Here is a 72,089-nt window from a genome sequence, read left to right as displayed (position 1 = left end):
CTACCAGCAAAACGTGGCCTATCCACATGGGTTGGCAAAGGGTGTCCATTGTTTACGGGTCTTTGTAGTGCAGGAAATAAAAGACGGAAGGATAACGAGTGGCTTCATCCCCCAAACAGAGGATCCATCCACCACCCATTATCCTGCCTATTGTTCAAGGATCCATGATCCTTCATCCTAGAAACTATTGTCTAAAGTTATTACAACCCATCATTGTTCAACGAAAACATCATGACCAAAATAAACCACTACCAACTTAAAAAAAAAATGGGCTCCGGCTATGTCTAGAAGTGTCCATCATCACCCATCCTTGCAGCCTACACCTTCGCTGCATCACCATCACCATCTCCAGCTCCACCTGCCTCTCCACCCTGATCCTTGACACTGCCACCAGCCTCGATTACAAAAACCTCTTCAGCCTCTTCTTCGTCGTCCAGCTCAGCCAGCCTAGCATTCCAGCCCTCAATGTCCTAGTTGCTCCTGTCAAAGTCAGGATCCTAAGCTTCTTGGGCCATCTGCAGCTTGGTCTTATACATGGCAATGGCAGCAGAGACTTTAGCACCCTCCATGAGCTCGTGCTTCTCATAATCAGCATTGATCAGAACTTTAGCCGTCTAGGTTTTGGCATCATTGAGGTCCTTTTCAAGAGAAGCAATCTTGTGATCATTGAGCACCGCAACTTGTTGAAGGTCCGAGTATTTCCCTTCCAGCTCTTCAACATTCCCAACATAGTCCTCGATTTCAGCAAATTTCTGCAAAGAAGACAGTGCAAAGTTCATGATCACGTGATCCTCAAGTGAGCAGGATATTTAAGCTAAGTCGGTGATCCTTACATCAGAAAAGTACTCAAGGAATTGATGACGGATCAGAGGCAAGCCTTGTAGATTGTCAGCCTCGGAGGTCTTCCTTTTCTTGCCACCCTTGCCTTTAGAAGTGGTTGCCTTGGGGATCATGACAGTTGGGCTGGCAGCAAGCTTCTTCTTTGAGGATCGCACAGTGTCAAGGTCAGTGACACTAAATTTGGAGGCAGATCTTGAAGATTTTCCAGCACCTACACATTCAAAACAGATAAGTATCCGTATTTTATTCTTATTTAAGCATTTAATTACATATAAACATGGATACTTACTCGACATAGTGACAGAACCTGAGGATACTTCTTGAGAATCCTGGGTGTTTGCTTTAAATGATCTTATTGCAGGATCAAGCCTTCGGAAAGCAACAAGCCTTTCCTTTGTTGCAGGTGTTTTGAAGAGATGTGAGACAGAAACAACTGCACAAAAGAAATAGAAACATGTTAGTGATCCTGATCAGAAGCAAACTCATCCGGTGATCCTTCTAAGGATCCTCTATCCTACCATGAGTGGTCCATTTTCTAGGCAGATCCTTTCCATCAAGGATAGAATCCCTTCTGACAAAGAAGAATCGCCGTTTCCAGTTGGTGTCATTCTTAGTGGCTTTGAAGATGGGATGTTCTTCACCAGGTTTATGTTTGAGTAGATATCGGTGAGACCCGTGGCTTACGAGGTCGTACATCTCTGCAAGCTCCGACATTCCCAGATCAATACCTTGTTGCTCAATGATCCTTTCAAGGGTGATCAAGACCCTCCAGATCATAGGCATTGCCTGGATGTAGGAGATGCCAGTGAGAGAGAAGAAGGATTAGGTGAAATCTGGAAAAGGATATGTGTATCCTATTATGAATGGGGTGACCGGAAAAGCTACCCAGGTTTCAGAAATGAGATCACTCAGAACGGTGGATCAAATGGTTTGAAAACGGTATTCGCCGGAAAACAATGGCGGACTCTGTCTATTTGTGGATCGGTGAAGCAGCAACGTTCTTTTGCAGAATCTTTTATGATCCCTTGGCTTTTCAAGGGGCTGTCCTTCTTGTGATCCTTAACCGGTGAGGATCTTAGCATCATCTTGATTGTGACGGTGGTGAAGAAGAGAAACAGAGTGAGAAGATAAAGAGAGAAAGGAAAGAGAAATACTTGATCAAGTCTTCGAATGAGGATTTAAAGAGGAAACGCACGAATTTAAATGCTCTCTAACCCTTATCTCTAACTTCAATTTATAATGATGATTTTGCAGGATGGTCACTTCAATGACGTTAGGATGTTAACGGCTAGTCCGCTCATAATGGCTAGTTATCCGACTGATTCGTTGCGGATAAGAACAGAAAATATAACTCGTTATCTGCATTATTACTCCTTATATTTTGGGGGCAATTGTTAGGGGAGGATTTTCCAATGATCAGTGATCCTCAAATGTTGTTGGGTTTAGTGATCCTCACTTCTGTCTGAATTAGTGATCCTCAGGAGTATTGCAGGATCAGGATCATGGATCATCGTAAGGATCCTTATACTAACGATTGTCTGCTTTGAATATGATGTTGTTTTGCAGGAGTACGAGCTTGGACTTGGTCTTGGCGATATTCCTAGAGCATATTCTATGTTTATTCCGCACGTGCATGGCTGAAGTGGACGTTATGGAGTTCGTGGAGGACTTGCACCAATTGCGGAATGTTTGTTAGCTTAGATATTTTCTATTTTTAAAGGGGATAGCGAGCTAAATAGAAACACTTGGCTAATTTTAGCTTAACACACACACTCGTAACTGCACTCACCAGCTCTTGACAATTCACTTGGCGATTACACACTTTTTTGCACATTACACTATAGTGATCCTTGTAATTAGCTCGCTATCATCCGAAGTTGTAATACATTTCTTGTTTAATCTGAGTTGGTGATCGGTAGTTTCCATCACCCGAGGTTTTTTATGCCGGAGATCATTCATTGATCAAGGGCTTTTTCCTCGTATAAATCTCTATGTCACTTGTTCATTACATTTCATAGTGATCCTTAATATTGTTCATTGATTCAAGCATCATACCTCACAACAGAAAGTTTGGTTGCATTATCATTGCTTGATTTTTGACCAAAACAGATAATAGCATTCCTTTCAGGTGCAAACTTCATCCTCTTCTGGTGGATTGGCTTGAATGACCTGTCAATGACAAGTTTATGAGTAATTATATCTTTAGATATACCTGTCATGTCTTCATGCTTCCAGGCAAAGGTAGTTTTTCTCCTCTTGAGGAAGGATACCAAATCCTTTTCAATATTACCAAGGATCCCTAATCCTATGTAAATCTTGGATTCAGGATCATGAGGATCCATAAGGATTTCTTTAACATCCTGCTCTCTTGCCTCCAAGACATCTCTTGAAGGATACTTTAATTGCTATTGCTCCTTTGGTCTTGAGGCTAGTTTCATTGATGATGTATAGCAATTCTTAGCTTCCTGTTGATCACTCTCAGTTTTCACCACTCCCCACGGACTAGGAAGCTTCACACATTGATGATAGGTAGATGGGACTGCCTTCATGTCATGTATCCATGACCTGCCAAGGATAACGTTACAACAGGATAAGCAATCTATAACACAGAATTTTTGATAAGAATGAAGTCCTTCAATATAGATGGGGAGCTTGATGTCCCCCAATGTGTTCTTGGTTTCTCCACTGAATCCCACAAGATCTGAGGATATTGGCACAATATCCGATTCGGGGATGTTCATCTTCTTGAGGACATCAAGCTGAATGATGTTTACAGAGCTTCTTCCATCTATCAGGATCCTGCGAACAAAGTGGTTAGATATAAATAAAGTAATAACAAGACCATCATGATGAGGATCCTGGATGTCAACACGATCATCCTCATCAAAAGTAATAACTTTATCCTTGGTAACAGTTGAAGTTCGGATGGGTCTATCCCCATTATCCATCTTGGTTTCCTTAGCATGTCTCTTGGCTGCTGAAAAGGAAGTACCACAAATGTCTGATCCACCCGATATGAAGTTTATAACTTGTGCATCTGCCGGAGGGGCAGGAGCTCTTTCTGGGATCTTCTCAGGATCCTGGATCCTTGACTTTTTTCTTCCCAAAAGTTCCTTCAAGTGCCCCTTGCTTAACAAGTAACCAATTTCTTTTCTAAGGGCAATACACTCTTCAGTGAGATTCCGAAATCCTCATGATATGCACACCATTTGGACTTGTCTTTTGTTGCGGCTGGTTTGTCACTCTTCCTTGGCCATCTTGCTTTCTCACCTAGATTCTGCATTGCAAGAATTAGTTCATTGTTATCAACAGAAAAACAGTACTCAGAAATCGGAGGATAATCCTCATCATCTTCTTCCTGTTCTACTGCATGCACATTCTGGTTATCGGACTTGTTGTAGGACTTGAACTTGTTGTTCTTGAAATAGGATCCTTGTTTTTCCTGTTTTGAGGATCCTGCCAGTCTTTCCTGGATCCTTTTATCATCCTCTAATCGGATGAATCTAAGGGCCCTGGTTCTCACTTCATCAAGATTCCTGCAAGGGGTCATGACAAGATCATCATAGAATAATGAATCCCTAAGTAAACCCATTTTAAAGGCTTCTACAGCCGTAGCAATATCCAAATTGGGAATGTCCAAGGATTCTTTACTAAACTTAGTGATATAATCTCTAAGTGATTCATTTTGACCTTGTGTTACCCTATATAGATCACTAGTTAATCGTTCAAACTTTCTACTACGTGAGAATTGACTATTAAACAGGTTAACTAGATTAGTAAATGAAGTAATAGAGCAAGGGGGAAGACTTAGCAGCCATTTAAGAGCAGATCATGTGAGTGTGGATCCGAAACCCTTGCATAGACATGCTTCTTTTAACCTCTCCGGGATGGGGTTGATCTCCATCCTTTCTCTATATTGAGCTACATGTTCTTCTGGATCCGTTTAACCATCATACAGCTTCATAGTTGGTATTTGGAACCTTTTGGGTATCTCAGCATCACAAATAGGTGGTGCAAAACGAGATATCCTATGGCTCCCATCTGCAATTTCAGGGATGGGCTTAACCACCCCTGGAATGCTAGATATCATATCCTTCAGCTGTAATTCCCTAGCCATAGCTTGATTGATACCTGTATCCTGCATAGAGCCATGGTTAGTGTTATAAGAATTATTAAAAGTGTTACCTCCCATAGGATTCAAGTTAGGAATTGCAGATGTGAATCCATATTGGCGGGATTCTGGTATGATTGAAGGACCAGAAGAAGCAATGGTCTGCATTGGAATGAAGTCTCCTTGATGAACATCTGAACTTCCAGGTTGCATACTTCTTAAGGATCCTTGATCCTGAGAGATGTTGGATCCTTGATGTGCTGGAAATGGGGGTCTTGGAGGATAATCCATGGATCTGAAAACCTGCGATGAGGATCCTTGAGGCTGAAAGGAGGATCCTTGAACCTGAGAGGATCCTTGAACCTGAGAGGGTCCTTAAACCTGAGAGGATCCTTGAGCTGGCTGTGTCCCCATGTACCCTCCTGAACTGGAGAAGGATCCCTGATGCTGGAAGAAGGATCCCTGATGCTGGGCGGAGTATCCTGAAGGTTGAAAATAGGATCCTAGAGCCTGAGTCATTGCCGACGATCCATATCGCATTCCTGTTAATCCACCCAGGTATTGGACATCCGGAGCTGCAGAACGCTGGGAGGTTATGATCGGAGTGTCGAAATTCAGAGACCTTGGCATCAATGGAGAATGATCCTCCACCGATCTCTTCTGTTTCTTGATATCACCAATCTCCTTGAGGATCCTTTCGTTGGTCTTATCCTGCTGTTGTATGTGGTCCTTCATCTGCAAAATCAAAGTAAAAAGGTCACTAGTAGTAGGATTAGAAGAAACAGAAGAAGTTAGTGGTTTTGAAAAAAGAGGGCTTGGTCTCTTTGCAGCATTTTCAGCATTCTTCTGAGATCCAGAAGGTGGTGGAGGTAGAGGTGGAACGCCCTGTGAAGAACTGATTGCCGGCGTTGAACTTGAAGTGCTCTTTGCTGAAGAAGCTATCTGCTTGGAGATAATGAACCGAAATGATCACAAAAACAAAAACTTCTTAGGAATGAAGCACCAATTGCCCCACGGTGGGCGCCAAACTATTTTGGTCAAAAATCAAGCAAGGATAATGCAACCAAATCTTTTGTTGTGAGGTATGATGCTTGAATCTATGAATGATTGTATGAACCACTTGCAAATCAAATAAAGAGGTGACAAAAGGATTTATACGAGGAAAAAGCCCTTGATCAAGAGATGATCTCCGACATAAAAAACCTCGGGTGATGGAAACTACCGATCACCAACTAAGATTAAACAAAAAGATGTTACAACTCGGGATGATAACAAGCTTGTTACAAGGATCACTAGTGTGCAAAAGTGCAAAAGTATATGAAATCGCCAAGTAAACTGCCGAGAGCTGTTCGAGAGTGTATGTTTGTTAAATTAGCCAAGTGTTCTAACTCAAGCTTGTTATCCCCTTTTAAAATTAGAAATAACCAAAATAACTAACTATCCGCTAATTATGCAAGCTCCCCACGATCTCCATAACGTTCACAAAGCCATGCACGTGCGGAATATTGAGAGGATATTCCCCAAGAATATCGGTAAGAGTTAGTCCATGCCCATACTCCTGCAAAACAAGCTCACATATAATGAATACAATCCTTAGTATAAGGATAACAATAAGGATCCTAAATCCTGATCCTGCAACACCTACTGAGGATCCTTAATTCAAATAGAATTGAGGATCCATGATCCTAGCAGTACTTGAGGATCCGTGATCCTTAGGATTGGAAAATCCTCCCCTAACAATCCCCATGCAGACTATTGCTTCATCTTGTCCCTCGATCATACCAGAATCACATCAGTTTGGATTCACATCCGGAATCCTAACCTCGAACCAGTCAGGAGGTAACACTTTCAATACATCTTATAATGCTAACCATGGCTTTGTGCAGGAACCAGGAATCAACCAAGCTATATCAAGGGAGTTACAAAAGCTCAAGGATATGATATCCAGTGTCCCAGGAGTGGTTAAACCCATTCCTGAGATTCCGGATGGGAGTCACAAGGTGTCTCGCTTTGCACCGCCTATATGTGATGCAGAGATACGAAAGAGGTTCCAAACACCGAATATGAAGCTCTATGATGGCACAACTGATCCAGAAGAGCATGTAGCTCAATACAGGGAGAGAACGCAGATCAACCCCATTCCAGAAATGTTAAAGGAAGCATGTCTTTGCAAGGGTTTCGGATCCACATTGACAGGATCAGCTCTTAAATGGCTGCTAAGTCTTCCTCCTTATTCTATTACTTCATTTTCTAATTTGGTTAACTTTTTCAATAGTCAATTTTCATGTAGTAGGAGATTTGAACGATTAACTAGTGATTTATATAGGGTAACTCAAGGTCACAATGAATCATTAAGGGATTACATAACTAAATTCAGTAGAGAATCCTTAGAGATTCCTAACTTAGATATTGCAACAGCTGTGGAAGCTTTTAAAATGGGTTTGCTTAAGGATTCACAATTCTATGATGATCTTATTATGACACCTTGCATGAACCTTGATGAAGTAAGAAACAGGGCCCTTAGGTTCATCCGTTTAGAGGATGACAAAAGGATCCAGGAAAGACTGTCAGGATCCTCAAAGCAAGACAAACAAGGATCCTATTTCAGGAATAACAAATCCAAGCCATACAATAAGTCTGACAATCAGAATGTGCACGCTGTGGAACAAGAGGAAGATGATGAAGATTATCCTCCTATTTCTAAGTATTGTTTTGTTGTTGATAATAATGAACTAATCCTTGCTATACAGAACTTAGGTGATAAAGCAAGATGGCCGAGAAAGAGCGACAAGCCAGCCGCTACAAAAGACAAATCTAAGTGGTGTGCTTATCATGAAGACTTTGGCCATCTCACAGATGAATGCATAGCACTGAGGAAAGAGATCGGTTACCTATTGAGCAAAGGATACTTGAAGGAGCTGTTCGAAAGAAATAAATCAAGGATCCAGGATCCTGAAAAATTTCCTGAAAAAGCTCCTGCTCCACCATCCGATGCACAGATTATTCATTTCATCTCCGGTGGATCTGACATATGTGGCACTTCATTTTCAGCAGTTAAGAGGAATGCAAAGGAGACAAAAATGGATAATAGGGATAGGCCTATTCGAACTTCCATCCTTACATAGGAAAAAATCATATCCTTTGATGAGGATGACCGTGTGGATATCCAGGATGCTCATCACGATGGTCTTGTTATTACATTATTCATTTCTAACCATTTTGTTCGCAGGATTCTCATTGATGGGGGAAGCTCAGTGAACATCATCCAATTAGATGTCCTAAAAAGGATGAACATTCCTGAATCCGATATTGTCCCAAGATCATCTGTCCATGTGGGATTCAGTGGAGAGACCAAGAATACATTGGGGGACATCAAACTTCCTATTTATATAGCGGGAGTTAATTCTGTTCAAAAATTTTGTGTGATTGATTGCTTATCTTGTTGTAATGTTATCTTTGGCAGGCCATGGATACATGATATGAAAGCAGTCCCCCCAACATATCATCAATGTGTGAAGCTCCCTACTCCATGGGGTGTGGTAAAGATTGAAAGTGATCAGCAAGAAGCCAAGAACTGCTACACATCATCAATGAAGCCAGCCTCAAGACCTAGGGAGGCATAGCAATTAAAGCATCCTCCAAGGGATGTCCTGGAGGCGAGAGAGTAGGATGTCAAGGATATTCTGCAGAACCCGGAGGATCCTGAATCCAAGATTTTTATAGGATCCGGGATCTTTGACAGTACTGAACAGGATCTAATATCCTTCCTGAGAAGAAGAAAAGCTACCTTTACTTGGAAGCATGAAGACATGACAGGTAGTTCTAAAGATGTTATTACTCATAAACTTGGCATTGACAGGTCCTTCAAGCCAATACATCAGAAAAGGAGGAAGTTTGCACCTGAAAGAAATGTCATTATCCAAGAGGAGCTAGATAAACTGCTCAAAGCAGGTATGATTAGAGAGGTAAACTATCCAAGATGGTTAGCCAATGTGGTTGTTGTTCAAAAAAAGAATGGAAAATGGAGGGTATGTGTCAACTTTACTGATTTAAATAAGGCATGTCCCAAGGGTCCTTTCCCTTTACCCCACATTGACTCCATGGTGGATGCCACAGTGGGTCATGAGTTGTTAACTTTTATGGATGCTTCATCTGGATTCCAACAAATTCAGATGGAACCATCTGATCAAGAGGATACAGCCTTTATGACCCCTACTGGTATCTATTGTTATATTGCTATGCCCTTTGGACTAAGAAATGCAGGTGCTACATACCAAAGGCTAGTAAATATGATGTTTAAAGAACAAATTGGACACACAATGGAAGTCTATATTGATGACATGGTGGTTAAGTCCAAGAGAGCTGAGGATCACCTTAGAGATTTGGAGGAAGCATTTGATATTCTTGATAGATACAACATGAAATTGAATCCTTCCAAATGCCACTTTGGTGTAAAAGCTGGCAAATTCTTAGGTTACATGGTGATAAAAAGAGGGATAGAGGCAAGTCCAGAACAAATCAAGGCCATTGTGAACATCAAGTCTCCTGCCAATGCTAAGGATGTGCAAAGATTGATAGAGAGGATAGCAACCTTGAACAGATTCATCTCAAAGTCATCAGAGAAATGCAAAGAATTCTATGACATCCTGAGAAAGAATAAAAAGTTTGAGTGGATTGAAAAACATGAAAATGCCCTCAAGGCCCTTAAGGATTACCTATCCTCAGCTCCAGCTTTAATAAAACCAGAGAATGGGGAGATATTATCCTTATACTTAGCGGTTTCTTCTAAGGCAGTAAGTGCAGTCCTTGTTAAGGATCATGAAGGTACTCAACATCCTGTATACTATGTAAGTAAAAGTCTACTTGATGCTGAGTCCAAGTATTCTCATTTAGGAAACTTATTCTTGCTTTAATCATGGCATCTACTAAATTACGTCATTATTTCAAGACTCATCCTATTATTGTTAAGACTAACTTTCCTATCAAGAATGTTCTCAGAAAACCTGAAATGTCAGAAAGGATGGCAAAGTGGGCAGTCAAGCTTAGTGTATATGATATTAAATATGAACCAAGAACTGCCATTAAATCTAAAGCCTTAGCTGACTTTGTGGCTGATTTCAGTAGTGATCTACAAAGGGAAGCTGAATTGGAAATTCAACAACTTGAAGAGACTAAGGATCCTTAGATACTCTTCACAGATGGGCTTCAAATGTCAAAGGAACTGGACTAGGCATACTACTAAAATCGCCACAGGGGGACATTATACCCCACTCAATTGCTTATAAGTTTCAAACTACCAATAATGAGGCTGAATATGAGGCCTTAATAGCTGGTTTGCAAATTGCCAAGCATATGAGGATCATGTATCTTGAGGTACATGTAGATTCTTTGTTAATTACTAACCACTACAATGGTTCTTATGCTGTTAAAGGTGAAAGACTAATCAAATATCTTGAGATAGTCAAGAAATTGGCAGACTCTTTTGCTTCTTTTAGTTTGACACAGGTACCCAGGGAAGAAAATGCAGAAGCTGATGCCTTAGCCAACCTTGGATCATCATTGAAGATTCCAGAGGATGTTACGATACCAATTATCCAAAACTTAACTCCTGCTATAGAAGATAACACTGTCATGGAGATAGTGGAGGATTCTGCAATCATACCTAGTGATGGTGCACAGTCAAGTTCAGGATCCTGGATCCTTCCAATCCTGAGATATATACAACATGGAGAGATTCCTACTGGAGAAAATCCTAGAGTTTTCAAAGTCAATGTATCTCAATTTACAATACTAAATAACATATTATATAAACGGTCTCTTGCAGGTCCATATCTAAGGTGCATCGAGGATCCAGAAATTCAAGAAGTTCTGAAGGATTTTCATGAAAGAGATTGTGAAAACCACACTGGGGGCAGAGCACTATTCTCAAGGATCCTTAGAACAGGATATTACTGGCCCACCATGAAGAAGGATGTTGTGGAATATGCAAAGAAATGTGATGCTTGTGAAAGACATAGCAATATCCTTCATCAACCAGCGGAGCTCCTGCATCCTATATCCTCTTCCTGGCCGTTCATGAGATGGGGAATGGATATAGTTGGCAAACTACCAAAGGCACCAGGAGGAAAGTGTTTATGCTTGCTATGACTGATTACTTTTCCAAATGGATAGAAGCTGAAGCCTTTGCACAAGTCAGAGAAAAAGAAGTGATATCCTTTATTAAACGAAACATCATTACTAGATTTAGCATACCTTCTAAAATTGTTTGTGATAATGGATCCCAATTCATTGGGAGTAGAACTACTAATTTTTATGACAGCTGGGGGATTAGGATGATAACATCAACACCAGTCCACTCACAAGCTAATGGTCAAGCAGAATTGTCCAACAAGATCCTCATCAACAACTTGAAGAAGAAGCTTGGATCCAAGAAAGGCAAATGGGCAGAAGAGCTACCTTATGTGTTATGGGCTGATAGAACAGCTCCCAAGAATGCTACTGGTCAAACTCCATTTTCTTTGGTGTTTGGAGCTGAATTTGTGATCCCTACAAAGATGGTGGTCCCTACTGCAAGAACAAGCATCCGTGATCCTGAAGGAAATGCTGAAAACTTGGTTCAAGATCTTTGATACCATAGAAGAACTCAGGGATTTAGCAAGGATAAGATTGGCTAGCTATCAACAAAGGATGGCTGGAGCTTATAACAAGAATGTCAGAATCAAGAAATTTCAAGTTGGTGACATGGTGTTAAGGAATGCATTCCAAAATACCACAAATCCTACTGATGGCAAGTTAGCACCAAAGTGGGAAGGCCCCTATCTAATTGAAGCTGAGGCTGGAAATGGGGCATATCGTTTACTAACAATGGAAAGTGATCTTTTACCAAGGGCCTGGAATGCTGTCCATTTGAAGAAGTATTTCATGTAAGAAGGATCCAGGATCCTTGGCTATTCTTATATTCAGTTCAAGTTAAGGATCCTCAGAGGATATATGATCCCCATTCTGGTAATGATTTGATTATTATTGCTCTAACTCTTTATTTCATTTGATTATAAGGAGAGGGTATTAGTATCCTTTATCCTTTTTCATCAAGTTCTGAGTTTTGCAGAAGTAGGTGTATTTTTGACAAAGGATCAAGTATTCAAAATTCTTTAATTCATTTGATTATAAGGAGAGGGTATTAGTATCCTTTATCCTTTTTCATCAAGTTCTGAGTTTTGCAGAAGTAGGTGCATTTTTGACAAAGGATCAAGTATTCAGTCAAATCTCCAAAGTCTTTGGGTTTATCCCCAGTTTATGGGCTTGTCCTCAGTTTAAGGTATCTATTACCTTCTACGAATCAGGTTCTTACACCTTCGCCAGTTGCGCACAATTATCCTAGTACAGTTAAGGCAATGGGACCAGTACCCGCTTTAGGGGCTGACAATTTCATTGTACTGGCTGTATTTAGGATCCTAAGTATAATGGTAGACGTACCATATATCCATTTCTAAGGTTTCTAACGTTTTCACGTTAGCTAAGGTTTTGGCATTTTCATGTCACTAAATTTGGATAGTTTCCATTTTGGGTCATACTCCAGTTTACACAAGATTCTTTGGGCTTGTCCCCAGTTTTGGGCTTGTCCCCAGCTTATTGGACTTGTTGTCACACCCCAACCGATGGTGGAAACATCGGAGTGAGACGAAGAAAGATTGCTCATCACACATAACGCAAATTGTGACAATAGAATTAAAGATAAATTGATTCCTTCTTAAATAAATGATACAATACATGAAAAATACAAGAAAACAATACAACAACCAATATGAAATTTATACAACGTATTTGACCTAAGACGTCTAAATGTGTATCTAAGCATCGACACTACTTCAGTTTCAAAGCATCGTCATCCTCAACCTGTAACATGTTTAAAATAAAGTTCAATGCAAAAGCAAAGGCGAGTATACAAGTTTTCATACGTAGCATAAAAAGATAAGTTTCAAACAATTCCATGTGGCAAGATCTTGATACAAGATAAACAATAAAATCGCCATGTGTTCAACATATCAAACCAATGATGAAACGCAATATGCTCATGACATAACCTCAAGTCTACGGGCGGTGCGTTAATCCTATAGCACTATATATGTCACGGATAGGCTCGTACGAAGTTAATGATAAGTCTAACACAAGATGGCATAAACCCAAGTTTAAAGTATCAAGTAATCAGATAAGCATGCGTGTATGAGGAATGTTTATGCAATATGAATAAAGTTTGTGTGTAAGTTTATAAATAACATGTTACACCCAAAAAGTGGTAAACGAAAAAGGGGTTCAAGTATACTCACAAAATTGCTAATTCTTCCGATTATCCAAGTGTTGACGAGTTAATGAGATTAGGAGGTTGTATGTATTCGGGTTGGAGTTCAAGGTATGATTAGAGTCGGAATTCAGAAATTCAAAATGCACAAAGTATGTATATATTAAAGTAATATCTAAGTTCTAAGAGTTTGTTTATGACACCATATTAAGCGGTTTCATGGGTCCCAATTTGCCTATTGGAATCATAACAAGCACTCTAGAATCTTTGATAAGTTAGCTTAGGTTTATGGTGATTAATCATAGCTTGATTAACACCACAAACTCAGCCATGTTTCTATATAATAATAGGTATTTTCATAAGGTAATAATATATCTTAGACTATGTCTAATCAAGTATTGTCATATAGCATCATGTATGTCAAGCATGGAGGTTAGAAAACCTCATTATAAGATTCACCACTACGCACACCATCATGAAGATGGTGGGAGGGTCATGAATAACAATAAAGTAATCTAACAAGTTATAAAATGTTCAAATGAAGGAGTGGAACTTAGTTTGGAAAGCCAAAGCTTCCATTTGTTCACACTTCACAAGTCACAAGTTCATCATATAAAAGATGATGTCTTGTGCTTGTTTTCGTCATAGATTTGTTATATATAAACAGAAATAAAAGGGGTGTTTGAACCCAAAACTTTGATGGAAATCCCCTAAACACAAACCCACAACCATAGACTAAGTTGTGAGTTTGGTGGGAACAAGATTCCACCAAGTTTTCTATCAAAATATGAACTTAAAAAGAAAGAAAAATGAGCAGAATTTTATATGCACTTTGGACCTCAAAAATGGTGAGATTTCACCTTAGTTTGCCCAAGCAAACTTGTGAAAACCTTCCTAGAGTTTATCCAATTGTTTAGAAGAAGAAACAAGAAGAAAAGAGTTGAAGAAGTGAGCTAGAACTCACTTTGAATGACTTAAACTTTCTGCTCAAAGCTGAGAATTTTTAGAGTGATTAGAGAGTGATTTTGGAGTGATTAAGAGGTTTGTAAAGTGGAAAAGGGGTTGGATATAAGTGGTTATATATAGGGGAAGGATTAGGTTTTAAGTTGGTTGCAATTAATACAAGTAGGTGTGATTCAAAACAATAAAAAAAAGAAGAAAAAATCTAGATATAGTTGCTGTCTCGAGACCTGGCCGAAATGGCTGTTTAGCAGCCATTAATGTCTTTATTTTATTTGTGGAGGCATATAATATCTATTTACTAGTGTATTATAAAGTATATTATGATATTACAATAAGTTTGTAGGTTGATTAATCAAAGAAAAGGAATTAAATGGGCCACATGTTCAATTGCTGGGCTGTGGACTGCCTTGTCTTTCCCTCTTTTTTTGTTTTTTTTTTTTTTTGTGACATAATAAGTTAGATTAATGCACATATTATATTAAGTCAAACATATAACTAACCATTGAAGTAACATGAGTTTAGGTGATTTAAACTTTGAAAAAAAAAAGACAATTACATCAGTAATAAGGTGTAGGGACAAAGAAACAAACTAAAAAAAAAAAAAACAATCTGGTGACTTTTTTTTTTGGGCTGTGGAATTCGTTGGCCACAAGGCCATTTGGCATCTTTTATTTTATTTATTTTTTTGTTTAAGAATGTATTATGTATTACTAAATTTAATTTATTAATTATATATATAAAACATGAAATTAAATAAGTTTGTATGAATAAAGTATTGGTTGTGTATCGTGAATGTAGAGTCAAGTGCTTGTACATATAGGATATCTAGAATTGTGTATTGACTGTAAGTTACGCATGTGTTTACAAGAGTACGAGCACGTAACAAATGTATATAAGGATTAAGTGTTTAAGCATGTAAAAAAATAAAAAATCTAAATAAAATAAACGGAGTATAATTCGTATGAAATAATTAATTTTCTTACGATCGAAGTCTTGGATTACCTTGATACGAAACGAAATACGATTACCAGTTCCCCAAAAATAGAAATATACGACAACATTTCTAATTACGGGAAGTTATAAAAGCGAGGCATTACAGTCTCCCCTCCTTTAGGAAATTTCGTCCCGAAATTTATTCAAGAGGTATACCTTGTAAAAGGAATCTTGGCTAAATGGTTGGGCTAAATTCAAAGTCTTGAAGTGTGAAGTGTGTTGAAAAATGTATGAGATTTTGAGGGACAAAAAAAAGGTAGGTTATAAACGAAGTTCGTTTAACTAAAATAAATTTGAGGCATTACTCATAAGTAAAACGTGCATGTGTGTGCATAGGCATAGCAAGTTTGATTAAATTTGAATGGACCGATGGGAGTAGTATTTCAAAAGATGTTAAAGAGAAGGAAAAAAAATTGAGTATAAAATGGTTTGTATTTTGATGAAAAGTGTGGCCCCCATCGTATGTTGTAAAGAGGTTTTATCGGTTTTAAAGAGCATTAATAAATCTCAATTTCGTAGAAAAAAAATTTGTTTATCGGTGAGAAATGAGAAGGTTATGTATTTTAAATAAAAGTGTTTTAGAGGTAACGGACGACTAAGTATGTTTGCGCATAAAGAAAGGAAGATAGTTTTAAAAGCAAAGAAGTATTTTAGGGTTTGAATGTTTAAACCGATTGATCGTAGATGAGGTTTGTATAAAAGACAAAGAATAAATGGGAATAACAGAGGTATATGAGTGAACGGTTGATCAGGTAAAGGAATGCAAGGATAGGAATGTTATGTGTGTTGGATATTAAATGAAAGCGATGCGTTAAGAATGAGGTCTCGTCATGGATAATCGGATGTTGTGTGCTAGCACTGCGTTTGTGAGTTGTTAAAGTTTGTGTATCGGGTCTAAATAAGGTCTGCAAAACACCGAATTTCTCATGGCCCGTTTTACGAAAGTTTGGTAACATGGTGAAAACACTTATATATAGGAAGTACCAGTGGCGTATCCACCATGTTTTGACCACATTACGTCCGTCTCGTATTCGGTGTCATGTTACGTTCCGTGTCCTACCATATACAGTAGTACACTCTATGGTTCTCATGCGCTTATCACTATAATCCCGTGTGCACCCGCGATTACATTAATCGTCGCATGATCCGCATAGCTTGTACTAGTTGTGTATGAATCAGGGTATACATAATTTGAAATAAGATTGCGTACATATAAGAATGCAGTATATAAGCAAGTCCATGCTTAAGTATGTATGGGACCCATGCAAGTGAATCCTTCGGATTCCACTCGCGTACGGGTACGAATGTATGAGTATGAATGAAAGTATGAGCATAGATATAAGTTTAAGTATGAATATGCACATAAGTATGAGTATAGGCATAAAACGTATGAGTAGTATAAGTATAAGCATAAAACACATGAGTGTAGGTACGAATAAGGAAGATTACGTATATAGTGTATGTCGAAGCATACCGAAATTTAAGCGTATAAAAGCGTTCAAAAGGTTGAGTATGTAAATACGAACAATATAAGTGAAATGTTAGGATCTGAGTATCTTATGATTATGTTTTTGTTTGAGAATTAAGAAGATGAAAGAGTAATTGCAGCAGAATTAAAATGGAAACAATCTTTCACACACAATCAAACAGGAGAATTGCTTTCAAACAAACATGTTTATCATTGAACCGAATGATTAAATTTATTTCAATCTTCAATTACAAATGCATGCATGTATTACAATCTCCCCCTCAGCCTGAGCTCACACAATTTGTTCGTACAGGAAGACTTGTGATGAAAGAGCTAATAGAACAGTACAGGGTATTGTTCTATTTATAGTACACGAGCAAACCACTGTGGCATCTTTGCTGACGTCACCATGAAAGTGACATCTAACCTCCTAACAACCTGTAACTACTGATCTAATACGACTACTGCTTATTACAAACTACTGATCATAATGCAATACAAAGACAAGCTAAACTACTGCTTCCTATTCCACTATTATACTCCTAGCAGTGCTTTGTCTTCTCAGCAGTACTTGAATTATGACAATAGATTAAGCATCAGTGTTTATCTTCAACAGTCTTTATCAGTCTTTAGCAATTGTTGAAGATCAGTTGTTGTTGTAGACGGACAGTAGATAGAGGTCATCGGTAGTTAGGGTCACTTCCAAGGGGAAAGATTAAATACAAACGTCTGCTTATTCTGGATCCACTAATCTGATCCAGTTTTGGCTTCAATCAACTGTTCCTTTGTAGGGTTCAATCCCAACATGAAATTATCGCGAGATATTGACTAAAACGTGATATGCATGTATAGTTGTTTAGACGAATAATAAAAAAATAGATTGAGTTGATTTGGAAGGTAGAATATAGTTTGTAAATGTAAAGAAACATAAAGTACTCACTGGTTATGCATAACGTATTTTGTAATGAATGAAATGCTACTTTTGTTTTAAAAGAGTTTAAGTATGTTGAAGATTGTCGGTCCCCATGAAGTCTTCTAGCCCATGTGTTTTGAAATTTGAACGACGAATTAAGCGGTGTAGAAAAAGGTTTTCGAAAATAACGGGTTTGTTTCATTTGCATCAAAACAAGAAATTTTGAATTTTGAAGGTTCTTGTGAAAACGTCGATCCTTATAAAAGAAATTTAGCAAAAGGACTTAGTGATTTTTTTTTAAATTTTAACAAATGATTTGTTGATGTTGAAAAGCGTCTTTGGTAAAGTGATCGTATAATATCTATAAGATCTTATAAGTATATGAGAAAGTTGGTTTGAATTCCGATTGGGAATGAAAGTCTTTAGTATGGTGATATAATCGTGAGTGGGTGTTTTAGTGATTAAGTCGAATATGAAGTTCGTGGGCAAGAGACTCATTGGACCGATTAAATTGTTAGGTAGCATTTCGTAACGTTTTGAAATTCGGGTAATAAAATGTTTTAAGACATGATTAAGAATCTCGTGTATATGAGTTGAGTGAAAATAGATTGTAGAATAAGAAGTATGTTTGATAAAACAATGTATTTTGTAATCGGTACAAGTAGGTATTTTGAATAATGATAAATGATTTTGGAATACAACATGATCGGGTTTGCATAATAAAATATTTTGAAGGAAAGTTTTGGTCATGATCACCTAGGTAAGGGAATCACCCCTAACTCGTTGGTGAGATCGTTTTAAGGAAAAGGGAGCGGAGTTAATCGTCAAGGTAAGGAAATCACCCTTATCTCGATGATATGTCTCCATTTGTCGTTACAAGGAATATGAATTATATGAAATCATGCATATGTATAAATGTATGAAAAAGATTTAATTTGTTGTGTGTGTGAGATGAAAATATCGGAAGTAGATGTTGAATTTGAAAGGTTGCACCATATAAGATAAATAATAGAAACACATGTTTGATTAAAATTTGGATGGTTCCAAAACAGAACTTTTGACTAACCAAAGTGGTCGAAAAGTCTTTCGTATTTGAGGAGCATGCTTTGGCCTAATAGGTAAAATACTCTCGCCGAGAAGTCGGCTAACGGTATTTACCCTTCTGGTTACTACATGTCCCAAATCAATTGAAATTTCGAGACTTGGCGGGATTTATGAAAAAATCGAGGAGTGGTACTAGTCGACAAGGTGCAGGTTTCACCCCTAACTTGACGGTTTCGTATCCTAAGTGTGGTTCGTACTCGTCGGGTCAAAATTTAATTTCAACACTTTGACAAGGGTCCACTAGAATTTTGAAATTTGAAATTCTCCATCAAGGTGAGGATTTCACTCCTAACTTGATGGTGAATTTCATGTAAAAAGGAAAAGTAGATGGATTGAGAGTTGTTCACCAAATTGTGGGTTTCACGCCTATTTTGGTGAAGTCGTTTCGTTTGTGCATTACGAGTGATTTCAGTTTTAGCATAAACGAGTAAAAGACGTATGTTCAATATAATAACAAGTATAAGTACAATAAGCATCTCAAGAAAATAACACGTAAAAGACATTTCAAGAATAACACATAAAGAATGGAACAATACAACAAGTATTAACACAAAAGTGACATATATGTTTAAAAGGTCAAAAGAAAATAAATAAGGAGCAAATAAAGTATTATGCAAGTGGTTCAAGCAAAACATAAGAATAAGGCTCTAGAACTATAGACTAGGTAAAAAGCATGGCAATTTTTTTCCTAATTCCCTATAGTTATGGCTCTGATACCAATTTGTCACACCCCAACCGATGGCAAAAACATCGGAGTGAGACGAAGAAAGATTGCTCATCACACATAACGCTAATTGTGACAATAGAATTAAAGATAAATTGATTACCTTCTTAAATAAATGTTACAATACATGAAAAATACGAGAAAACAATACAACAACCAATATGAAATTTATACAACGTATTTGACCTAAGACGTCTAAATGTGTATCTAAGCATCGACACTACTTCAGTTTCAAAGCATCGTCATCCTCAACCTGTAACATGTTTAAAATAAAGTTCAATGCAAAAGCAAAGGCGAGTATACAAGTTTTCATACATAGCATAAAAAGATAAGTTTCAAACAATTCCATGTGGCAAGCTCTTGATACAAGATAAACAATAAAATCGACATGTGTTCAACATATCAAACCAATGATGAAACGCAATATGCTCATGACATAACCTCAAGTCTACGAGCGGTGCGTTAATCCTATAGCGCTATATATGTCACGGATAGGCTCGTACGAAGTTAATGATAAGTCTAACACAAGATGTCATAAACCCAAGTTTAAAGTATCAAGTAGTAAAATAAGCATGCGTGTATGAGGAATGTTTGTGCAATATGAATAAGGTTTGTGTGTAAGTTTATAAATAACATGCTTCACCCCAAAAAGTGGTAAACGAAAAAGGGGTTCAAGTATACTCACAAAATTGCTAATTCTTCCGATTATCCAAGTGTTGACGAGTGAATGAGATTAGGAGGTTGTATGTATTCGGGTTGGAGTTCAAGGTATGATTAGAGTCGGAATTCGGAAATTCAAAATGCGCAAAGTATGTATATATTAAAGTAATATCTAAGTTCTAAGAGTTTGTTTATGACACCATATCAAGTGGTTTCATGGGTCCCAATTTGCCCATTGGAATCATAACAAGTACTCTAGAATCTTTGATAAGTTAGCTTAGGTTTATGGTGATCAATCATAGCTTGATTAACACCACAAACTCAGCCATGTTTCTATATAATAATAGGTATTTTCATAAGGTAATAATATATCTTAGACTATGTCCAATCAAGTATTGTCATATAGCATCATGTATGTCAAGCATGGAGGTTAGAAAACCTCATTATAAGATTCATCACTACGCACACCATCATGAAGATGGAGGGAGGGTCATGAATAACAATAAAGTAATCTAACAAGTTATAAAATGTTCAAATGAAGGAGTGGAACTTAGTTTGGAAAGCCAAAGCTTCCATTTGTTCACACTTCACAAGTCACAAGTTCATCATATAAAAGATGATGTCTTGTGCTTGTTTTCGTCATTTATTTGTTATATTTAAACAGAAATAAAAGGGGTGTTTGAACCCAAAACTTTGATGGAAATCCCCTAAACACAAACCCACAACCATAGACTAAGTTGTGAGCTTGGTGGGAACAAGATTCCACCAAGTTTTCTATCAAAATATGAACTTAAAAAGAAATAAAAATGAGCAGAATTTTATATGGACTTTGGACCTTAAAAATGGTGAGATTTCACCTTAGTTTGCCCAAGCAAACTTGTAAAAACCTTCCTAGAGGTTATCCAAGTGTTTTAGAAGAAGAAACAAGAAGAAAAGAGTTGAAGAAGTGAGCTAGAACTCACTTTGAATGACTTAAACTTTCTGCTCAAAGCTGGGAATTTTTAGAGTGGTTAGAGAGTGATTTGGAGTTATTAAGAGGTTTGTAAAGTGGAAAAGGGGCTGGATATAAGTGGGTATATATAGGGGAAGGATTAGGGTTTAAGTTGGTTGCAATTAATACAAGTAGGTGTGATTCAAAACAATAAAAAAAAGAAAAAAAATCTAAATATGGTTACTGTCTCGAGACCTGGCCGAAATGGCTGTTTAGCAGCCATTAATGTCTTTATTTTATTTGTTGAGGCATATAATATCTATTTACTAGTGTAGTATAAAGTATATTATGGTATTACAATAAGTTTGTAGGTTGATTAATCAAAGAAAAGGAATTAAATGGGCCACATGTTCAATCGTTGGGCTGTGGACTGCCTTGTCTTTCCCTCTTTTTTTTTTGGTTTTTTGTTTGTGACATAATAAGTTAGATGTTTTGGTCAAAAATTACCTAAGTAATTAAGTGATCAAATTAGTTTAGTGAGGTAGTGTGCTAGAAGTATTCAAAAAATATATGCTGATTAAGTTGTTAACAAAAACAGTTTTCAGGATACGGCTCAGGATATCGAGCTGTATCTACAATCAAACAATGAGCAAAAAGGTAAAGGCTGACACGAGATGTACGAGGAAAGCCCATGATCAATCTAGATCGCCGGCACAAAACCTCGGGAGCTGACAATCGCAGCTGCCTTGTTCTTCTTATTACTTCAAATATCAGGATACAGTGCAGGATATGATACGGATCGACTAGGTGTTATAATGCGATTTGAATACAAGTGTGAGTGATTGTAGCTAGTAGAGAGCAAGAGTGTTCGAGAAATTGTGTGTTCTTATCTGATCCGATCAATCCTATTTATAGTAAAACAAAGCTAACTAACTAGCCTACAAATCCGGGATAAAGCAAATATTCCCTTTGTGAACGTTGTAGTCCACGTCTTCCGGCTTCAACATTCCTATTTCAACAGATTAGCCCGAGTCTTTGGGAGAAGAGGTCCACTTGAACGTTATAGACTTTAATGATTAATCTGCACGTGAGTTAATTTGTCACTATCAGGATACTGTGTCAGGATGTTACTAATATCCTGATCTGGTATCCTGATCACAATAAAAGAAACATAGTCAGAATATTATTCAGGATATATGAGTAGAATACCACCCATAACATTAGATTAATGCACATGTTATATTAAGTCAAACATATAACTAACCATTGAAGTAACATGAGTTTAGGTGGATTAAACTTTGAAAAATAAAAGACAATTACATCAGTAATAAGGTGTGGGGACAAAGAAACAAACTAAAAAAAACAATCTAGTGACTTTTTTTTGGGGCTGTGGAATTCGTTGGCCACAAGGCCATTTGGCATCTTTTATTTTATTTATTTTTTTTGTTTAAGAATGTATTATGTATTACTAAATTTAATTTATTAATTATATATATAAAACATGAAATTAAATAAGTTTGTATGAATAAAGTATTGGTTGTGTATCGTGAATGTAGAGTTAAGTGCTTGTACATATAGGATATCTAGAATCGTGTATTGACTGTAAGTTACGCATGTGTTTACAAGAGTACGAGCACGTAACAAATGTATATAAGGATTAAGTGTTTAAGCATGTAAAAAAATAAAAAATTTAAATAAAATAAACGGAGTATAATTCGTATGAAATAATTAATTTTATTACAATCGAAGTCTTGGATTGCAATGATACGATACGAAATACGAAATACGATTACCAGTTCCCCAAAAATAGAAATATACGACCACCTTTCTAATTACGGGAAGTTATAAAAGCGAGGCATTACACTTGTCCCCAGATTGTTGGGCTTGTCCCCAGATACTAATACTTTCTTTGGCAATTGGCTTAGTCCCAAGTGATATGTTATTGCAGGTTTCCAAAGCTAAACAGTTAAGGATCCAGGATCCTAACTTTCGACGAGATTTTATCTTTTGTTGGCACAGTTGTAAGTGTTAAGGATATAGAATCCTAACTTGGATTCTCTGGTATGATCCTTATTGATTTTAACTTTATTCTTGGTTTGTTAATTATACCCTTATCCTTTGACAACAGGGTATACGGTCCTTGATCATATAGTGTTTTATCTTTTGACTTAAATCAATTTCAATATACATTTAATATCCTTTCTAACAGTTATAAATCCTAAGATTTTAGAATAGAAATTGACAAATAAATGTATGTAAAACAACATTTAAAGACAAAATCAACAACACAAGAGATAGCCAAAGTTAAAGTTCTATTTATTTATCAGATTAACCCTTTAAAAGGTTGTCAAAATTGCCAACCCAAGCTTCTACCAGCAAAACATGGCCCGTCCACTTAGGTTGGCAAAGGGTGTCCATACTAAAGGTTCTAAGTCATGCAGGAAATCAAAAGATGAGGGGCATCAAAGGCTTCATCCTCCACAAACAGAAGGACCCATCCACCTTTGCTACCCCCTTATTGTCCTAAGGATCAGTGATCCTTAATCCTAACAACTATTGTTCAAATTAATTACAGGCCAATTATTCAAAATACCATAACCATAAAACAAACTACCAAACCATAAAAAATGGGCTCCGGCCACGTCTAGAATTATCTATCATCACCCATTTATGCAGCTCACACCTTCGCTGCTTCATCCACCTTCTCTTCACCACCTTTTCCACTACCACCAGCCGCTGCCTCCTCAGGATCCTTGACATCGCTTCCACCAGCTTCAAGGGCAAGCACCTCCTCATGCTCCTCATCATCTCCGAGTTCAGCCAGCCTCTTTACCCAGGCCTTCAAGTCCTATTCAGACCTGTCAAAAGAAGGATCAGCAGCTTCTTTGGCCATTTGGAGCTTGATCTTCAGCATAGCAATAGCAGCAGACAGTTTGGCTCCATCCATGAACTCCGTCTTCTCCTTGTTGGTTTTGATCTCGGCAAGAATCAACTCCTTGTGCAGGGTGTTGTTGTCCTTCTCTAGTGAGGAGATCTTCTTGTCCTTGGCAAGAGCAATCTTTTGGAGGTCTAGGATCTTCCCATCAGCTTCAGCCAGGCGTTGGTCCAGGAGGATCTGAACTTCAGCAAATTTCTGCACAAGAAGAACTCAATAATCAGGATCCTTTATCCTCAAAAGGAGTACAATTTCAGGATATAATATCCTTACCTCGGAGACATAGTCATGAAGCTGGCGTTCCATCAGAGGCAGCCCTTCATAGGATTCAGTGGGCTTCTTCCTTTTGGTTCCCTTACCCCTGGTGTTCATATCCTTAGGCTTAAGGTTGCTTTGGCTTGCAGCCAGCTCCTTCTTGAGAGACCGTGGGGATGCAATGTCTTGGAGATCAACCACACTGAATATGGAAGCAGACTTTGAGGATTTACCAGCACCTACAAGCATAACATACAGATAAGTATTCGTATTCTAATTTTATTAAACATTTGTATATGTACATATATGGATACTTACTTGACATGGTGTAGGAAGTGGATGAAATTTCTTCTGGATCCTTTGACTTTGGTGGAAATGTTCTGATGGCAGGATCAAGCTTCCAGAAAGCTTCTACTCTCTCTTTGGTGACAGGTGATTCTTGAATATGTGACAGGGTGATAGCTGCATAGACAAAAGGAAAAGATCAGTTATCCTCAACAGAAAAGAAAGATTCTTACCGTTGTCCTAATCTAAGGATCCTATATCCTACCATCTGTGTTCCACTTCTTGGGAAGATGACTTCCGTTTGGAATGGAATCTCTTCTCACAAAGAAGAATTGATTCCTCCAGTTGGTGTCATTCTTGGTGATTTTAAAGATGGGATGAGGCTGCTGGGGTTTGGATTTGAAGAGGTATCGGTGAGAACCATGGCTTACTAGATTGTACAGTTGGCTCAACTCAGACATGTCTATGTCTATACCTTCCTGTTCTACAATGTGCTCGAGTGTGTATAAGACTCTCCACACCATCGGCATAGCTTGGATGTAGCATAAACCGGTCAGTGTGAAGAAGCCTTATGTGAGGCTGGGAAAGGGATATGTGAACTCTATTTGCAAAGGGGCTGCAGGGAAGGTGATCCAGACATTCGATACACAGTCTCTTTTGGTTGAAGAATCAAAAGGCCGGAAAATGGTACCATCAGTAAAACAGGGGCGTAATTGATCAACTTCAGGATTAGTGAATCGACAAAGCTCCATGGAAGGGTTTTTGGTGAGACCTTGACTCTTCAATGGGCTGTTATGTTCAGGATTCTTGGCGGGAGAAGAACGGGTTCTCATCTTTGCCATGGATACTTGAAGAACAGAGGATCGAAAAGAAGAAAATTAGAGAAAATGGAGAAGGAGATACCTGTGATAATCTTCGAATGAGGATTTAAAGGGGAGGATCTCGAATATAAATGCAGATTTCAATCCTTATCTCTAACCTATTTATAATGATTATTGTTGCAGGAGATGATTGTTGCTGACATCAGCCTGTAACGGCTATATCCACTTGCAACGGCTAGTCCGCAAATTACTGAAACATTACTATCTAATCGAATTTCAACTAGTCATGTTTGGGGGCAATTGTTAGGGATAGAATTTTGAAGCATATGGATCGCGGATCCTCAAGTGTAGCCTGGATCACGGATCCTCAGTTCAGTTTGGATCGAGGATCCTCAGGAGATGTTGCAGGAAGGCTAAGGATCCAGGATCCTCTTTATTATTCTGAACTAACAATTGTTTCCTTCTTTCTTTAACTTGTTTTGTAGGTGTATTCGAAGTAGACTTGGTCTTGCCAAGATTCTAAGGGAATATGCTTCACATTTGTGCACGTGCAAAAGCTTCATGGCCGTTATGGTGATCATGGGGAGGCTAGCACATAATTCGGATAGTTTGTTATTTAGATTTTTTCTATTTTTGAAGGGGATAACAAAGCTTTATTTAGCAACTTAGTTACACACATTCGCACAACTCGAACTCTCTGCAAACACTTGGCGATTACACACACTAACACTCTAGCAATCATTGTACCAAGCTTGTTATCATCCGAAGTTGTAAACTTTACTTGTTCAATATAGTTGATAGTGATAGTTTTCACTATCCGAGGTTTTTTATGCCGGAGATCATACATTGATCAAGGGTTTTTTCCTCGTATAAATCCTTGTGTTCATCATTCATTTCATTCATTCATTGTTCATACATTTGTTCAATTAACCAAGCATCTAACCTCACAAAAATCAGATTTGGTTACATTATCTTTGTGTGATTTTTGACCAAAACAAATAGTACAAGGAACAACCCGTACAGAAGGACGCCGCGTGACACCAATCGTCAACCCTCAACCTCTGGCACATGATCTTTAAAGGACAGCTGACGACAAGCCGACCAGGAGTACACGGAGGTGCTGAGGTGGAACGAGTAACATAGCGGCACGTCAGTCCCACTCCTGTCAACGACGCTGTCCTGCCAGGGGAGACAAAACAGATATTCTCAAGGGATAACAGCTGGCCAAGGTCCAACTGGCCTCATCCTCCTTCCATGCCCTTCGGCTATACATAGCGAACTTCACCTCCATATTTAAGCATCGCTTATATCATACTATCACTATTAACACACACTTATTATCCTCAAAACGAATTTTATTCTCACGCAGGAGGGTGGTTACAAGGAGAACCCCAACCTCTCCTCCTTATAACGAGCTTCACGGTGTTGTGTCATTTTACAGGACCAATTTTCAATCAAGCTACCATTAAACGAGGAAGGAAAAAAGATTAATCTTCGTGAACGAGACTAATCCCACAAATTAAACCTCCGGATTAAGTTAGTTTTGTTCAATATGTGTTTGTGAGGTGCAATCATACTTGATACTACAACATTCAAGACCGTTTACAACTAATCACGTCGTTACACCCCCTAAACTCTTTTGGGTCTTTATCTTCTCATGCCTTCCGAGTAATGTAGGAATTACATATTACAAAGTGTTAACGTGTTAAGAAGTGGTACTTGGTAATACATTCTATTATATGGTGTGAACTTATACTCGTCTTTTTATTTTCCTTTCTTTTGTTGTTTTGCATTTGAATCTCCAAATGATTCTTTAGTTGGGTTATTCATATATATAATTTTTTTTGAATGGCTAGACTTGCTCACCATAGAGAGTAAACTCAAAACCTTCTACTATAAACTTTATCTAACTCACCAATACACCTGGGCTATTCCCAAGTGATTATCTATATATAATCTAAAATTTAGTTACATGTTCTATTTTAAAATCAACATTTATGATGTTTTAAATGCAATACTTAAAATAATATTGATTAAAATAATATATTACAAAATCATAAGTATATTATAAAGCATTTCTTTAGGGGCTTCTTAAAAATTAAGAAGTATAAGTAAAAATGCTTAGTATACAACACACAATGCATATATTAATTATGTTTGGGGGTTAAATTTTTCATTTTTCTACAAGGACTTCTTAAAAATTAAAAGGTACAAGTAGAAAGACTTAGTATACAACACACGATGCGTATATTAATTATGTTTTAGGGGTAAATTCGTCTTCCAACATGAATATTAAATTATTAATATCTTAATTCTAACCGATTATAATTAATTGAAATGGATCTCTAGGGACTATAATTAATTGAATGTAATGACTCATCTTAAATTAACAATACAAAGAAAATAAAATTAGTTTAAACATTTATAAGGAAAATACATTGAAAAAGCAATTCCAAATTCCCAAATACTTCCAAGCTAGCTAATTAGATCGGGTTGATCCTAAATAATAACGCCAACAAGTTAATTACATATTTACATCCAGTTTTATCTATACTATATTATAAAGCATTTCTGAAGGATACCGGCAAAATTTAAGTAATTACAATATTTTATGCTTATGATACAACAACTTAATGGGGTTAATAAATGGGCACAATGGTCTTTTAACATGGGTTAAATGATTTTTTAAATATAAATTAACAATTGAAGTATTCTTAAATACAATTAAATTGATAAAATAAATGTAGACAAAATGATAATAAAAAATGAATTCGAAGAGTTAAATAAATGTAGACAAATGATAATAAAAAAGAATTCGAAGAGTTGTCTACATTGTTTCCTAACGATCGAATTTAATTTCAACGAATCAGCTGAAGAGTTGCGATCTTGATGCTTACTTATATTTAAACCCTTCCCTAAGTCATGCAAACCTCACAATATGGGTTCTCATTATTTCCCATCTCTTCTCCTAAACTAATAATCCAACTCTGTACTTTCGTTGTCCCTTCACCCCTCTCTCATTTTATAATGTTGAGCATCATGCATCTGTCTCATGTCTTACATTCATTTATTCACTCAACATCAACCAATGATGAACACCAACAGTCCTGCCCATATAACACCACGAGATCATGGTACATGTTTTGATAACTACTCAATCTCTACTGATTTATTGATTCATGATAATAACATGATATATCTTACATTACTTTAAATGGTTTTCACAATATTATGGTTTTTAAAATGCCAAGGTCTGTTAGCGATGATGTGGAGTGCTAATGTGACTGGAATTTAAGGATGGAAAGTGTTGGCTTTGAAGATGGTGTTGAGATATCGAAACGTGATCTGGTTCCGGGTACTTTCATGCTTTCGCAACCAATGGTTGTTTAAATCGGTTTCGCCTGAAAAGTTTATCAACCGATGGTCCACGTGGTTCTTTTTGTGTAATAAAGTCGTTTTCTCTCTTAAAAAACAGACTATTGCAACCAATATTTGCTAAATGCACATTAGCGACAAATTTGCAACTAAGAATTAAAACGATTGCAAAATTAGCTAATGCTTGCGACCAAAAACGGCAATTGTTTTGTTTAAAAACTAGCGAAGATGAAACCCAAATTATTGTCACTAAAAGCACTCACAAAATGTCCACCGGTCGCAAAGTAGTAGCAAATTTGATTTGCGCATGAAGGTTTTAGCAACATTTTTTGAGTTATGAATGTCATCTTACCCTTTACTTTATTCTTCTTCTATTGTTTGGACAGAAATGGGACTCAGATTTGGTAGAAGCAAGGCACATAAACATCTTGATGAAAACCTCAACATCATAAGATTAAGATTTGGGGAGCACAGGAAGCCGTTTTTTTTTTGTAATTAACCGCGAGTTCATCGTGTACGAGAGACAAGAAACAACGGGTGTTGAACTCTGGTAAATGATCAAGGAATGGATTGTACTTATTTTTCGTTATAAAGGTGTTAGTATAGTTTGATCTCAAAGTTTAAAGGATATTGGTATGAAGGTGGTACCATTGGCCTCATTGCCAAAAGAAATGACAACAGAATATTCAATAAGAAATGGTATTACAGCCTGTAAATCACAAGCACACCTGCTACGATTCGCCATCTAGGCACCGAATTCCTGTACTACCACATCGATGGGTTCAAATCTTTTAATTAGATAATCCAATTCATTTTTTATAAGAAGCGTCAAAGATAATTTATTTTAAGTTTAATATAAATTAAATTTTGTATAGTGGCACATATAATTCGATTCGATCAGCCTTACTTTACCATTATCTTTGTATTTGGTCTTCGTTTAAATTTTATTCAATGTCATTTAGTAATTCTTATTTGTTTTTTTTTTTAATTTTAGTATTTAAAAACTTTGGGATACGAATGAGCCAGTTTTCATCTTAGACCCCTATGAGGTTTAACCATTTGAAATTTAAAACGTGTTGATATAATTGTGATTCAATTGGATATGTTTCTATTGCACTATTTGGATTGAATTGACTGTTGCAATTTAATAATCGTCAGTTATAGTTCGTTTTTTGAATATAGAGAAACACTGACTTATTTAAGGTGCTTGATTTGGGTGAATAGTGGCAATATAAACTGCTATTGTAATTTGGTGTGATATTCAATTCATTATCAGCAACCTAATCAAATTGTGCCCTAAACATAGAGTAAATGTGTTCACCAGCAAGGTAATAATATATGTTAAAGTAATGCTGATCTAACCATTATCCCTGTAATGTATGTTTTTAGACTTGGCATACATGTTTGTTCTTAAACAGATTCCGCAAACAAAGATTCCTGTGCTATGCACGCCTTAAATTTTGTGTGGCCGGCTTATGGTACAAGCTCTTATCACATTTTGTATGGCTTCTCTTACATTGTCTTTTGGCTAATTATCTTTTATCCATACATAAACATTTTCCCCGAACGCACAACAAAATGAAGGACAATAACTGTTGGTCATGCCATGCATCGCACGGGCCTACCCTCTAGTTCATATATAAAATTTAATTGGACAAAAGAGCTAATTTGTAAATAACATTGATTGTTATGGACTTCTTTAATTTTGTCATAAAATTAAACCTCAAGTTAAGGTCAATTTAAGGAGGTCAAATGCAAGGTTCAACCTCTTCATCAAGTCACATTTAAGGTTATCTACTTATCTTTGTTCTTAATATATAAAACTTACTTTTGAGGTCCTCTAAGCCTGTGTATGCTAATATCTGGAGCATTAAGGGTGGCATAACATGTTAATCGGCGTTACACATCATTCTCTCCTTGTATTTAGGGCATTAGAGAGGCTATTTGTTAACATGTTAAAGCGATGTTAAGAGACTGAATTATTATTGTTTTTAAACCAAAAGCCACTAAAAATAAGATTGAGTTGAGTTCACGGGATTAAAACATTTTCTTGAAGTAGAGTTAACCTGTTAAAGAATACCTCAACATCTAACCCACGAATCTATAATTGTCAAATAATTGGGCCGGGATTTAGTACATTGGGCCGTTCTCATAAACCATATTCATCAACTCTAACCCCAACTTGATTCAAAACCCTTAAAAACAATCGACCCTATGTTAAACCACCGTGCACGTCGCCGTTAACCGCCACCGGACGACGCATTCTTCCGCTTTCTCCGAACGCACAACAAAATGAAGGACAATAACTGTTGGTCATGCCATGCATCGCACGGGCCTACCCTCTAGTTCATATATAAAATTTAATTGGACAAAAGAGCTAATTTGTAAATAACATTGATTGTTATGGACTTCTTTAATTTTGTCATAAAATTAAACCTCAAGTTAAGGTCAATTTAAGGAGGTCAAATGCAAGGTTCAACCTCTTCATCAAGTCACATTTAAGGTTATCTACTTATCTTTGTTCTTAATATATAAAACTTACTTTTGAGGTCCTCTAAGCCTGTGTATGCTAATATCTGGAGCATTAAGGGTGGCATAACATGTTAATCGGCGTTACACATCATTCTCTCCTTGTATTTAGGGCATTAGAGAGGCTATTTGTTAACATGTTAAAGCGATGTTAAGAGACTGAATTATTATTGTTTTTAAACCAAAAGCCACTAAAAATAAGATTGAGTTGAGTTCACGGGATTAAAACATTTTCTTGAAGTAGAGTTAACCTGTTAAAGAATACCTCAACATCTAACCCACGAATCTATAATTGTCAAATAATTGGGCCGGGATTTAGTACATTGGGCCGTTCTCATAAACCATATTCATCAACTCTAACCCCAACTTGATTCAAAACCCTTAAAAACAATCGACCCTATGTTAAACCACCGTGCACGTCGCCGTTAACCGCCACCGGACGACGCATTCTTCCGCTTTCTCCGTCGCCGCCACACTCACCGGACCTACTCTCCGGCGAACTCTCAATCACTCCACCAAAACCTCATATTCAATGGAGGATTTCATGGAAATCGACGAAAAAGAACACACTGACGAACCTAAGAAGACCAAAACAAAGAAGCGGAAACAGACTAAGACCGAAGACGACGTCGTTGTGGCGTCTTCGATGAAGATGAAGATTAAAGGAATAATATTATCTGTAACGAAGCCTTCTTATACTTTAAAAAGAGGTTTAGGGCGAGAGTTACGGAGTTTGCGGTCTGAACATCGGAATAGATTACGGTATCTGCTCCGGCAACTTGTTCGGCGTCAAAATTGGGATGAAGCTTGCGGTGTGTTGAGTTTGTTGTTGAAGGGGACGTATAAGGAGAGTGGTTTGGTGAACAATCGGATTAAGTATTGGGTATGATTGTTGGTAACATTGTGTTTTCCTGTTTTTTGAGTGATTATATATATATATATATATATATATATATATATATATATATATATACACACATACACACACACACACACTTTAATGATTGTAGTACATACAACAGAATGCACTTTTAGGTCTACTGTTTCACAGAATGTTATTTGAATTTAGGTGTTAAGAGTAGTTTTAACTGTTTCTAGTAGGGTATAAGTTTAGATTATTCTGTTTTAGACTTTTAGTTTGATTCTTATTTCTATTTCACTTGTTAATGTGGTGTATGATGACCAAATTATTCCGCTTTTCCGGTTAAATGTTTGTTTTTACAAATCGGTTGTGATATGAATTTTTGTAAAAAAGAGACTGCGTAGAAGCATTCTGAAGCGGAAAAAGAAATTATATGTAAGATGACTTGAATGAAAACAAAGATTTGAGTGAAGTATGAAGGAAGCAGTATACGAATCTATGGGGCTAAACCTGTATATAAAGAACTTGGATTGGATTGTAGTGTTTCTGATGTAAATCTCAAGGGGTATTTTTGCGTCTTTTGATATTATAACTTCCTGCAAGGTCATGCGAGAATGAGATGCTAACGGATCTAGCAAAACAAATCTCAATGCTCACATTATCAAAGATAACTTTCGAACTTCCATTTTGCCTCAGTACACCATTTTCATATCTTGAGCTATCTTTGTCGTGTCTGTTCTTTGTACCTTTGAATCTGCTTTAAGTGTCTTTCTTGACTTTGCGAAGGTAGTTTTTTTCTGCACACAAGGCTCACATATGACGTGACTCAACTTCCACTTTCTGTTTCCATCATTCCATCATCTACTATGATACCCAAGAAACAATCTGATACCACTTGTTAGGGGTATCACGGCTATTAGAACAAGATTACCCAAGAAACAATCTGATACCACCTGAACTACATATTATCACTCAACATCTGTTGAGGAATAGTTTTGCAATTACTACATTTATCTGCTATAATTGGTTTCGAGTTTTATTGTTGTAAGTATATGTAGCACTTAATATTTTGGTTCGCCCTTGCTATTTAGGCTACATTGAAGCTTCTAGAACATATGAAAGCTGCAAAATTGGAACCAAAAGCAGTCCTGAATGTGTACGATGTATGGGCGAAGAAGGATTGTGCAGCTACAAAAAATAAGCGGCAACTGAAGGTATTGTCTAAATAACTTGAATTTCAAACGATATGTTAAGTAATGCCTTTTGTCTAACTATCATTCATGTTTACATGTATGGTACGTTTGTATTTATTCTAGTTGCTTGTGTTATGATTTACATGATTGTAACCTGCATCTCGGTGTTGAATCGTAATTGAAGTTTGGATTTTTGGCAGGGTAGGTTGGATATAAAGTCAGAATTACTCCTTATCTTTCTTTTACGAGGTGACTTTAGTATGGCCAACGATGCAGTTATAAGGTGTGCATTTATGTTCCAGAATATGTGAGTAAAGTACATGGATGGTCCCTGTGGCTTGTGGCTTATCAGAATTTTGGATTTGGTCCCTAGCTTTCCAAAAGTACACAAATGGTCCTTGTGGTTTGCACTTTGGAACGCATTTAGTCCCCAACCAACAAATCTAAAGGTTTTAGTATGTGTAAGTTAGGGTCTAAATGCATTACAAAGTGCAAACCATAGGGACCATCCATGTACTTTTAGAAAAAGTTAGGGACTAAATGCGTTACAAAATGCAAATCACATGGATCATTCGTGTACTTTTGGAAAGCTAGGGACCAAATCCAAAATTTTGGTAAACCACAGGGACCATCTGGGGACTACATGGGTTACAAAGTGCAAATCACATGATCATCCGTGTACTTTTGGAAAGCTAGGGACCAAACCCAAAATTTTGGTAAACCATAGGGACCATCCGTCTACTTTATTTGAGTAAAGTACATGGGTGGTCCCTGTGGTTAACCAAGATTTTGTCCCTATTTTTTTTATAAGTACACGGATGGTCCTTCTGGTTTGCACTTTGTAACGTATTTAGTCCCCAACTTTTGCCAAAAGTACACGAATGATCCTTATAGTTTGCACTTTGTAACGCATTTAGTCCTACATGTTTAGTGACTAAATGCGTTACAAATTGCATACCACAGGGACCATCTGTGTACTTCAAAAAAAGTTGGGGACTAAATCCAAAATTTTGGTTAACTACAGGGACCATCCATGTACTCTACTTTTAATATGTTAGTCACTAGCATTAAAAGTTTTATTCATTCTGACTATACCTATTCTATCAGCCTTCAGCAAGAGAGTGACTTCTCAAGCAACTCGATAGCAAATTTGGTTGCGGGGTTAGCGTTTTCTCATCGATGGTACAATGCGATTCAGAAAGAAGTTTCTTTACATGATACACTTGAATCTAGTAGCCCCGCTCAATCAGTGATGTCTGGTACCCACGAAATCATATTAACTAATCACTCTAACGGACAAAGTGCTGTTGAAGTTCAAGATTCAGGTTCTGTTCTTCAACCAGATTCAAATACCTCTGTTAGAATCGGCAAAGAAGGCGTTGACCAAGATAGAAAAGTAGTTCCAATGGAGGTTGACCGTGTACCAAAAAAAGAAATACTTGAATATGACGAACTTGACATGGATTCTGACGAGAGTGGTCAAAACGGAAACTTATCTCGGTTCGTTCATACTGGCAACAAAATTTATGGCTCTATAGTTGATGCTACAGATCTAGAAGATCTGTTGATGCCAATAAAACTTCCGAGAATGAATTATGAGGAATTGATATCTCTTCAAAGAAGTATACAAAACGACCACTATAAAGTTGCGGTGAAGCTTTTACAGGACGCGCTTCATTCGACTCCACCAGCGTTTGAGGCTTTACTTCCTCTAATTCAGGCGAGCAACATAATCTATTATAAAACTTAATTTCGAAAAGATTTTTAAATTCGCATCTCAATGTCTCTGTTACGACAGATGCTTTTGTTTGGGGATCAAGTCAAAGAAGCTATAGAAGAGGTGGAAAGTATTGTTAAAAATTCTCATGCTGCACTTCCGTTTAGGTGATCCTTTTGATTATCTCTTTGACCGCCAAAATCATATTTGTTTAAGTCAACTCATATGTTTATGAAAAATGCCATTTTCGTCCCTGAGGTTTGGCCAGTTTTGCGACTTTCATCTAAAGGTTGGTTTTTCCGCATCTGAATCCTAAAGGTTTGCCATTTTCACCCGGAGAAAAATGGATGGAATTAACGAGCTGGATGAAAATGGCAAGATTTCAAACCTTTTGTATCCAGATGCGGAAAAACAAACCTTTGGACGAAAATCGCAAAACTGGTCAAACCATAGGAACGGAAATGACATTTTAGTCGTTTATGTAACTTTATAACATTTTTGTTAATTGAACTCTTGTATTAAAATAAAGGTTAAAAGCTAGTCTTCTGGAGCATTTTTCCAAAGAGGATGCAAACAAACTGTCGATATGCTTTGAGGACGCGTTACGAAAAGATCCTACTTGTAGCCGCTCACTTGCAAAGCTAATCAGCTTGCATCATGCTGGTATGTTATCATCTCTTTATATCATAGTGTTTGGATTATATATGACTTGTGAGTTCAAAATTATTTAGTCTGTTTTGCATAAAGTTCCAGGAGATTACAGCATAGAAAGATTGGTAGAGATGATTGCTTTGCATCTAGATGCTACATACGCTGGCTGTGATATTTGGAAAGAGTTTGCTTCATGCTTTATAGAGCTTTCCCGATGCGATGACGATAGAATGTCGAGTTGTGTCAACAGTTACGGTGATAGTCACACAGAGATTTCAAAGAGTATTCCCGATATGTTTCAAGAAGAAGTATCGAGTAAGAACTGGAGATTACGTTGTCGGTGGTGGCTGACACGTCATTTCACCCAAACCATACTTGCGTCAGAAGTTACATCAGGTATTTACATTCACTTTACATGAACCGTATAGGGCTGTAAACGAGCCGAGCTGAGCCGAATCGAATCAGGGTGGGCTCAGGCTCGGCTCGTTTAAAAATCGAATCGAGCCGGCTCATTTTTCTTAACGAGCTGGAAAGTTGGGCTTGGGCTCGGCTCGTCAAAAGCTCGGTTCAACCGTAAATATGGTGATTTAGATTTTGGTATTCATTGCGACTTAATTGTCATCCAGGGAGCTTTGAGCTCGTAGCGTACAAAGCAGCATCAGCATGCCATCTTTATGGTCCAGAACTTGCGTACGTTGTTACGGCGCGTAGATACTTAAAAAGGGAAAAAAGGCAAGAAATATTAATTTTGAAAGAGCACATGGAAAATGCTATTGGATTAACACAACATAACACACGTTCTTGGGCCAATTCAGATGTGTAGTACGCCTCTGGCTCCGCTTTTGTTGGTATATTTTGAAATTTTGATCAAATTAAATCCATATTCCATGCTGAGTATTGCAATTTCATAACCCTGTGTAATATAGAGCTTGTTGGGAGCAATTTTGTATATTATTCTAACATAATATATCATCAAGGCTCGGATTTTGGACCGTGTTGACCGAGAGGTTAGTTTTATGTATGTTCGTTTCTTTTTTTTTAAATGCAAGAGTTTTATAGATATGGCTTAAAAGTGATCTTGGATTTCTATCAGCTATTAAAGGACATTGTTGTAATTTCGGACCCACAGGTACCATGCATACTACAGTCTCACACAACGCGCTATGTAACCTTTGAAAATGTTGACAGATGGCTAAAAGAGCTCAGAAAAACATTTTGGTCAACATTTGGGTCAAAGGAGTTGACATTTGGAATGATCTACGTCATTGCCAGAAGGCCGATGTCGGGTCAAGGATGTCGTTTCAGCTTCGAAGAAAGTTGGTTGACTTTTTACTTGACAATGGCCGGTATGTTTGATCAGATTGGTTGTACTTGTGTTTTGACTAATGAAGTAGATCAAGCTACTGGTGGTGTTTTTGTATTGTCTTAAATGGCAACTGTAGTGAATCTTGTGTAAATGAGTGGCGCTATTATATAATTCAAAGCAATTTGTGATGTTGGTTTTGAAGATTTTTTTGCGTATAAATGTTAATCATGAAAACCATTCTTATTTAGAAAACTACGAGAACCATATAAACGCGTATTTTTTCTATTTTAGTTGTGATAAAGATGGTTATCTAGTTGCTTACCTCTATTCTCTTTTCTACTAAATTTTCCAAGCACTATGTATTGAACATAACATCACTAGTGCTCTAGTGGTGGCCACGGGTATTTAAGTTACCCCTACGGTGAGTTTTCCTCTCCATGTCTCAAGTTCGAGTCTAGGTGATAGGAGTTTAAATTGGGGATCTATTGTGCGAGAGGACTCTCTAGCGCGAATCTGGTTAAGACAACGTATGCTCGATCTCCCGACATTCGCGAATAATTCACACCTTTCAAAAAAAATGTATTGAACACGCGCCCTGTAAATCTTTAATGCTAAACTTCAGATATACAATCAGTATTTCAGCCTCTAACCTAGTGGTAACCACTAACCAGTGTGTAAAAAAAGCTCCACTCTAAGAGGTCAACGTTCAATTCATAACCAGATAAATATATAAATCTTTTGTTTTGTAAATATATAAATCTTTTGTTTTGTTTTGTTTTGCATGTGATACCTGAGAGACGATTATGTATCATCTAGAGGAAGGTTAATTTGAAAAATCTGGGGAGTTGATAAAACTTGTGAATACTCAGGTTTATTAAAAAATTATACATCTATTTTAAAATAAAAAACTACAATAACAAGATAAATAACTTTTGACTAATAGGGTTTTCTCAGATTTTATCAAACTAAATAAGTTTTTAAATTATATGATATTTTATGGTATATAAATCTTATCTAATATTTTGGATGCGTTGTACACGATCCTTAGATTTATTAAAATCATGGTTGTAAAACAAGGTTTTCAAGGCCGAGTACTCCTCGAGTAGTCCCTATAAGGTAGGCTATCGAGACGACTTTCTTTGACTCCGCCTAATTACTCGGAATCGGTCAAACGCGGTCAACCTCGGCCAAAATCGTATCTAGTAGGTCAACTTGGGCCGAGTTTGACTTAAAAAATAATAAAACATAATTTCTATGCCTATCATATTAAAGAATGCATATTATTTTCACGTATTTTGTTATAGATATTAGTAAATTTTTGTTATTTGACATATGTTTAATTTCCAAAAACTAATTTCTTGAGTAAATTGCCATTTTAGTCCCTGAGTTTTTGTCCAAATTGTCATTTTAGTCCAAATAGTTTTTTTTCTCTTCTGGGTCCCTGACTTTTCCTTTTTCTTGCCATTTTGATCACATTGCCTAAGTTATTCTAAAAATCAGGTTATAGTCAGGGGTATTTTGGTATTAAATTATTATGAGGATTATAAATTATGTTGTAAACTAGACCTGGCAAACGGGTTGGTTCGGGTCGGGTCGGGTCATGGGTCAAAACGGGTCAATTACAAAAAAGGGTTGTTTTGGTTCGGGTCGAAACGGGTTCGGGTCGGAACGAGTTCGGGTCAGAACGGGTTCGGGTCGAAACGGGTCTGGGTCAGAACGGGTTTCGGGTCGGGTTGGGTTGGTTAAAAATTGCTTTCTTTCACGTCTAAGCTAAGAGTATTATTTCATTTGCCGTTCAAGTCAAATTCGTTAGAAGTTAGATAAAAATCAATAAGCATATAAACATTTAATTGCAATCCCAAACACTCGCAAGAGTGATGTTGTACATTGCCTTCACGATCTTCTACATCCATAAATAAGTTTGCAGAATTTTCATTTCGTGATTTTCCAACAACACGAATTGCTTGATACACAAATAATTAAAATTGCCTTCTTTCCCGTTGCGATCCGAAATCCGTCCCGTGCGGAAACTCGTGTCGGCCTAAAACCCGTTCCGTGCGGAAACTTGTGTCGGCCTAAAACCCGTTGCGATCCGAAACCCGTCCCGTGTCGGCCTAAAACCCGTTGCGATCCGAAACCCGTCCCGTGCGGAAACTCGTGTCAGCCTAAAACCCGTCCCGTGCTAAAACTCGTGTCGGCCTAAAACCCGTTGCGATCAGAAACCCATCCCGTGCGGAAACTCGTGTTAGCCTAAAACCCGTTGCGATCCGAAACCCGTACCGTGTGGAAACCCGTGTCGGCCCGAACCGACCCGTTCCGATCCAAAACCCGCCGCGTGCTAAAACCCGTCTCGGTCCGAAACTCAATTCAAATTGAAACCATTCCGATCCAAAACCTATTTCGTGTCGTAACCCGTCTTGTGCGGATACTTGTGCCGTCACGAAACCCATTTTGATCCGAAATCTGACCCACTTCTTTAAGGTGCTAACCCACATCGACCCATTTCTTTAAAGTTGTCGACCCGCTTTGACCCGAAAATAACAAGATGAAATTTCAATTGACCCGTTGTGACCCGTTTGGTTAAAATATCTTACCCAAACTAACCCATATAATTTTAAAAGCCACCTCTATTGTAAACTATCCCTGGTTATCACTACACAACAGTTATGCCAAAAATACCCCTGGTTATAACCGGATTTTTAGACTGAGTTAGGCAATGTGATCAAAATGACAAGAAAATGGAAAAGTCAGGGACCCAGAGGAGATAAAAAACTATTTGGACTAAATTGGCAATTTGGACCAAACCTCAGGGACTAAAATGGCAATTTACTCTTCTTTATAATTTAACATGTCCGGGTACTCCTCGAGTACTCTCCGCCTAGGCCGAGTACTCTCAACTCCCCAGTCGACCGACTAGGGAGCGCCTAGCGACTTTTACAACCATGATTAAAATATAAAAACAAGGCTTCCATCATTCTCACACCCTAAATCTTATTTTCACATCTCTTTTCGCTCTATCTCTCTATATATATAGAGAGAAATAGAGGGAAAGGAGTGTGTGAATATTAACTACCAAAAACAATCCACTACGTGAAAGTAAACATTTTTTATGAAAACAATTAAAATCAACTAGTGTTACTAAATCAAAAATTAAAATACTATCTCCCCACAACGTGAAAGTAATCTTTTTTATGAAAACAATTAAAATCAACCAGTGTTACTAAATCAAAAATAAAAGTTTAAAAACTTGGTTTGAGAATTCAATTTAAATATCATTTTTCCAAAAAGAAAAGAAGTAACCAAATTGCCAGAGATCAAAGGTGCCACATTGGCCAGGCCACACACACATGCCAAATCATCAAACACCAAACAGAAAGATTGAATGAATGTTCAACCTGATATTAACATTCATAAGTACACATCACTCCAGACAGATAGATCATCATCCACTGAGTGAACCAACATGACAACAAAGGTCTGTCTGTACAAAAGGTTCAAGGGAGGGAGACCAGCTTCTTTTTAACAATTTTGTTAACCGTCTCGTCTCGGAAACAAACAAAACCAACCAAGTTTCCATATTTACCATAATTTATAGAAAGAGAAAGGACACCCTCTTCTCTTCATTTGTATATTTATATCAATCAAGACTTCTTGTTTCGCTTCACGACCCCTTTGCTTTTGCAGCAAGTGCCGTTGACTTGCAAATCGGACAAGTGTTCTTCACGACCAACCACTTTTTCACGCATTCGACATGATACTCGTGCCCGCAATCTAGCACCCCGATTTGTTCTTCATCGTCATAATTGGTCTGTTAAAACAGAAATCATCGATAAATTAAACAACCATAGCATATGATTTAAAAACACAAAATATAGTTATGACAATAATACATGCCCAACATGGGACGGTATCGATAACTATATGTTAAAGCTGAATCTTGAAAGAAATGAAAAACCTAATTAAAGTTCACTAAATACCTGGCAAATCACACAAGAATTAAGTTCTTGATCCGCTGAAGATTCATCTTCGGGTTCAGAAGAAGATTTAGATGAAACAAATGCTCTCGTTTCTAAATGTTCTAAAATAAAATCATCTGACAAACCCGAGCCTGCACTACCGATCTGTTCACCTAGTGCAAGAAGCTCCTGCATAAAATGGAAAATGTTTCAAGAATGATATGAAGCAAACGTTGATATTAAAACAAACACAGACGCTTAAAACGATAGGTTAAACAAGGTAAACCAATTCTCCAATATCAAAATGATTAAAAGAAGAGTAAAGTACACGGATGGTCCCTGTGGTTTACCAAAGTATTGGATTTGGTCCCTAACTTTCCAAAAGTACACGAATGGTCCTCGTGGTTTGCGCTCTGTAACGCATTTCGTCCCCAGCCAACAAATCTAAAGGTTTTAGCATGTCCAAGTTAGGGATTGAATGCGTTACAAAGTGCAAACCACAAGGACCATCCATGTACTTTTGGTAAAAGATGGGGGCTAAATGTGTTACAAAGTGAAAACCGACCATCTGTGTACTTTTGGAAAGCTAGGGACCAAATCCAAATTTTTGGTAAACCACAGGGACCATCTGTGTACCTTACTCACAAAATTACGATTAATGAAATTACAACCCTAATGACCCTTTGCATAACAGATATCCTATACAATAACTCGGTTCACATTAACTAGATCCGCAAGTAATGCCAATAAAAAGAATTGATAGTAAACCTTATCTTTCTCGAAATGAAACAAATATTACTTAAATAAAGTGATTCTTTTTACAACTTGCCTCGTAAGACATGTGATCTATGTCCAAACGCAGATCTCTATGATGATCGACCGAATGTCCTGCTTCATGATAACCAGAAATATCAAGGATTGCAACCCCCTACATGTAAAAAAACACGTGAATTATAAAAAAACCGACATTGAACGCCACAAATTCCTGTTTTTAAATATTAAAAAATAATACATCTTCAGGGAGAACTCTCAGGTGGGGAAAGGCCCGATGCCTTGCAGTTGCGTCAACCATGAGTTCCCGCCGATGAGGACGAAAAACCCGAAGACCAGTAGGCTGTGCGGGACCCACAAACCTAGGTACGGGCAGCTCGATCGCGTTCTGAAAAGGATTTACGTTGGTGTTTATTGGAAGTCTGTGTGAAGTTGATGCCACTTGAGAATGAAATTCTATATTAGGGCCTTGCATTGGCGGCATTGGAGGTGGCGGTGGCGGTGGCAGGTGGTGGATATTGTGGGGACCCTGATGAGGCGTGATGGCTGACGGATGCACAAAGGTCCCCGGAATTCTGTTGCTCGGTGTGACTTGATATCCATGTAAACCTACGTTTGACGCATCCAAACCGGCCCCATTTATCGGTCCTGCAATAGGCAAGTTAATCATTGTAAACCACAAATATATAAAACTTGTGGTTTTCATGAGACAATCACCTCAAATATGTGCATCCAAGTATCCTTTAAAAGCAACAAATTAAGATTATTATTATTCAAAAAAGGAGAAATCTTTGGCAATCACTAAATCCACCACCATACGTAAGTTTCTCCTTTTAAAAGGGAAACAAAATAAAATAACTAGTTTGGCAAATGTAATAAATATATTCATTAATATTACCTTGAAGATAAGGTATAGCGGGACCATGATTCCACGAAAAAGCACCTCCGTCACTACCATTACCGCAAAATTGTTGATCTAACCACGGAACCGCTTGAAGAGGTTGACCACCATAGTTACCTGGTATCAAATGGCTACTACTATGTGCTAAGACTGGGTCAATCCCAATAGCACCCGAACCCCTGTTTCTCCCACTTCTATGGACCGTGGGTTCCCTGACCAACGATGGACCATCCATCATGGCTCCCTCTGTGTTCATAGGTATAGGAACCGAAGAACTTGATCCAGGTGCGGGATGAAAATACTCGTTCTTTCTCTTATATAAATCAATATACTGACCATTTTCAAAGCTCCTAGAAAATGTGAATTGATCGTGAATCCCGTGATTAATTGCGGCTGGGAAAACTCGGGCACCGGTAGGTGTCATAAATACGTTGTTAGCAGGGTGATGAGGAGAAGGATGGCCGAGACCGTTGAATTGAGTGATGCCATGTGGCAATGGTCCGAGGTTTTCGGGTAGTTGTTGAGGGTTGAAACTAGTTTGGTTTGCGGAAGGTGGTAATATCGGACGATTGTTATTAGAAGGTTGCGGGAAACTCGGTAATCCACTGTAAGATACTACGCAAGGTTCCGGATTAATATGGCCATGTTCTGTTTCGAGCATTGGACCCGTATATAGCATATTCCGTTGTCCCATATTCTTGAATGATGAATGATGAATTGCAGCCAAAACCTGATCAACCATATTACATTATTTATTACCATAAAATTTTGATAATTGCACTGCCGGTACTCAGATAACCTAAGACAACTAATATGACGATTGACAATAGACACCGCCAGGCAATGCAATCCATATGAGTCGTACAAGGTAGAAAAGTCGCCAGATTCTCACCCAAATGTGCAATAAACCGATTAATGCAACTACCATCTAAATGTGGTTCGATAAAAAAATGGTTACGAATGACACATAGTCAAACCAATCAACCACACCCAAAATGTATTAACAAAACCCTAAATAGGATGTACCCGTTTGAGTTCAGACGTATGACTGCACCGAAAATTCGCACACAACCAAGAGAGAAATTTCCTTTATTTTCTGTTCCAAAAAAAGTGCTACTTTCCGGCCTCCGAATGCTAAAACAGTGTAAGGTTATGTTTGACACCATCAAGCATTTTATTTAAGAACTAAAAGCAACCCTAAAGATTTTTGTTGCCCAGAAAAAAAACTTTCAGAAATTTAACCTTAATCAAATAGTTCCCCTTAAATTTTCAAGCAACCTTTCAACAACAATTACAAGAAACTTGAGAAAACACAAATTACCAATCTTGCAAACGGAATTTGGTCAAATCTTTTGGGTTAAATTTTATTTTAATCATCTTAAAATTGGGCACTCGTGCACATAATATTCATCTACTGGATTTAATTTCACTTAATTATTTCTAATTCTATTTCAAACAACTTCTATCAACCCCCAAAAAAAAATCCCATCAAACAGCATGATGATTTTCCTACAAAACCCACTTCGCAAATTTAAAAAAGAAACATAAATTATCAGAAAAATTGTACCTTTTTATCATCAACGGACTCCAGAGCTTGAATTAAGTTACCAAATTGAGCGAAAAAAGCCCTAACAAAAAAGAGGATCATCAACATAATTTAATAATCCAAGAAAAACCCTTATCCCTCAAGCAATGATGATCGATGTGTCTGAACAAAATTAAGTTAATGGCTTATCTACTCAAAATACTGAAATATAAAAATTTGACGATAAATTAAAGATAAATTGGGGGTAAATTGATGAAGAACATACCCTAATGAGGGTTGATCGGAGCCTTGGAGATTGTTGTATAATCGATTCAAGTTAAGGTAAAGATGATAATATTATTTTGGGAGAAAGAAAGAAGAGATTCTGATGAGGAAAACCTTCTTGTCTGCTTATTTCTCTAATTTTGGCTTTAACCGTAACTTTATTTGTTCTGTTTTCCGTGTTTACAATTCCCAAAATAATAATTAATAAGAGGGTAAAGTGGTAAACCATGGTTAATATATATATTTTTTTTGATGGGCAAACCTAGACCTTAGCCATTAATAATCCCACCTTAAAATATTCCCTTCACCAGTCCCACCTTTCATCTATTTTTCCTACAATAGTCTCCCGTTAAAAAAACTTAACTCCGTTAAGTTCTTTTCCAAATTACAAGCAGATTTTTTAGGGCTTTTGATCAGAACGATGATACGAGTCCAATGATGTAAATCTTACTTCGAAATGGTGCTCCAAGTGACTTGATTTTGGTTAATTGGAAATTTAAACACCCGAATTGAAGCGCCGTTTTCATCGTTTGGGGCACCGTTTCGAGGCAAGTTTTACATCAATGGACTCGTATCATCGTTCTAATAAAAAAACATAAAAATTTGTTTGTAATTTGGAAAAAAGCTTAACTCCGTTAAGTTTTTTAACGGGGGACCATTGTAGGAAAAAATAGGTGAAATGTGGGACTGGTGGGGGGAATATTCTGAGGTGGGATTATTAATGGCCAATAGGGTTTAGGTGGGATTATTACATGGTAATTTCCCTTAGAATATTATCGTGTCACGAATGAAATCACCCGATCATATCCATCTTCACTAGGCATAATGTCTATACACCGGTTCAGGAGAAAATCCAATAAATGTGGGAAAACCCCTCTTGTGGGAATCGAACCCAGGACCTATTGGTCCCAAAGTCTTATCCCACCCGCAAGATGTCACTAGGCTATAAAGCCATAGGCCGTGTAGTTTTATAATCGATTAGATTTATGCCTTGCACATGTTGCGGGGCGCTAAGCGGAATAATTCTTAGTTTGATAATAAGTACATATGTGTTTCGGTTATTTGAACGTACTACTCATAACACGATTTCAATAAAAATTATATTGACATGTAGATAAAAATGCATTCGTCAAAGGAAACTTTTTAATGGAGTTTAGGAATTGTAGAGTAACTTTGTTAAAATCCAGGAGTAGTAGTGTTTGTCCACCAATAGGAAGTGGTCACTATTCCCCCCGCTTTGGGAGGGCACTAAGTCGAATATCACTCAGTTTGATAGCATGTATGTTTGTGTTTCGGTTACTTGTACATACCACTCTTAACATGATCTCAATAAAACTACATCAAGGGGTAGATAAAAATACGCTCGTCAAAGAATTTATTTTAATAAAGTTTAGTAGAGTAAGTTTGTTAAAGTCCAGGAGTAGTAGAAAGGGGAAAAGGCTAAAAAATAAAATAGTAAAACGAATAAAAGTAGAGGAACTAAATATGTATACTCTCAAAGTTAAAATAGAGAGACTAAACACAAATATTAACAAACTTAACCAATAAAAAAAGTTAAAAAACATATTAGTTAGACGTATATATATATGCGAAGTTAAAGATTTAAAAACAAAATACAAAATATTTTAAAAAATAATTAAAAAAAGACATGTGGCGTAGCATGAGTAGGGCAGGACTATTCCTACTCATGCTCTTTGTATATATAAGATAAAATAAAATAAAATTCAATATATATATATATATATGGTGGGGTTCGGTTGTAAATTTTAGATTTCCTAAAAACTGTAAAAAGTTATAAAATATTATAATTTCAGCCATAAAACACACATAAACCCATAAATAACAGAGTGAAAACTACCAAAACATCATATTCAAACCATAATAGTCCATAAAAACTTCAAACACGGAATCATAGAACTATGGATATAAAACACAACATGCTAATCAACATAAAACACAATAATGTTTGTCATTCAATAATCAGAACCTTATCATTCAAATCACAAAACACAACTCACATATATGATGTTTTAGTAATCTTTAGTTTGTAATTTGTGGGTTTTCCTTGTGTTTTATAGTTGAAGTTTTGGTGTTTTATGACTTTTACACTTTTTAGAAATTTGGACTTTATACCCAACTCCTAACCTCTCTCTCTCTCTCTCTATATATATATATAGGGGATGGATCATGAGAAAACTAGTTTAAATGAGAAAACCAAAAAACTAACTAAAAAAACCTAAAAAAATACCATTTTTTTTTACAATTTTTTAAAGAAAAATCGCTACTTTTTATGTATGGAAAAAAATTTTCAAAAAAAAAAAAAATTTGTTGTACTGCACATGTGCACTAATACGGAAAGTCTAAACCACTTAACCCACCCCCCACCGACACCCCCCAAAAACCTAAACCCCCCACCCCCCAAAAACCTAAATTCACCCTCCCACCAAAAGCCTAACCCCCCCCCTCCCCCACCCCCCAAAAACCTAAACCCCCCCACCCCCACCCCCCGAAAACCTAAAACTAAACCCTAAACATAAACCCGAAAAAAACCTAAACCCCCCACCCCACCCCCCAAAAACCTAAACCCCCCCTCCCCCCACACCCAAAAACCTAATCCTAATCCTAAACCTCCAAAAAAACTAACCCTAAAAGCTAAACTAGACTCAAAAAGCTAATTTTAAGCATGTAATGCAATTGTAGTACATGTTATATTGCACATGTGCACTACTATAATAATAGTGTTGAAAACAAGACGACACCATAAATCTTTTTTTATGTCATAAAAAATATGCTCGAATATACTTGAATGAAAGTTAAGAAAATTTGTGATCTTATGATGCCATTTTTGTTTTAAAATGATAACGTATGGAGAAATGGGAAATGTTTGAAAAGTTATATATATTTTTTTTTCCAATTTTACCCCTCCTTCATTAAAAGTCCCCCCTCCATTAAAAGTCTCCCTCCCCCTCCTTTTTAGTGGATTTTAGTTAGTTTTCTAGTTTTCTCATTTATATCTAGTTTTCTCATGATCCTCTCCCTATATATATATATATATATATATATATATATATATATAGGGTAGTGTTCATTTGAGAACCATTCTTATTGCGAGAACCAATGTAAACACAACAAAATAAACCCATCCACCACATCCTAAACAACCCCCCACCCCCCGGCTAAAAAACACTATACCTCACCAAAAAACCTAACCCCCCCCCTCCCGAAAACCCCCAAAAACCTAAACCCCCACCCCCAAAAACCTAAAAAAAAAGACCTAACCCCCCCCACCACCACCACCTAAAAAGCCTAACCCCCCACCCCCACCCCCCAAAATCTAAAACCACCCACCCCACCCAAGTTAAATGCTAAAAACTAAACCATAAAACTAAACCCCACAACTAAATGCTAAAAAATATATTTTTATTAAAAAAACGCTAAATTTCGTCACTAAAAAATCGAACAACAACACCGTGCAACGGTACTTTTGTTCGATTTTTTTTATAAAAAAAATGCTAAATCTCGTCACTAAAAAAAGAAGAACAGTACCGCTGCACATGAAAAAAAATTTGTGTGTTTTTTTATTTTTCAAGGTACTTTTAGTTGTGTTCACATTGGTTCTCGCGGTTCTCGCAATAAAGGGTGGTTCCTAACAGATCTTTACCATATATACATATATATATATATATATATATATATATATAGAGAGAGAGAGAGAGAGAGAAAGTGTAAAATACATTACAGCTTAACGTACATCACGTACGACAACGTGCGTGATTTTGTTCTATAACATGCGTGATTAATGTTTTCAATATTCGTGATTATTGTTTTTAGCATGCGTGATTTTGGATTTTTGAGTTATAATGTGCGTGATTTTAAAATGAACGTGCGTAATTATCTGCCGTACGTGATGTACGTTAACCATCCTATATATATATATATATATATATATATATATATATATATATATATATATATATAGTGGAGAGTTCAAATGAGAAGAATTTTTTTGTAAAAAGAAAAAAGAAGTTTCAACCAATAAGAATGCTTCATTTTACTTCATTTAATATTTGTATTTAGTTTTAATATAAGGGTATATTGGTAAATTTACATAAATCATTAATTTGTATTCTTCCCCTTTAATAACTAACTAAATTAAATTTGTAACTCCTTTTCAAAATATATACTTTTTTCAAATTAAAAAAAAACAACTTAATTTAAAATGTAGAATAAATTACTAGTTGCGTAGGATAAATTACGAGTTGTGTAGAATATATTTCGAGGTGTGTATGATAAATTTCGACTGTGTAGGATAAAATTCTATAATGTGTAGGGGTATATGTAGGGAAATTTTGATATGTGCAGGTTTTGTAGATTATATGTAGGATAATTAATGATTAGTTGACTAATTAATTTAAGAGAGAAAAATTAATGATATGAGTTATAAATGAAATAGTATTTTACTAAGGGGAGGCGAGGCGGTCCGTGATGGATCCCCCGTCACGCGTTAAACCGCCACGAACACCGCCGCCACTACATATATAACGCGTTAAATTTGAAACGCGTTGAAATGTTCACGCGTTGAAAAGTTGAAAAAATTCGAACGTTGCTTGTTTTTGACCATTGAATAATGGTAAAATTCAATAAAAAAAACCTTTAAACCCTTTATTTATTTATATCTCCATTTTAAACCATTTTACACACACCAATCTACATCTTTAAAACATTTTAAACCCATTTCACACAATCTACATCTTTCTCAAATGGAGTTCCCTACGGATTCGACGTTTCCGATGTCTAGCGATAGCGATACCGAGTCGTCTTCCGACAATGAGACGCTAAAATATTTTGTGTCGGTGTATAACGAACTTGATGCCGAGTCGTCCCGCCCAAAGAAGAAGATGGTAGACCGTGATCGTATACGTGCCAACGAAGTGTTAATGAACGATTATTTTGTGGAAAATCCGCTCTACAATGCCGAAATGTTTAGAGTTCGGTTTCGTTTACCCAAAGAATTATTTTTAAAGATTGTTGGAGACATCGAAGCAAGTGATGAATGGTTTCAAGAACGTTACGATGCGAGGGGCAAACCAAGTTTCACGCCGATAAAAAATGCACGTCCGCCATTCGCCACCTAGCGACAGGTAACCCTCCCGATCAATATGATGAATACCTAGCTATGTCGGCCAGAACTTCACGTGAATGTTTTCAATTTTTTTGCAACGCGGTCATTAAGTTGTATGCTAAAGAGTTTTTACGTAAACCGATGAGCCACGACATCTCACATATTTACGCCACACATGAGGCTAGATGACATTTTCCCGGGATGCTCGGTAGCATCTATTGTACACATATCGAGTGGAAAAATTGTCCAAGAGAATTGCGAAGGGCGTATGTTAGGGGTGACATCAAAAGACCAACCATCATACTAGAAGCGGTGGCGTCGAATGATTTATGGATTTGGCATCGTATTTCGGTGTTCCAGGTTCAAACAACGACATCAATGTGTTGCACACGTCGCCGTTGTTTCAAACCGTAACGAATGGTACGGCACCTTCCTCACCTTTTTATGTTAACAGACGATATTACAAACGAGGCTTTTTTCTTGTGGATGGTATATGCCCGTCATGGTCTGTTTTTGTGAAAGCTCCCTCATTTCCTGTCGAGGCTAAAGAAATCGTGTTCAAAAAATTGCAAAAATCGGCAAGAAAAGATGTTGAGGGGACATTTGGTGCTTTAAAGGGTAGATGGGGTATACTACACCGACCGGTTCGTGCGATGAACAAGAAAGCAATACATAGCATAGTGTATGCATGTATCATATTGCACAATATGATAATCAAAGAAGACGGACGTGCAATATCCCCGGATTGGGTGCCGGATCCTCCTACAAAAGTTCAAGTTCCACAAAATATCCAACTAGAATTGCGTAATGAAGAAACTCACTTTCGGTTGAGATACGATTTAATCGAACTAGTAGGTTCTCTAGGTTTGGAGTTTCATGAGTCAGACGAGGAGTAGGGTTTTTTATTTTTTTTTTAAATTGTAGCCTAAAATATATCTAGTATGTTAAATTGAAGTAGTATGTTTTAATTTAATTGAAGTTTATAATTTTAGTGTTTTATTGTTAATTTAAAATAAAAAATTAAAAAAATTTGTGAGTGATGAAATTCTATCACTAGTGTCCACCCCCACTACATTTCTATCACTAGTGATAAAATAGTGGGTGATGAGATGGCATGAGTTGATTGGATATTGGAAGTGATAGAATTCTATCACTAGTGACCACCCCCACCCCCCTAATATGTCACACCCCCAAAATCCACCCGCGGGGTACTACCGCTTGGAGGCGTGACTGACCAGGATCCAGCCACCAATCATACTGAACAAGCATATAAACAGTTATAAAAGTTTAACCAATACGATTGGTGTTTCAAACAAACAAAGTTTAAGTTGTAAGCGGAAGCATAAGTTTAAAGTTATAACATAAGTTCAAATGTTTTCAAATAAAACATGACACGCAGCAATCCGTGTCCCACAACGACTCTCCTCCATGCAAGCTCCAGCTGAGTACCTATGGTCCTGCAAAGCATGTAGTAACGAGTCAACAACTAGTTGAGTGAGTTCACGGTTGGGTGTTCGTTTTAGTTGTTTCGAAAACAGTTTCCTTTAACTGGCATCCTGCCGTGGGGGTTACCCCATAGTTTAAAAACGTGACTTGTTCATTCCCAGTTACTCCGGCATTCCAGCCGTGGGGGCTACCCCATGTTAGTTATCAGGCATTTCGGCCGTGGGGGCTACCCCATGCGTACACTAGACTCGTTACCATATCGACTGCTGACTGTAGTCATGTTTATGTGCCCTGAAAACATCAATGTCTATCATCATTGACGTGCCCCAGATCCATTAGTTCACGTCCGCCCTCTGCGGCACGGTGTGAGGTTTGTCAGACCTAAATAGCGCTATCTAACTAATGACCCGCTCGCCATTGGCCCGGCGATTAAGTCGATACAAAAAGGAGGGACTTCGTGATAGAGTTTTAGTCTAGTACGAGTTATCCGTCCACCAGGACGAGGAATTACATTCCTGAACCAACACCGTCCTACCCAAGGAGGACGAGGAACCCACGTTCCTTAACCCCGTTCCCAACCCCAGGGAATCCCATGCTTTGTAGAGGGTGTGAACTCACCTTGGTTTGCTCGGCAATAACACAGAAGGTCAATCAAATTGCAGGTAATCAATTAGGTCCTATCACAGATATTATTCGTATCAGATTCAAGCCAAGCAGTGCACGTATGTTCAACACGTATTGTACACAGGTAATAATCATGGCAACACGTTTAACATTAACAGTCAAACACAACCCAAAGTCCGAGAGTGAGGCCCAAACAGTTGGGCTCGTAGTAACAGGCCCAAAACACACGTCAACAGTAATACAGAAGTCCATAAGCTCGGCCCACTAACTTAGGCCCATAACTAAGCAAGCCCACTAAGGGGTCTCGAGTCGCAACCGGACTCGCAAACATGGTTTCGAGTTGTGCTGTTATGTTGATCATGGGTGGTTGCGAGTCACAACCGCAGTCTCGACTGATCATGCTAAGGTTTCGAGTCGCAACCTATGTCGTAACTATGGTCTTGGCTCGTCATGCTGAGGTCTCGAGTCGCAACGGGACTCGCAACCTGTGGTCTCGGTTCATCATGCTGTGGTTGCGAGTCGCAACCAGGTGTTCTTGACTCGCAACCGATGTCGTAACCTGGAGATTTCGAGTCGCAACTAGGGGTTCTCGACTCCCCAACAGTTGCTGATTCTGCACAGTTGTACTATCCAATAACATTCCAATTGCATGCACCCTATTTGTGTACTATCCACTTAAACATGTTTTCTTGTCTAAACATTTGCTAAAATGGATCAAACATGGCAGAATTCAAATATTCAACACACATTCATATGATATTCAACAAGTTCTTCATGTTCTTCAAACATTCAAAGCATAAATAACCTTCATTCAAACTTTATGCATATTCGGTCAAGACTATAGTTTCTAAGCTAACATCAAACCCATTTTCCAAGCAACAATATATGCAACAATTCATAAGACAAGCATGTAATCGATACTTCCATCATCATTGAACCGAAATATTATTTATGACCACACATAATCATTTAGACCATGGTTTTTTTTTTTTTTTTCATTTACAAATCAAGTATGGTGACCCTTTATAGCATAAACACTTAACCGAAACATTACCCTTACATCATGGATTAAACAACAACCAAGTAACCACATATCATCATGCAAACACTAACATTTAAACACAATAAACATCCTAACATTCCTTTTATCATTTAACAACAATAAACATCAATCAAAACACCATAGTACTAACCGGTTGGTGAGGTGCGTGTGTGGCTTCTAACCGATTGAGTGTGAGCCGATCCGAACGTCCAAAGATTCGAGAATGAGGAGTGGTGTTTGGTTTTGGTGAGAGGGGAAAGAGTGAGAGTATGAGTGTGTGTGTTGTTCAAGAAGATTGCAAGGTTGCATAATCCCCAAGGTTATATACTAGCTCTAAGGTGGTGTACCCTAATGGGCTTACAAGTCGATAGAAGGGGTTTACGGCCCAAAGGCCCAACCGGCTATACTGTTCACTCGAGACCTCACGGTCTCGAGTCGGGTTCTCGGTTCACGTAATATACATACATATATACCATACGTACAAGCAAGCACATAGTCACATAAAATGTTCACTTATGTTATCACATTAACAAGTTACTAGTCACGAAATGTTTCAAGCAAGTTACATCAAGATACAAGAAAGGTTCTAAATTTCGAGTTGTCACATCATCCCCAAGTTGAAAGAAATTTCGTCCCGAAATTTGATGGCACTCACTGAGGAAGCTAGTTAAGTTGTATGGTTTTCCCGGTTATCCTGGGGTGTCACATCCACCCCCCGTTGATCTGGAATTTCGTCCCGAAATTCCGTAGCTTCAGCCTCAGTAGTGGTTGTACTGTTCGCAAACAGTTGGGGATACATTTGTTTCATCCGATCTTCGCGCTCCCAGGTAAACTCTGGGCCGCGACGTGAGTTCCAACGAACTCGAACGAGAGGTATTCTAGTGCTCTTGAGGACCTTAACATCCCGGTCCGTGATTTCGACTGGTTCCTCGACGAATTTCAACTGTTCGTCGATCGTGAGTTCCTTCAGAGGAACTACGTGGGTCTCATCTGACAGACACTTCTTCAGATTCGACACATGGAAAACATTGTGAACTGCACCGAGTTCTGCTGGTAAGTTCAGTCTGTAGGCCACCTTGCCTATTTTCTCAATGATTTCAAAAGGTCCAACGTATCGTGGGTTGAGTTTGCCTCGTTTACCAAAACGAACCACACCCTTCCAGGGTGAAACTTTGAGTAATACCCGCTCCCCAACCTGGAGCTCAAGTGGTTTTCTGCCCTTATCGGCGTAGGCCTTCTGACGGTCTCGAGCGGCCGCCATGCGTTGTCGTATTTGAGCGATCCGCTCAGTAGTGTCTACCACATGTTCTGGACCAGTGATTTGACTATCCCCCACCTCTGCCCAACAAAGAGGTGACCGGCATTTACGTCCGTACAATGCCTCAAACGGAGCAGCTTTAATGCTAGTGTGGTAGCTGTTATTATACGAGAATTCCACGAGTGGCAGATGCCTTTCCCAGCTGTTGCCAAAGTCGATTACACAAGCGCGAAGCATGTCTTCTAATGTCTGGATGGTGCGTTCGGACTGCCCGTCCGTCTGTGGGTGATACGCTGTGCTCATATCTAGACGTGAGCCAAAAGACTTGTGCATTGCTTGCCACAGTTCCGAAGTAAAACGTGCATCTCGATCAGAGATGATAGAAGTGGGCACCCCGTGCCTCGAAACAACTTCCTTGAGATATATCTCCGCTAGAGTGGAGAATTTATCTGTTTCCTTAATTGCCAAAAAGTGTGCGGATTTCGTGAGTCGATCCACAATCACCCAGATAGTATCGTTTCCGCGCTGAGATCTTGGTAGGCCAGTAACGAAATCCATGGAAATTTGCTCCCATTTCCATTGTGGTATCTCTGGTTGTTGCAGTAGGCCTGAGGGTTTCTGATATTCCGTCTTGACTCGCGCACAAGTCAAACACTTGCTGACGTAAGTTGCTATGTGGGCCTTCATGCTAGGCCACCAATACGTAGTTTTAATATCGTGGTACATCTTGTCCGAACCAGGGTGTACCGAGTAGCGAGACTTGTGTGCTTCGTCCATTACAAGTTCTCGTAAGTCGCCATAGAGTGGGACCCAGATGCGTCCTGTTACGTAGTAAGCACCGTCTTCCTTCTGCTCTAAGCGTTGCCTTGACCCGCGTAGGGCTTCGGCTCTAACGTTTTCTGGTTTCAGTGCTTCTACCTGAGCAGCCCGTATTTGCGAAGGTAGACTAGAATGGATCGTGAGTTGTAGAGCTCTTACGCGCTTAGGCGCAGTGTCCTTTCGACTGAGGGCGTCAGCCACAACATTGGCCTTGCCCGGGTGATACTTGATAGAGCACTCGTAGTCATTCAGTAATTCGACCCATCGTCGTTGCCGCATATTCAGTTCCTTCTGCTTGAATATATGTTCTAGGCTCCTGTGGTCGGTGTAGATGGCGCACTTGGTTCCGTACAGGTAATGCCGCCATAACTTAAGTGCGAAAACAACAGCTCCCAGCTCTAAATCATGTGTAGTGTAGTTCTTCTCGTGAACTTTGAGTTGTCGTGAGGCGTAAGCTATGACCTTATCTCGTTGCATCAATACACATCCAAGACCTTGAATTGATGCATCACAGTAAACCACAAAATCGTCTGTGCCCTCTGGCAGTGAAAGGATAGGTGCACTACAAAGTCTATCCTTTAGATGCTGAAAAGCTAACTCTTGTGCATTTCCCCAATGATAGGTGACGCCTTTCTGCGTTAGCAAGGTGAGAGGCTGCGCGATCTTTGAAAAATCCTTAATGAATCTCCTGTAGTAACCTGCCAATCCCAAGAATTGGCGAATTTCCTTTGGTGTGCGAGGCGCTGGCCAGTTCTTAATAGAGTCCACTTTGGATGGATCAACGTGAATCCCATCCTTGTTTACCACATGCCCTAGGAAATGGACTTCGCGAAGCCAGAAGTCGCATTTCGAAAACTTTGCGTAAAGCTGTTCTGTTCGTACGAGTTCCAAAATAAGCCGTAGATGCTGTTCGTGCTCCTCTTGACTCTTAGAATAGATCAGGATGTCGTCGATGAAGACTATAACGAACTTGTCCAGGTAAGGCTTGCACACTCGGTTCATCAAATCCATGAAGACTGCGGGTGCGTTTGTCAGCCCAAACGGCATGACCAAAAACTCATAGTGCCCATATCGAGTTCTAAAGGCTGTCTTAGAGACATCTTCTTCTCGAACTCTCAGCTGGTGATATCCCGATCTCAGATCGATCTTTGAATAGTAGCTCGACCCCTGCAACTGGTCGAACAAGTCGTCAATGCGCGGTAGAGGATAACGATTCTTCACAGTCACCTTGTTGAGTTCTCGATAGTCGATACACATTCTGAAGGTACCATCCTTCTTTTTCACAAATAGTACTGGAGCTCCCCAAGGCGATGAGCTAGGACGAATGAAGCCCCTATCCAAGAGTTCTTGTAGTTGCGTGGAGAGTTCTTCCAACTCTGATGGAGCTAAACGATAAGGTGCACGTGCTATAGGCGCAGCTCCAGGAGCTAGTTCAATCTGAAACTCGACTTGGCGATGGGGCGGAAGACCAGGTAATTCCTCAGGGAATACCTCAGGATAGTCACGTACAACTGGAAAATCCTCTAGCTTCTTCTCTTTCTCTGTGGTATCAGTAACGAGAGCCAAAATCGCAGTGTGGCCCTTTCGTAAGCACTTCTGGGCCTTAAGAAGAGAGATGATGTTCTCAACAGCACTTCTCTTGTCGCCACGAATCATAAGTGGTTCACTACCGGAACCCGGAATACGAACGATCTTCTCGTTGCAAAGAATCTCTGCTCGGTGTTGGGATAACCAATCCATCCCAATGACAACGTCGAAACTACCCAAGACGATAGGAATGAGGTCAATAGAGAAGGTCTGGTTAGCGAGGACAAGTTGGCAACCTTTGACTACGTGCGAGGCCTCCAAACTCTTACCATTTGCTAGCTCTACAGTGTGCTTGGTGTTCAGGGGTGTTGGAATACGCTTAAGCATTTTACTAACTTCTAGTGACACATAGCTAGTATCGGCACCCGAATCAAATAAGACTGTAACATAAAAGTCGTCGAGAAGGAACTTACCCGTCACCACGTTGGGATCATTCCTTACTTCACCTTGACCAATCACGAACACTCGCCCCCTGGCACCATTGTTGTTGTTCCCATTGTTACCATTCCCCTGATTGTTGTTGTTGTTGTTCTGGTTCAGTTGGGGACAATCTTTCTTGAAGTGACCTTCAGCTCCACACTGAAAGCATCCTTTGTTGTTACCCTGTTGCTGTCGCTGGTTTTGTTGAGGTTGCTGACGATTCTGATTGGCGGGATATGCGCTCCTGCAATCCTTTGCAACATGACCAGGCTTGTTGCACCGATGACAGTTGCCCCTGGTGCATGGCCCACTGTGGTGTAGGTTGCAACGATTGCATTTGGGGTGATTCCCCTTGTACCCACCATGACTTTGACCACCAGACGATTGCTGACTGGGGCTCTTGTGGTCGTCAGTCTTTCTCTGCTGAGACTGAGATTGCACAGAAGTTGAACCCCTGCTTGAAGTTCCATCCCATTTCCGTTTGTCCCCACTAGAGGTACCAGACGTAGTTGCAGCACCTATGCGCTTTGGTAACTTGTTCTGCTCCACCGCCTGATCAGTAAGACGGTGAGCCAACTGAACAACCTGCTGGATAGTAGTCAAGTTTGCTGAAGTCACATGGCTTTGGATCTCTGGCACCAAGCCCTTGAGATAGAGTTCAATTCGCTTATAGGGAGGGTCCACCATAGTAGGACACAACAAGGCAAGCTCATGCGATCTCTTAGTGTATGCCTCAATCTCTGACCCCGTCATCTTGAGATTGTAGAACTCATCTTCCAGCTTATGAATGTCATCGCGACTGCAGTATTCCTCCTTGACCATTTCCTTGAAAGTTTCCCATGGGGTGGCGTTGGCAGCAACCAACCCCAGCATTTGCACTTGAGCATTCCACCACGTGAGGGCCAAACCCTCGAGAGTACCAGTAGCATACTTCACCCTGCGCGCTTCAGGGCATTCACACATCTCGAACACAGACTCTAGTTTCTCAAACCAGTGTAGGAGACCTACTGCTCCTTCAGTTCCGCTAAAAGTAGTGGGTCGACAGTCCATAAAGGTCTTAAAAGTGCACGCCGGTGCCTGAGCATATTGACCTAAAGTAGGTGAAAGAAAGACAGAGTTTAACACAAAGGTTGGTTCACGAGAGTAGGATCCTAAAGATCCTAGGATAAGTTCGGGCTGCAGGAAATACCTCCTGCGTGTGCGGCAGCGAGTGCTGCGGCAACTCGCTCGTTGATCAAAGCCGTCAACTGGGCTTGTGTCATGTTAACGCGTCCAGACATGATTCTTCATAACAAGAGTAATACGAGTGAGAGGGGTTCGCGAAAGTACGATAGTAGGATAGAGTAAGCACGCACGTGTTCAAGCAACAGTAGTTATACTAATCAAGCATACCATGAGCAATGTACTACGTAACTAACATGTAGGCAATATACGCATATCATATCACCTAGAAGGTCGAGCCTTGCATGTGGAGTGGAGCGTCGTCGTGGACCGTCGAGCACTGTACAGGTTATAGTCTGGTTTTAACAAAAACGTTTCACCTTTATTAAAACCTAGTTCACTATAACCAATGGCTCTGATACCAATCTGTCACACCCCCAAAATCCACCCGCGGGGTACTACCGCTTGGAGGCGTGACTGACCAGGATCCAGCCACCAATCATACTGAACAAGCATATAAACAGTTATAAAAGTTTAACCAATACGATTGGTGTTTCAAACAAACAAAGTTTAAGTTGTAAGCGGAAGCATAAGTTTAAAGTTATAACATAAGTTCAAATGTTTTCAAATAAAACATGACACGCAGCAATCCGTGTCCGACAACGACTCTCCTCCATGCAAGCTCCAGCTGAGTACCTATGGTCCTGCAAAGCATGTAGTAACGAGTCAACAACTAGTTGAGTGAGTTCACGGTTGGGTGTTCGTTTTAGTTGTTTCGAAAACAGTTTCCTTTAACTGGCATCCTGCCGTGGGGGTTACCCCATAGTTTAAAAACGTGACTTGTTCATTCCCAGTTACTCCGGCATTCCAGCCGTGGGGGCTACCCCATGTTAGTTATCAGGCATTTCGGCCGTGGGGGCTACCCCATGCGTACACTAGACTCGTTACCATATCGACTGCTGACTGTAGTCATGTTTATGTGCCCTGAAAACATCAATGTCTATCATCATTGACGTGCCCCAGATCCATTAGTTCACGCCCGCCCTCTGCGGCACGGTGTGAGGTTTGTCAGACCTAAATAGCGCTATCTAACTAATGACCCGCTCGCCATTGGCCCGGCGATTAAGTCGATACAAAAAGGAGGGACTTCGTGATAGAGTTTTAGTCTAGTACGAGTTATCCGTCCACCAGGACGAGGAATTACATTCCTGAACCAACACCGTCCTACCCAAGGAGGACGAGGAACCCACGTTCCTTAACCCCGTTCCCAACCCCAGGGAATCCCATGCTTTGTAGAGGGTGTGAACTCACCTTGGTTTGCTCGGCAATAACACAGAAGGTCAATCAAATTGCAGGTAATCAATTAGGTCCTATCACAGATATTATTCGTATCAGATTCAAGCCAAGCAGTGCACGTATGTTCAACACGTATTGTACACAGGTAATAATCATGGCAACACGTTTAACATTAACAGTCAAACACAACCTAAAGTCCGAGAGTGAGGCCCAAACAGTTGGGCTCGTAGTAACAGGCCCAAAACACACGTCAACAGTAATACAGAAGTCCATAAGCTCGGCCCACTAACTTAGGCCCATAACTAAGCAAGCCCACTAAGGGGTCTCGAGTCGCAACCGGACTCGCAAACGTGGTTTCGAGTTGTGCTGTTATGCTGATCATGGGTGGTTGCGAGTCGCAACCGCAGTCTCGGCTGATCATGCTAAGGTTTCGAGTCGCAACCTATGTCGTAACTATGGTCTCGGCTCGTCATGCTGAGGTCTCGAGTCGCAACGGGACTCGCAACCTGTGGTCTCGGTTCATCATGCTGTGGTTGCGAGTCGCAACCAGGTGTTCTTGACTCGCAACCGATGTCGTAACCTGGAGATTTCGAGTCGCAACTAGGGGTTCTCGACTCCCCAACAGTTGCTGATTCTGCACAGTTGTACTATCCAATAACATTCCAATTGCATGCACCCTATTTGTGTACTATCCACTTAAACATGTTTTCTTGTCTAAACATTTGCTAAAATGGATCAAACATGGCAGAATTCAAATATTCAACACACATTCATATGATATTCAACAAGTTCTTCATGTTCTTCAAACATTCAAAGCATAAATAACCTTCATTCAAACTTTATGCATATTCGGTCAAGACTATAGTTTCTAAGCTAACATCAAACCCATTTTCCAAGCAACAATATATGCAACAATTCATAAGACAAGCATGTAATCGATACTTCCATCATCATTGAACCGAAATATTATTTATGACCACACATAATCATTTAGACCATGGTTTTTTTTTTTTTTTTTTTTTCATTTACAAATCAAGTATGGTGACCCTTTATAGCATAAACACTTAACCGAAACATTACCCTTACATCATGGATTAAACAACAACCAAGTAACCACATATCATCATGCAAACACTAACATTTAAACACAATAAACATCCTAACATTCCTTTTATCATTTAACAACAATAAACATCAATCAAAACACCATAGTACTAACCGGTTGGTGAGGTGCGTGTGTGGCTTCTAACCGATTGAGTGTGAGCCGATCCGAACGTCCAAAGATTCGAGAATGAGGAGTGGTGTTTGGTTTTGGTGAGAGGGGAAAGAGTGAGAGTATGAGTGTGTGTGTTGTTCAAGAAGATTGCAAGGTTGCATAATCCCCAAGGTTATATACTAGCTCTAAGGTGGTGTACCCTAATGGGCTTACAAGTCGATAGAAGGGGTTTACGGCCCAAAGGCCCAACCGGCTATACTGTTCACTCGAGACCTCACGGTCTCGAGTCGGGTTCTCGGTTCACGTAATATACATACATATATACCATACGTACAAGCAAGCACATAGTCACATAAAATGTTCACTTATGTTATCACATTAACAAGTTACTAGTCACGAAATGTTTCAAGCAAGTTACATCAAGATACAAGAAAGGTTCTAAATTTCGAGTTGTCACATAATATATCATTTCTTCTTTTTCTTTTCATATAAAATTTTTTCTCAAATGAGCCTTCCCCTATATATATAAATAGAGAGAGAATGTTATAAGTATTGTCTTTTAAATTTTAAAATTACAATAATTGTCCTTATTTCAAAAGTTGTAACGTGTTATGTTTTTTTCACTAAGATTATTTTTTCTATCAAGTCCGGTTATGTGTATTGTATATAAAGGTATTTCAGTAATTTTACTTTTAGTAAACATGAAAGGATTGGTTTTTTTATATTTGGGTTTTGGTTTTGTGAGGGAATTAAGGGAGATGAAGATAAGTGGGGTTAACAAATATGAAGAAAGATTTTGATTTTGTAGCAAGTCATATGAATTAATATGGGTTTTCTTTTTTTTTTTCTTTTAATATTTTAGTTCTTCTATTTTTAAGGATATATATTTATTTAAGTAAATTACATATAAAGTCTTTTTTGAGACTAAATAAAAAAATTAAAATTTCTTCATCTGATATGCACATGACTGAACTTAACTAAAAAAGGATAACGCCAATTATAGAAAATGACGTAATGTGTTACAACTTTTAAAATAAAAAACACTCAGTGCAATTTCCAAAGTCAAAGGACCCATTATGTAACTTTGAGCAAAGTAAAAAAAACAAATTTGTAGTTTACTTATATTTATATGTAGTTATACGGAGTTAGTGGCTCATTAGCAAAGACAAAGCCTTTAGAAACAACCAGGTATGATTGGATTCAAATCCTACAAATAACATGCTTAAAAAGAAATTAACCGTCAGAAAATATATATATATATATATATATAGAGAGAGAGAGAGAGAGAGAGAAAGTCTAAAATACAATTGACCTTAACGTGCGAGCGTACGCGATGAGTATTCCGCATGTTATATATTTCCTGTTTGTTAAGCCGCACGTTATAGGTGTCCAGGTTTGTAAAGTAGGGTCCGGGGTCGTGATCCGCATGTTATTAAGTGTCCGGGGTTGTGATCTGCATGTTATATAGTGTTCGATGTAGCGAATCCGCAAGTTAAAGGCTGTTAGGGTTTAGTGAAAGGTTTTCAGGGTTTAGTGAATCCGCATGTTATAGGCTGTCATGGTTTATGAAGCCGCATGTTATAGTTGTCTGGGTTTATGGGTTTATGAAGCCGCATGATATAGGTTGTCCGGGTTTGTGAAGCCGCATGTTATATTTTCACAGCGTACGCATCGTACGTTAAGGCCAATTGTACAATAACCGGTCTCTCTCTCTCTCTCTCTCTATATATATATATATATATATATATATATATATATATATATATATATATATATATATATATATATATATATAAAAGCCTTTAGAAACAACCAGGTATGATTGGATTCAAATCCTACAAATAACATGCTTAAAAAGAAATTAACCGTCAGAATATATATATATATATATATATATATATATAGAGAGAGAGAGAGAGAGAGAAAGAGAGAAAGTCTAAAATACAATTGACCTTAACGTGCGAGCGTACGCGATGAGTATTCCGCATGTTATATATTTCCTGTTTGTTAAGCCGCACGTTATAGGTGTCCAGGTTTGTAAAGTAGGGTCCGGGGTCGTGATCCGCATGTTATTAAGTGTCCGGGGTTGTGATCTGCATGTTATATAGTGTTCGATGTAGCGAATCCGCAAGTTAAAGGCTGTTAGGGTTTAGTGAAAAGTTTTCAGGGTTTAGTGAATCCGCATGTTATAGGCTGTCATGGTTTATGAAGCCGCATGTTATAGTTGTCTGGGTTTATGGGTTTATGAAGCCGCATGATATAGGTTGTCCGGGTTTGTGAAGCCGCATGTTATATTTTCACAGCGTACGCATCGTACGTTAAGGCCAATTGTACAATAACCGGTCTCTCTCTCTCTCTCTCTCTCTATATATATATATATATATATATATATATATATATATATATATATATATATATATATTCTGTGCGCGAGATGTCAGGTTCGTCTAATGCCGGACTTTCAAATCCGCCACCTATTTCAGTTCCGATCTCCACTATTTCTCAGGATACCATATGGGACAACCTTGTTGTCAAGTCTGTCATCAGCTACGAGTGGAGATCCTGGAGCAATGAACGACGCAATCTGATTGGTTCCACGCCACTATCATGATGTACTTCGTGTCCCCTGCACGATTGGCCATCGTGGGAATTGTTTGGGGTGGGGTCTAGCGCAAGCTGATTGGCTATAGCCCCTGCCATCTGTATGTGTACTTGTATTAGTTGTCGCTGCGTTGGGTGCGTCGTCAAAGGTTTACGCGCACAATCTAATGTTCTTTATGGATTAGTTTCTCAAGTATGGGGTATGGCCCTATGCTCGCATGCAACTCGCGCATGATTTAAGACTATACCCTTTCACAATGCATTTTATTATTTTAACACGTATTATGTTTACAATGATTCTTCAAAATGTATTATAACTATAAATCCATACTTTATGATTATACGTTAAAAGATTACACTAGTATGTCGGTGTTATAAAACGATGTGTTTCGTGATCATAAGAAATTAATTAATATATGAAATTGATATAGTTCACGATAAGATATCATATACAAGAAAGAAATTCCATACAAAATGTAGAGAAGAATCATGGTTCTACATGTATCTTTCTTAATTTAAGGATGAAAGGGTATGATTGTCTTGTCTCTCTTACAATAGTTTCCCCCCTTGATTTTCAAACGACTATAACTTTTTTCATACATTAATATATATATTTTTTTGAATACACCGTATTAACGAGCATTTCATTCTCTTTAATTCGAGCAGACTATTACTATAGTTTTCTTAAAAAAAATTACAGGATACATGATTACACATACAATGTAAACCATTACGTGATTACACATTCAATATAAATCTATTACGTGATTACACATCCAATATGATTTATTATAACTGATGTTATTACACTTATGCTTATTAGGTGATTACACATTCAGTTATATGAACTTAATTGTTTATCTTTTAATATATGGTTATGTCTCTAATATACGACATTATGTGGTTATTATAGGTTGATTGACTAATATTTTGTATTACATTTATAGTTAATACATAATTAATCCTGAAATGTATTTCATGAAATATTATTTATTACATGTTTTATTTTTTTATTATAGTTATGGTTAGTAGGTAATTACGTAATCACCCAGTAGGGCTTCACATAAATACTATAATAAAATCCTGTAATCACGTAAGTATTAAAAATCACATAATCAATTAATAATACATAATCAACTATTGTTACGTAATTACGTAATCACTCAGTGGGGTTTGACATAAAATACTATAATGAAATCACATAATCACATAACGTTACACGATCACGTAACGTTATAGCTTGTAAATTATACGTTTTTTTAAATTAAGAAAACTATAGCAATAGCTTACTCAAATTAAAGAGAATGAAGTACTCGTTAATACGGTTTTTTTAATATCAGTGTATGAAAAAGTTATAGCCGTTTAAAATTATGGGGTAAATGAGTTTATAAGTCAACAATATTAGATTTTCCAATTTTGCTCTTTTACCCACTTGTTCTCCTTGTTTTTAGTTAAATTAATTCTACATTTGGGGACCACATAATCTCAATCATTGATCTTGCAAATCGATGGCCCAGATTATCCCCTATGTTTTGTAAGCTAAGATTGTCTTGTAAAATAACCTTATATTTCACGTTCATTCTCTTTACTTTTGATTATTATTTTCTCAAAAAGTTTTATCTAAATATAAACTAGTTTTATACTCCGTGCGCGTTGCGGCACGCTAATCCAAATCGTTCAGATAACAAAAAGTAACTTGAACTAAAACCGACGAAATTTTTTATTACAAAACCAAAAGAGTTAGTAGGAAGCTAACTATTACATCCACCAAAAAAGAAAACTACCACAGTAGCATCAAAACTTGAGAAGCCAACAACCACAAAACCTGAAAACAACAAATACATCGCACCCTATCACTTTAGACATTCCAAGCTAAACCTACACCAAATATCCCAAAGAGAGCAGTAGCCTTTGATTGGCTTTTGACGCACATAAATGCCAAAACTTTTATATCTTCCAAAACCTTGGACACGGAGATCTGCTTATCGTGTGTTGCACCAGCGTTTGGTATTTTTGTCTTGGCAGCGGGATGGGGGTTTTATATTTGCATTCACAATACATCAGTTGTTAGAAAAATGTTGGTTCCTGGTTATATTTGCATTCACAATACATCAGTTGTTAGAAAAATGTTGGTTCCTGGTTCTTGTTGATAAATGGGTGTTTGATGTTCTAGCTGCTGCCATGGTTCTTGTCTTTCTTGGATGGGGGAGTTTAATCATCCGCAGGTAATGCATAATAAGTGTGTTTTGAAATGTTTGTTATCTACATACAAAAAAATAAGGTGGAAATAACATTCAATATACTTATAGAACATGTGGGTCTCAGGCATGAGAAGTTAAAAAAATGGTTTACGGAACAAAGGAAAAAAAAATAACTCACTGGGCAAATACACCAATCATGTGTGAAAGCACTAAAAAGTAAACATCGCGGTTCGGTTAATTCCGTTTGTAGATGTATGTATGCATAACCAAACCAAAAAAGATTATCAAATAAAGAATTAATCAATTGTGTCATTTTTCGGTTGATCAATTTTTTACTCACAGATGCGGACCAAATTGACCATCTAACAACCGGCTTGTTTTTTAACCCACTCTGATCCTTTTTTTAATCTGCCCATCCTGAACTAAACCCATCCTACCCTAACCCAAACCCATCTTGATCCAACAACCTCCATAACATTGGTAATCTCCATCTTTAACTACAAGCAAACTTATTGAACAACTCATATGTCTGCCTAGAACAATGCTTATCTCATTTCATGCGAATACACTTTTACTCATTTTCTCTTACTATTAGATAAAAAAAAGAAACAGACGTAATTTGAATTAAATGTACCTGTGATGATCAATTTCCAGTTCTTTAATTGGACACAATAAGTGTGATAAAAGATCCATTTTCATCACTTCTTTAAACAGAATCAGCAACTCCAAATCTTTTGATCGGTTTACCTTTCTCATGTTTATCCTCTGGTCAAAGTTGAAACACTTTCATATTAAAACATGTTTCTCCATATTATTACAAAATAAAAAAAAATAGATACCAGACTAGTTGAAACTCATAAAGTTAGAAACCTTTTTCTGTTTAATGTTTTAGTTCATTCAATAGAAAAGTGTGTATTCAAATATGCTAAGAATAAGAACCATCGCTACCGTCGCAACTGTCAATCACCACCGCCATTTTACTAATCATCACCATATTTCATTGTCGATAACATTGTTCAAGAAATCATATGTTTAAAGTCTCACTGGCTACCCTTAAACACCGAAGACACACAACCAATAGCTTAAAAAATTTAAACGATTCAAGGCTAACAGGAATCACCTGAGACTCATGCCAAGCTCTAACACACCTGGGCTTCCATAATTCTTCAAACTAATTTTTTTCGTCAATTGGTTCCTCGTCCTCCCTTTTATAAAAAGAAGTACGAATCTGCGGAACCATAGAAAAGAATCTTAGTCTTATAACATTTATCTTGAGTGTTTTAAAGAAAGTGTTGTGACTAACAATGGTATCCCAAAATGATTTTTTGAGGTTCGACATCAATACCATACCGATATCATCCCTGCCACATTTCATCCAACAAATATAGCATATTGTATAACACAACTTTGACCATAATAAAATTTATATTCTTTATTTACGTTTAAAACTTAAATGAAGTAGACTCATATCATTTATAACAAAAAAAAAAAATTACCCCCATCGGTCAATAAAAATATGATTTTATATGAAGTTTATAAACTATATGAAATATATGTAAAAGTCGACAGCTAATCTTCGAATACTCGTCTTCTTTCACCAAAGTTGCGATTTGTGCCTGGTATTCATCCATGGCCCTTTGTGGCGCTCCTAAAAAAGGTTACCAACAGTATAATGCCTATAGAAATGGACCACTCGGCTTGTTTATTTTCATAGTCGTCAATATCTACATCCATCTAATTTTCCCCCAAAATGGCACATCTGTCAAAAAAATTATATTAAGTTCTTCCATCACTAACAATAAAAAATAAACAAATTAATTTACATCTGCATAAAACTTAAGAATCATAACAATCTGGTAACTATTTGAATTTGAATACATTCATCGAGAAACAGATTAAGCATCCAAAAGAAAAAGTATTCACTATGAAACATTAGAACAAACCTATATCTTGCTGAGTAGAGACATCCCCGAATTATGAACATGGTACACCGTTCAACACAACATCGAATCCTCCACAAACACACCGTCACTTATTATCCCCTAACTTTCCCAAAACAAATGATATCACATTGCCATTAATCGGAAACACCCAGATTTGGGTCAAATTACACAACGACGACACAGTATTATCTTACCGGAATCCAACCCGTTCATCCACCGTCTAATCTACCAAAACAATCACAAATCAAATTAAGTCAGATACAATCTGGTAAACCTATTATTGATAGAAACCGATATGATTACACCTGATTGGCGTCGGTTTTGGTTGCGCAGCAACACCCTAAAGGCGAATCTATCAAAATCAACATACATTAGAGTCGATCGGCGAAAGTTTCTATGAAGACGATCTACAATGGAGATGAGCTACGAGATACCGGATGACTTGGAATCAGGAGTAAAAGACGCCGTTCACCGATATCGGCGAAGTAGTAACCGCTCAGGCATCTCCATGTCTCTCCCCTTTTCAATATTCTTTGGATATGCAGGTGAATCGAGGCAAGAAAGTCTCAAAGAAGAGACACGTGGGGATGACGTGGTCTGATCTGTTTATGTATGGCCCAATCAATAGTGCCAGGGTGTTTTGGCACTATTCATTCCCTTCGCTTATTATCAGATTTAGATTAGATTTAGATTTAGATTTAGATTATTTTTTATCAAACAAGCTACCTTTAAAAATACAAACTATACACTTTCAATTTAACATTAGTCATAAATTTATGGTTTTCTCAACCATGATAATATTATGATTCATAGTTATAGTTATAATGCATTTTAACACACATGAATACAATAACACATTAAAACACACTACAATTATGCATCCAAAATTCATAATTGTAAGTTCAACATATACAATAGTGTGACATTGTTATAAAATGATGTTCTAAATGTATTATAGAATAATCATCTATTATTGTGATCACGATACATTTGTATTTTAACAATAATAGGTCAATATTAGGAAACAACGCGTTAATATAATAAAAAAGGTTATATCAAAAATATACAACACTTCGTTTAAAATATATAAGAGTGTGCCTATGTTTTAACAACTTATGTTAATGGGGTGCTAAAATTTAAAATGGTGCATCCAAAATAGGGAAAATGTCATAAAAATGTAACCAAGTTTGTCTACTGTTTCAATTAAGTCATTCAAACTTTATTTGTCTCTCTAAAGTAATTAAACTTTAATTTAGTGTTCTAATAGTGTGTAATTACAAGGTCACCAGGTTACCACTTTTTTTCTTATTATTTTTTATTTTTTAAGCTTATATGAATATCATTTATATTAAAAAAACAAATTTTAAACCCTAAAAAACCCATACATTTCAGTTTCAATCATCGATCAAATTTTTTATCAACTACATGTTCAAAATCTTATTTCCCTCAAAATATCAAATAATTTTTGAAAGCAAATCCTATCTGTTCATCTTAAATTCAAATCCATTCAAAATTGATTTTGGATTCATCGATCATTTAACTATTCTTCAATCATTTCCCAAACCAAATCCATTGTTGATTGATTCATGCAAGTCAAGTGATAAAAAAAGGGTTTTCTGGGTTTGATAAATTAATATTAATAAATGGGTTTGAGGATTGATGAATATAACATGTGTTTTTAATAAGAACAGATAAAGTCGAAATGTGTTGGGGATTTTGAGTAACATAAAATGCGTTTTTAATAAAAAAAAATAGGTTTAATAAGCAAATTTAATGGGATGCGTGTCGATGAATTAAAACAGGTTTAATAAAAAAAATTACTATTTTTCACGACCAAGGAAACAAAAAAAAAATTATTTTACTAAATATAAAAGAAAAAAAAGTCATTTTTAATTAATAGTTTTTAATTAAAAAAGCCAAGTCACTTTATGTATAATCCACTTAAGCACCAAAAAAAATTATGACCTGACACGTCATCAAGCTTACCTGATAACCTACTAAATTACACAATATTGGAACAACATATAATACTTGAGTGACTTAGAAAGACAAAAAAAGATTGAGTGACTTTAGTAGAACAAAGTGGAAACTTGATTACTATTATGCAAAGTTACCCCTCCAAAATATACAACATTGTATTAGTATTATACAAAAGTGCGACAAATATGTTGTACAATAGTAAATTTAATATTATAACATCTCACTAATATACAATGGATGTGCCTAAATTTTAAGAATAATATGTCATTATAATGAAGACATTACATTAATTGATAATTGTGTGTCGATATTTTAGCAATTGTGCATCCATTTGAAAACATTTGGTGCATCAACACTAATGCAACAACACTTTGATTAGTTAAGTGGTGCTTCAGATATTTCTAATTGGTACATTTAACAAAAACGTAAATGTTTTGGCAAATGATTCTTACACTATTTTTAAATACAAATAAAAACACCCTCTAAATTTATGAATGTCACTATATTCCTTTGGGTTATATAATTGATAGATACTATGATATAACATAATACAATACGATATAAGATGATATAATGTGTGCAATATTGTGATTTGATATGATATAACAAGATAGCAAAAATATTTGTTATTTTTACATAACTATAACTGCAAATAGCTTAAAATCTAAGTATAAGTATACTTACACATAAAAGTAATTGTAGTAAATAAACAACAAATAAGTCAACTCAAATTTGTTTCCTAGTGAATAGAAACATTCTTGATAGGCCTTTAATCATTAATGAAATGTTATCGTGGGTCAAGAAAGTAAAGAAGCAAGCTTTTATTCTCAAAGTTGACATCGAAAAGGCGTATGACACAATAAATTAGGATTTTATTGATATCATTTTGATTCAAATGGGTTTTCTAGAGTTGTGGAGAAAATGGGTTTGGGGTATAATCGTACCTTCACGGGCCTCTGTGTTAATAAACAGATCACCTACTCGTGAATTTCAATGTTATCGTGAAGTTCGCTAAGGGAATCCCTTATCGCCATTCATTTTTATTATCACTGTGGAAGCTTTGTCTAGTTTAAAGCTTCGGCGATGGGGAGTTTTAGTGGAATATAACTACCAGATAACGGGTTGTTATTACACATTTAATGTATGCGGATGATGTAATTTTTATGGGGGAATGAGGGGAAATAATATAAAAAATGTTATTAGACTCATGAGGTGCTTTTACCTTATTTCTGGACTCAAATTAAGTCATAGAAAATCCAATCTTTTTGGTATTGGGGTAAATGAATTGACGGTCATAAACATCGCAAATGTGATAAACTATAAGGTAGGAAAATTCCCTTGCAATATCTTGGTTTATAGGTTGGAGCAAACATGAATCAAACAAAGCATTGGAAAGGGGTGATTGATTATTTTCGATCAAGATTATCAAAGTGGAAAACAAAAACTTTATCGGTTGGGGGTTGGGCGACATTATTAAAATATGTTTTGGATAGCCTACCATTGTATTATTTTTCATTGTATAAAGTTCTAAATGGGGGTTTTAAATACAATGGCAGCACTTAGAAGACGGTTTTTTTTGGGAGGGGGGAATAGAGACAAATAAAAATTGGCATGGGTATGTTAGGAAAGGGTTATTTATTAGACCCTTGTTAGGTTTATGGATTAGTCACTAACTGTATTAGAGGATATTGGAGTGGGATTTTAAGGAAATGGGCTTAGGGTTTATGGAGCATCCTCTCTAAACACTTTCTATAAATACTAAATTGTGATTAGGTCATTAGTGTTGGTGACATCAAACAAAATCTCGTATTTGACAATTCTCTTTTGTATGCAAGATATTATCATCAATCAAGAATCTTTCTACTTCATCTCCTTTCTTTGAATCGTTGCTTGTTTGTGTGATTCCGCCACCAAACAAGCTTGTGTAATATCATTGTGATCTCATTTCGGGACTTACATTATTGGACTAATGGATATGAATGCTAGCCTCCTTTTAAAATGGTGGTGGAGGTATAAGAAGGAAGAGAATAACTTGTGGCAACGAATAATGACGTCCATTCATCATAATGCAAATTCGTGGCTATACTTACCAATAAAGGTGGGTGTCGCTAGGGTTTGGAATGGAATAGTCAAAGTAGAGAAGGAACTTACGGAATCAAATATACTAGCAACACAATTAATCAAAGCTACGTCGGGAGATGGAAATAATACACGGTTTTGGTTAGATTAGTGGAGTGGAGATGAGTTGATGAAAGACAGGTTTCCAGAGTTGTTTATCTTAGAGAAACCTAAGATTGCAACAGTAGCAATGTGTATTGGGACGTGGGAGTGGAAACGTTTCCCTTTCTCGGTCGAGGAACAAAGTCAGCTAGCTCGGATAAACCATATTATTAGTAATGTTGTTTTAAGTGCGGGTATGAATAAATCGCAGTGGGAACAAGACAAAGATGGAGCATTCTCAGGGTCATAATGCAAAAGGAGATGCTAGCTAGATTTACGATACCTTATTGCCCTTTTGATTGGGTGAAATGGGATCCAAGAAGACAAATATATTTGGATGAAGAGGGATGCAAAGAAGATTACCTACATTAAAGAACCTGCTGAAAAGAAACTTTTAAACAAGCCAACAACATGCAGATTATGTGGTTATGAAGATGAAGAAGAGGACCATTTATTTGCAACATGTATAATCTCGAGTATCATTTGGAATAAAGTTTGCTTATGGTGTAATCTCTCCAATATAGCATCCACAACAGTGGTGTCAAAAAATAAGAAGAAAATATTGCAACTAATAGTAATTACGACGTGTTGAGAGTTATGGAAAGCGAGGAATGAGCTAATTTTTTCCGGCAAGTGTTTGGTCATTGACAAAGTTTTCAGTGAAATTCAAGCTACATCTTTCCTTTGGGAGAAGTATAGGGCGAAAGAAGCGAATTTGAAGTTGCAAAATTAGGTGAGCTTTAATATAAGTGAGTAGGCGTCTTAATGTAACAAAGTCTA

The 72,089-nt window shown here is 37.6% G+C and overlaps 2 protein-coding genes and 1 long non-coding RNA gene across 14 annotated transcripts; 1 reads left to right on the top strand and 2 right to left on the bottom strand.

Moving 5' to 3' along the window:
* Nucleotides 1-31,488: 31,488 nt before the first annotated feature.
* On the top strand, nt 31,489-37,132 carry LOC110885694. Of its 7 annotated transcripts, none has more exons than XM_035978663.1 (10): nt 31,495-32,089; nt 33,160-33,282; nt 33,462-33,544; nt 34,369-34,981; nt 35,060-35,145; nt 35,508-35,641; nt 35,726-36,025; nt 36,256-36,451; nt 36,556-36,636; nt 36,818-37,132. In XM_035978663.1, coding segments are annotated over exons 1-9 (1,887 nt in total). In that variant the 5' UTR covers nt 31,495-31,738; the 3' UTR covers nt 36,557-36,636; nt 36,818-37,132. The 7 variants fall into 7 exon arrangements, with proteins under 7 accessions (XP_035834557.1, XP_035834556.1, XP_021989085.1 ...); XM_022133393.2 differs by having other exon boundaries at nt 36,759-37,132; XM_022133395.2 differs by having other exon boundaries at nt 36,556-36,647; nt 36,759-37,132.
* Nucleotides 37,133-40,290: 3,158 nt separating this feature from the next.
* On the bottom strand, nt 40,291-44,549 carry LOC110885696 (probable E3 ubiquitin-protein ligase ZFP1). The gene is made up of 7 exons (XM_022133398.2): nt 44,375-44,549; nt 44,131-44,191; nt 42,561-43,293; nt 41,904-42,310; nt 41,721-41,819; nt 40,913-41,080; nt 40,291-40,743 (listed from the first exon to the last, which is right to left on the bottom strand). The coding sequence occupies exons 3-7, from the start codon at nt 43,255-43,257 to the stop codon at nt 40,597-40,599; spliced, it is 1,518 nt and encodes a 505-aa protein (XP_021989090.1). The 5' UTR covers nt 43,258-43,293; nt 44,131-44,191; nt 44,375-44,549; the 3' UTR covers nt 40,291-40,596.
* Nucleotides 44,550-64,661: 20,112 nt separating this feature from the next.
* On the bottom strand, nt 64,662-67,731 carry LOC110885697. Of its 6 annotated transcripts, none has more exons than XR_004869590.1 (6): nt 67,544-67,730; nt 67,415-67,461; nt 67,110-67,334; nt 66,287-66,925; nt 65,801-65,931; nt 64,662-65,227 (listed from the first exon to the last, which is right to left on the bottom strand). It is a non-coding gene; the product is annotated as an uncharacterized LOC110885697 (long non-coding RNA). The 6 variants fall into 6 exon arrangements; XR_004869588.1 differs by having other exon boundaries at nt 67,110-67,329; XR_004869585.1 differs by having other exon boundaries at nt 67,110-67,461; nt 67,544-67,731.
* Between the last annotated feature and the right edge of the window lie 4,358 nt (nt 67,732-72,089).

The sequence above is a fragment of the Helianthus annuus genome, chromosome 10 (assembly GCF_002127325.2).
Source record: "Helianthus annuus cultivar XRQ/B chromosome 10, HanXRQr2.0-SUNRISE, whole genome shotgun sequence".
Lineage (NCBI taxonomy): Eukaryota > Viridiplantae > Streptophyta > Magnoliopsida > Asterales > Asteraceae > Helianthus > Helianthus annuus.
The sequence above is the reverse complement of the archived record's forward strand: the minus strand, read 5'-3'. Positions and strand labels throughout refer to the sequence as shown.

Bases quoted from the DNA above. Each gene is read 5' to 3' on its own strand.
- LOC110885694 (XM_035978663.1), top strand. From the start codon at position 31,739: ATGGAGGATTTCATGGAAATCGACGAAAAAGAACACACTGACGAACCT. The intron at 33,283-33,461 runs GTATTGTCTAAA...GATTTTTGGCAG, and splicing joins AAAATAAGCGGCAACTGAAG to GGTAGGTTGGATATAAAGTC. The intron at 33,545-34,368 runs GTGTGCATTTAT...CTATTCTATCAG, and splicing joins GCCAACGATGCAGTTATAAG to CCTTCAGCAAGAGAGTGACT.
- LOC110885696 (XM_022133398.2), bottom strand. From the start codon at position 43,257: ATGGGACAACGGAATATGCTATATACGGGTCCAATGCTCGAAACAGAA. The intron at 42,311-42,560 runs GTAATATTAATG...TGCCTATTGCAG, and splicing joins CGCTATACCTTATCTTCAAG to GACCGATAAATGGGGCCGGT. The intron at 41,081-41,720 runs GCAAGTTGTAAA...CATTTTATGCAG, and splicing joins TAGATCACATGTCTTACGAG to GAGCTTCTTGCACTAGGTGA.